The sequence below is a fragment of the Hibiscus syriacus genome, unplaced genomic scaffold, assembly GCF_006381635.1.
Source record: "Hibiscus syriacus cultivar Baekdansim isolate YM2019G1 unplaced genomic scaffold, ASM638163v2 tig00005974_pilon, whole genome shotgun sequence".
NCBI classification, from domain to species: domain Eukaryota; kingdom Viridiplantae; phylum Streptophyta; class Magnoliopsida; order Malvales; family Malvaceae; genus Hibiscus; species Hibiscus syriacus.
In genome coordinates, this window is record NW_024062076.1 from 3,621,537 (window position 1) to 3,693,625 (window position 72,089).

At 33.7% G+C, this 72,089-nt stretch overlaps 1 protein-coding gene, 3 long non-coding RNA genes and 2 pseudogenes across 5 annotated transcripts; 3 read left to right on the forward strand and 3 right to left on the reverse strand.

Annotated features, from left to right (window-relative positions):
- Window positions 1–7,195: 7,195 nt before the first annotated feature.
- Window positions 7,196–8,031, forward strand: LOC120200439. Its single transcript, XR_005523533.1, has 2 exons — window positions 7,196–7,232; window positions 7,693–8,031. It is a non-coding gene; the product is annotated as an uncharacterized LOC120200439 (long non-coding RNA).
- A 429-nt stretch (window positions 8,032–8,460) lies between these two features.
- LOC120200449 lies at window positions 8,461–17,139 on the reverse strand. The gene is made up of 2 exons (XR_005523537.1): window positions 16,995–17,139; window positions 8,461–8,913 (listed from the first exon to the last, which is right to left on the reverse strand). It is a non-coding gene; the product is annotated as an uncharacterized LOC120200449 (long non-coding RNA).
- A 12,860-nt stretch (window positions 17,140–29,999) lies between these two features.
- Window positions 30,000–34,487, reverse strand: LOC120200488 (annotated as a pseudogene).
- Window positions 34,488–47,638: 13,151 nt separating this feature from the next.
- On the forward strand, window positions 47,639–48,701 carry LOC120200454. 2 transcript variants are annotated; one of them, XR_005523540.1, is made up of 2 exons: window positions 47,639–47,960; window positions 48,229–48,701. It is a non-coding gene; the product is annotated as an uncharacterized LOC120200454 (long non-coding RNA). The 2 variants fall into 2 exon arrangements; XR_005523539.1 differs by having other exon boundaries at window positions 48,233–48,701.
- Window positions 48,702–51,023: 2,322 nt separating this feature from the next.
- Window positions 51,024–53,720, reverse strand: LOC120200440 (annotated as a pseudogene).
- A 3,107-nt stretch (window positions 53,721–56,827) lies between these two features.
- On the forward strand, window positions 56,828–57,797 carry LOC120200421. The gene is made up of 2 exons (XM_039201281.1): window positions 56,828–57,262; window positions 57,346–57,797. The coding sequence occupies exons 1-2, from the start codon at window positions 56,947–56,949 to the stop codon at window positions 57,795–57,797; spliced, it is 768 nt and encodes a 255-aa protein (XP_039057212.1). The 5' UTR covers window positions 56,828–56,946.
- The last annotated feature ends 14,292 nt before the right edge of the window (window positions 57,798–72,089 follow it).

The window sequence follows — 72,089 nt, forward strand, 5'->3', positions numbered from 1 at the left end:
TTGCTCAAATTAAATGATCTTTGATAAGGCTTTCAGCTTGCCCCATCATTTGCTAATACAAACGTTCAAAATGCACTCAACATTGTTTCTTGTGATATGAGCTTTCAAAATGCCCCACATAGATTACTTCTTATTGAAATGAGCCTTCAATGTGCCCCAATATTCCGATTTATAAGGCTTACTCTCAATGTCTGTTTGATTTGAATCTAATGATCCTCACGAGATCTAACTTTGATAATGCCCCCATTGTGGGTATTTGTGGCTCTCTTGATGCCAAAATTCTAAATCTTGAATGCTCCAGTGTATCTTAACAGCAATGTTGTCAAGTAACTTGAGATTATATTCATGTTGTCACAAACGTTTTGCTATATACTGAGATATGTGCCTTTCTTTTGAATGAGGCTATCATCATCTTCTTGACAGGTTGTCACACAGGGAATGTTATAAGTTTAATTCCCTAGATATTTTGATCTCTTGGGCTACTTGCTTTCAAGCATATGAAAGGCTTCATCATTTTGGCCTTGCTCATTTCTCAATTAGGTAAAATAGGTATCAACTCGCATTGTGTGTTTTTTGTTGAAATTTTTATGTTTATGGAACTGCATGTCAATGATCTGGATATTCAGTGTTAGTTTTGAACCAAAACCATTTAATTTTCTTTCTTTCTTCTTAATCAAAACTTTTAGTACTCCTTATGAAAGATATTCAGTCCATCAATATAGAAGTGAAAGAGGGTCCTAGGCTAAATTTTTTTTTATCTTCTTGTTTGGTTTTTCTTTAAATCAGGGAATTGGTTGTGAGTATCGAAATAGTGAAATCTCCAGGCTCAATCCGAGAGATTGATGGTACTAGTTTGCTGAGAATTGTATTGATCCGACCTGTGGTTTTTGGCGTCCTGTGAACTTGTATTCTTTTTAATAAGTTCATGTTGATTATGGGACTGATATATCATGAACGAATTGGATTTTTTACATGTTTTAGAAATTTTACAGTTGAATTGTATTGAATTATAGCTTTAGAAGACAATTCTTCATGCACGTAACTCGAAAGGCAAGTGAGGGGAGAGGCTAAGAAATAAACGCAGTCAGTGTTGCGTTCCAGTAATTCTTCCACCATTTTTTCTTTGTAAATAAAAAGCTGAAAGACAGAGCACTGTTTGGGTTAATTAGGATTTCATTATATTTGATCATATGTTGGAAAATCTTTAACCACAAGTATTAAACGAAGAAATTATTATATGCCATTTATACAAAATAATTCCAGATTTGTTGGTGACTTTCAATAATGATACTTAGTTCATCTTATTAGTATTTGTCAACTCTGCGTTTCGAACCCCATTTTTTTCTCACAAGCATTTCATCGAACATCTATTCTTTACCTGATATGACTTGTATCTAACATTACTCATTGAATCGTTGATGGTCCCGATAGTCCCTTGGTCGGGTCTTCTCTTAATGAACCCTTATTCAAGACAACACATCCACATAATTCAAAGTTAGATTAGAATTTCCCATTCATCCGCGACTGAAAAGTTACGCTGAAAATGAGAAGAAAGAAGCGAAAAAGGAAATTTGAGATCGAAAAGGAATTTGGGGTTTAGAATGAAATTGAGGACTGTGTTACAAGTTTTAAAAGTTGGGGGACCTAAATTCAAGCGACTAAAAATTTCAGTGACCATATTGCAAATGTACTAACGGCAGTGTAACGGTGTCAAACGGCCGATTACGTTAGGGACCATATTGTAAACGGATTAAATATTAAAGGACTTTATTGTAAGTTTTAAAAGTTTAGGGACCTAAATAAAAACTTTAGAAAAGTTCAGTGAACACTACTATACTTTACCCAAATCTTAATTAGGCTCAAGGAAACCCTAAAGCCAAATTTTATTCATGTTTCATTCCACAACGACATCTCCTCATCTCTACCCCAACTCTCTATTTTATTATTAACTTTTCACTCTTCCCCTGCACAACTAAACAACCATCATGGCCACCGTTACATGCAAACTCCTGAAACCCCAAAGAAATAACTCCCTTTAAGCCCCTAAATCACTCGAACAAAGCTAGGGAACGAAGGGTTTACCTTCGGCTTCGACAGCGTTCGAATCCTAGGGATGGCGCCAGTCCTCTTCAGAAGGGAAATGTGAGATTCGTTTTCCTTTTTTATTTTTTATTTTTTGGTATTTGGTTACTAAAAGATGGATCCTTTTTTGTTGTTGTGTTGTTGATGGATCAAAGAAAAATACTTTTTTTTTGGTTATTTTCAATTTTTGTAGAGAATTATGGATTTTTGGGTATGGTCTTCTCCTTCTCGCTCGACAAGTCCTCCAAACGATCACGAGAATCAATCGATGGAATCTTACATGAGAATCTAAACGATTGGTGAAAACTCTATTCTTAATCACGAGAAGTGATGGGTGCTACAATGTAAAAAAAATGAGAATGGTAGAGATACCTTTTTCTTTTTCGATTTGATTTCCCTCCCCCTTTACATATTTTTTGGAGGTGTTTTATAGAACCCTCTCTGAGTTTTACAAAAAAAAAATGAAGAAAAGACTTCTTTTCTCTATTCTAACCTCATCCCCTTTTGAATGACAAACCGAGCCCCTTTCTGTCCTTGATAACTTTTTTTGTTTTCCTCTTTGATGAAAACTCTGATGTGTTCTCATTTTCTCTGGTTTGCTTCTTTGGTTTTTCTTGCAAGTGGTGTTATGGACGAGGTTGTTCAGTGGCTCAGTATTGGGTGTGCAGGCTTGGCAGCAACACCTCGGGGTAGGATTGGCAGCAACAGGGTATCAGCAGGGCATTGAATGCCCCAGATTCTTAGGGATATTGCCCTATTTTTCTATTTTCTATTTTTTGTAATATTTATATATATGTAAATATTAAATAATAATAATAATAATAAAAGTAATAATAGTAATAATAATATAAATAATAACCCGGACAAAACGGGAGTCGACACACCATGATTGTGTTCATGATACTTTTGTACTTTGTTTTTGTACTGATCGGTTTTAGTTTAATTCGGTTTGTAGCCTCCCCACATATATATGGCGTATTGATTAACCTGCAAGTAGGTGGTCGCCTTCCTATGCATATCTGACGTATTGGATACGTCATATTGCTTCCAATGTTATGACAAGGTTTAAGAAAAAAAGATTAAAAAAAAGATTATCAACATGGGTAACTTATTCTTTTTTTCGTTTATGATTTTTGCTTCATTTATGTTATTCATTTATTATTATTTTTAAATCCAACTTTTTCTATGATATATTTTACAACAATCGAACTTTCATGCGAGGTTGGAAAATTTGAGGAAATACGGAGAAGTTGTCTATAACTTTGCAGTTGAAATACCTCAGGGAAGATAGTCACAATCATATGATGACCATGATAAACATTATGGCCAAATGATAACCAATCTTTCCAAATGTATAAATTCAGTGCTTAAAGGTACTAGACATCTTCCAATATCAATTATTATTATGGAGGCTTACTTTTGATTGGGTAAAGTTTGGGCATAAAAAAGTGCACAAATAAAGGCAGTGATCAACGATGATAGAAATTGGGCTCCAGATTTGGAGAAGGCAATGAACAAAAATCAAACACATGCAACATTAATGTTTGTTTATAATTTTTCCAGACTTGATTATAATTATGTTATCCAAGCACTTGTTGGACCACATGAGGGTGGTAATTCTACCATATACGCTGGTAATCTCAATAGAAGATAGTGTGATTATGGTCGATTTCAAGCTTTTAGGTACCATGCGCTCACATTGTTGTTGCATGTATGCATGTTAATGTTGACCCATACTCTTATGTTGATATTTATTATAGCCTGCATATTATAAACAACATATATAGTTGTGAGTTTAAGTATCTTTTAAACGATGCTTATTGGCCACCAACAATTTTTGAAGAATGGTTGTCAAATCCCCAATTACAAAGGAAGTTGAAGGGTCGACTTGAATCTAGTCGAATTCATATTGATATGGATGATCCTCAACGAGAGAAAGATCTAACAAAGCTTTCTGGCACTGTAAAGATGACAACAGGAATCATTGTTCACATCTTCCTAAATATTGATCGGGCCAATAAAACCTTCATAATTTCGTTCTTATGTTGTTTGTTGTACCTTTTTTGGATAATTTATGAACATAATTAATCATCTAAATTTTTAACTTGCAAACTACTCATAAATAACTTTTAACTAAACACATATTCATATTATTTTTTAACATAAAAATTAACTTTTCGTCTTATTCTTCTTTTTAATTTCTACAATATTATTTTTATTTTTTCATTCCTCTCTATAAGTTGTTTACTAAGACGGATTCGTAAGTCTTCATACTTCTTCTTTTTCTTCTTCTTCTTCTCCTCCCCGATTTTCATCTTCTTCTTCTCTTCTTCTTCTCTCTTTATGATGATCAAGTATCGACTTCATTGTCTTCTTTACCCACTCCTCATTTGAAGACGAGCCCAAATCTAAATCTTCGATGTTTAAGTAATCAAACCCAAATAGATCATTTAGAAATTTTTCATAATATTCTTCTCACAAATGCATGATTTCATTCTCATGTAGACTTTATCAACTCACCCCATTTCTATTTATAATAAAAATTTGCCAAAATAACCGTTGGAACTTGTCACGCCCACATGACAAGTTTCATCAATTCAAAAAAATGTTGTTGGCCAATGGCTACTTATTTTAAACCCAAAGGAACTCGTTACCTCGGCATGACGAGTTTCATAATTTTTTATTTTTGATAAAAAGCTCCAAATTAAAAAAAACATTATATAATATTATTTTAATGGAACTCATTACATCGATATGACAAGTTTCACAAAAAAAATTAAACATTAATCGTTCAAATAAAATATAATTTTCAGTGAAACTCGTCATCTTGATGTGACGGGTGCCTTCAATACTGTAACAAATATTGTAGATCTCAAAATAAACTTTAGTATGCCCTATTGGGCTAATTAATAAAATTGTTTACCTTATTAGAAAAAACCCCCTCAAACTTAGTTAGATTTATATTTTTAATTAATCATTTAAGTCTAAACTGTATTCCAGGGCATTCTTCTCACTAATATTTTATTTGATTGTTTTTTATATAATAGTAATATTTGTTTATAATTTTTAACCGATTGACAATGTATACACTCTCTGCATATGTAACTATTCGAACTTGGGACATGTAGGAATAAAAATATTTCCTTTTACTATTGAAACCACTTGATGGTTTTTTTTTGTTACTTTAATTTTATATTAAATACCTAGAAGCATTTGGAATTGTTTGTTTCTGCATGGTTTCCAATTTCTTTGATGAAACTGTATTCAAGATGCTGTCTTTATAAATGCAATCAATATTTAAAGTATTAAAAAATATATGTTTTGACAATATGATCTGTGGTAGGATCACTTGTCCCTGTAAAAACTTAATATGGGCATAGTGACAGTGCACTCTGCTATGTTGCTGCTGCTTGAGATAATAATGTAGTAACTTGATTTGAAGAATGTTTCACCAATTTGAGGATCAGCATTACACTTTTAGTTCAATATAGGGACAAAAACTGTAATTTGACTCATGGTTAAAGATTGAAAAGTTTTGAGAGACAACAACCCTATAATTATTTTTATTAATCTTGGGTAATTACAAGTGTTCAAAGATAACTTTCAACCTTTTGAAATTAAACGCTCACACCTTGATATTCATATTGCTCAAACCCATGTCCTCAAGAAATACTAATAATTTCTCTACCATGGAGGCCACTTGATTTGTGCACAAACCTATAATTTGAGCTATAAAATAGAGGAGATTATTCAATCCAATTTGAATTTTTTTTGAGTTAGTTGAATTAATAATCTTATTTTATGATTTAAACTCTATTTAAAATATTTTTAAATCGGATCAAATTTATGAAATTTAAATTTAATGTTTCAAATTTTTCTTGAAATTTAATTATAATTCTTATAGTATTATAGTACACAATTTAAATGAGTTTTTTTTAATTACAAAGGACATGCATATACATTTTTTTGCATATTCTGTTATACATATATAATTAAAATTTATAATATTATTTAATAAATAAAATATTTAAAATTATAAAAATATATTTATGATATTATTTTCAAATAGTATATTTTTAGGATAATTTATTAATAATGATATAAAAGAGTCGGAGGAAATGATGAAGAAAGAAATATAAAAAAAAATAATCAAATGATCAAATTAAATAAATAGGACTAAATTAAATAGAAGAATAAATTTAATAATAAAAATTGAAGTTATATTGGTATTTTAGAGTGTCAGTGGAACACATGAATTAAATTTTATAAAAAATTATTACAAAATACAAAATTGAATAACTAAATTAAAATATAAAATATATATTTTTAAAAAAAATTGAAGTTAAATAAGTATTTTAAAATAATTTAAGAGTGTTTGATTTAAAAGGAAGAGGAATTGAAGAAATATATTCATGAAGAATTTAAATAAATAATTATCGAATTTAAAATTTTAATTTATAAATTAAAAAATTAAACTCAACGCATACTTAAAAACTGAAATTAAAATTAATTTGAATTAAATAACTCAACACAAAAAGTTTATTTATTTTTTAAAATTTTAAAAAAATTAAATCGAATTTTATTTATTCTTATTTAAAAATATTTGCTTTTAATAGACCAAAATCCTTCCATCATACAAAGGCCAGCCTAATCCCACAACTCAAAGGTACCCAATCCAATCCCAAAAGGATAAACTCCTTTTTGCAAGCAAAGTTGGTACACTTTCCGATTGTTTTTATGAATGGATTGCGTCGAACTGGGGAAGCAATTTAAGTTTGGATAAATTATGTGTTTAGTATCTAAACTATTAATTTTTATCTATTTTAATATTCAAACATTTATTTTTTTCAAATCATACCTGACATTTATTTTTATTTTATTATAATACCTAATCATTAGAAACTTAACAGACGCGCTCATCGGTCGTCGCGTCTACAGTCGTCAACCGTTGCATTTTTCTGTCGATGAAACACAAATTTTTTAGTCTGCACCCCCCTGAACAGGATTGAAAAACGCCTCAATCTCCCCAAATTGACGATGGACTCTTCGATTTTTTCATCATCCGATCTCTATGATCTACCTTCCGATGGATATGAAATTAGACTGTGTTGGTCGACTCGTCACTCTCTCATGGTTCAGCGTTTAGATTGGTAGTCTGTCAATGGGAAATATGCCATATCAGCTAGTCCATCAAAGGTTTTTAACAAAGGGATACTAATAAAATTAAAACTAAATGTTATGTATGATTTTAAAAAGAATAAAAGTTTAGGTACTAAAATAAATAGTTTAAGTACTAAACCAGTAATTTAACCTTATAATTTTTTCCGTGTGAAGTTGGAGGGGGAATTTGTAGTTTATTTACTTAAAAGGGTAAAGCAAAGACAAACAGAAATTTCTGTGTAAAACTCCGCCTGTGTTGCTGACCTTTTAAGTCATTCAACACCCCGATTTCAATTTCAATCTCCCTAACGTCCAAGCATTTTTAAGCTTTCACTTTCCCCCTTCAATCTCACGTTTTTGTTGCTCTTCCAGATCCAAAACCCACCCTATAAATTCCTTTCTTCATCGTTATAAACTCACTAAAGAATCCCCAGATTTCTTTTGTGTTAGATTAAAGATGTGTTGCGGGAGAATATGCATGCTGTGCACTTGCTTGATTCTAGTGGTGGTGGCGATTGGGTTGTTGTTCGGTTTCGGGGTTTTCAAGCACGGCTTTCACAAGCTCCAAGATACCTTCCATGAAGATATTTGTGACCCTAAATCCTCTTTTTGTGGAAGACCTTTTCTGGGCTATGCAGCTCCTCCTCCTTTCTAGATTCTTCTTTTTAATTTCGTGCTGTGGTTGTGAATAATTGGGGGATTTGTTTCTTTCTTCCTTATTTGTTTGTTCATATTGTTGTATGATTTGATATAATCAAGATGCAGTCTTTATGAACTTCCTTTTTTCAACTATGAATCTGAATCATCTTTACATACAGTGTAAGATTGAAGATTGGTTGGTCTCCATTGCTCAAAAAAAAAAATCTTGTCATTGAAGTTTTTTCTATCAGTTGATTAATGGGTGTTCAACGCAATAAACATGCTCTGTTTTGATGGATTAGGTTAATGGTCGAATTCTGATTTTGGTGTCTATATTGTTATCGATTTTAGGGTTTACTCCTCTGATTCACTTCACTTTCCATTGTTAAATTGCTATAATTTGATTTATTTATTTGCATGCCATTAGTTAGTCTTAATACTATAACAAATGAATCTTCTTTTCCTTTAAAGAAAAGCTTGAACCAAAATGCCTATAAAGATAAGAATCAAAGAAATTGGATTTCTAAAAGGTGTGATAGGGCTTTTAACTCTACGTTCCACACAACATAATAGATCAAATAGTGTAAATTGAAGTTGGATTCAAGTGTTTGTAATTACTTTCTCCATGCAAACTAAGAAATGGGGATCAGCAGTCATTCTCATCTGATAAATTATCCTTAAAACGTGTAACCATATCATATGAGATAAGGTTATTACTGACTTTTCACATACGAAACACGCACCCGAACTTTGAGATTCATTCGGATGTCAACCTTCATCTGCTCGTAGATTGGAGTATAGATGTCCATCCAGCATTTCTTGAGAGGCGAATACTTGTGAGGTGGAACCGAGACCCTTCTAAACTGGACTCGACCGTCCGACATCTCGTGAGCCTTAAAGAGACTCGAATATTGGCTTTGGGGGCAATGGATTTGATTCGGGTTTAGGTTCAGAAGGCACTGTTTCAACCTCCATGGTGGCGGGTGCTTCAATAAACATCTTTATGTTATTACGACACAAGCTAGCTGGAGTCTGAACAACAAGAAATTAAAAAAAAAACTCAAATTATGATTGAAGTTCAAAGTAAAACATTCATAAAAAAAAAACATCATAAGGCACTCTTCCCACCCTTGCTTTTCTTGTAAAAACAGTATCTCATTTTTTTTTTAGCTTTTTGTAATGGGTGTGTTTAGAATTTAAGAAAGGATTTAAGAAATAGAGTAGAATAGATTGAGGTAAAAAACTTCATTGCATTTTCATTGATAATTTTATTTGTTTTTACAATCGGTATATAGTTGAGATTGCTCAATAAAAGAGTGCCAGTTGTATTGTCCTTTTTAACAACTAATATTCTCTTAACCGTTGCTTTCTTCTTCTGGATTCATTTGCAGGCTATTGGTCTCGTTCTTCTTTGGTTTGGGCTTGTTCTTCTCGGGTCCATAACACCTATCTGATTCGTGATTCCCCTCAGGTATGTTTCCCGCCTGGTTCATCTGATTAATTCTTTTTTCCTCCAAAATTCCTAATTCGATCGTTTTCCCCAATTGCTTCTCATCCTTTCCCATTTCCGCCTTGTGGGTCATGACAATACCCCCAGCTGCAGTCGATGCTTGTCCCCAAAGATCGAAGTCAGGCAATTATGATCGTAGCATCGTGATATTTTTCCAGGTTGCGTTTTCGATTCCTGAATTCGACAACTTGATTAATACTTGAGTAATTGCCTTTATGTTCCTTTTGATAACTCGCTTATCCAAAACAATCACAGGATAAACCCGAAGCTGGCCATCGGAAGTAAGTTTAGGTGGGTCTCTTGAAGCAACCCTTTTGTCTCTAATTTTTCTTTCTAGAAGACTGATGTGAAATATCGGATAGAGTCGAGAATGATATGGTAATTCCAGTTGGTATGCCATTGAACCAATTCGCATTTTGATTTTGTAGGGACTATAGTAACGAGCAAACAATTTTAGATTTCTGGACAAGGCCAATAAGGTCTACTTATAAGGCTGAAGCTTAAGGTAAACCTTTTCCCCTTCCTTAAACTCTCGATCACTGCGTTTCTGATCTGCATAATGTTTCATTCGATGTTGTGCTTTGTTAAGTTGGTCAAGTAGTATAATGTAGACATTGTCCCTCTCTTGCATAAACTATTGCACATCAGCCACCCTTGATTCAGTCATCCAAGTCATCATTGGTGGTGTGTAACCATATATGGCAGTAAAGGGAGTAGTACCTAATATTGCATGAAAACTAGTGTTGTGCCACCATTATGCATGAGATAACCACTTAGCCCATGAATTTGGCTTTAAAAAAAGTCCTCGTATGTACTGCTCCAGACATTGATTAAGCCTCTTGGTCTGACAATCCGTTTGAAGATGATAGGCAGTTGTAAATAGGGTTGTAGTCCCTAATAACTTCAATAACTCCTTCCAAAAAGTACTAGTAAAAATCTTGTCTCGATCAGAGAGAGCAACCTTAGGTTGGCCATGAAGTTTATAGACCTGACTTAAGTAGCAACTTCAGTAGATGTGAAAAGATGAACCAAGTGTAAAAAATACCCATATTTGGTTAACTTGTCAATTATCACCAAAATAGAATTGTATCTATTAGAAGGAGGCAACCCTTCAATAAAGTCAATGGTAATAAACTCCCAAGCTTGATGTGGAATGGGTAAAGGCTGTAGTAGCCCAGGCTGTAGTACATGTTCATGTTTGATTCTCTGACATACATCGCACTGTTGAACATATTGTTTAACCAATGCCTTCATTCCTTTCCAGTAAAAATATAATTTCATTCGATAGTAGGTAGCTTGTATCCCAGAGTGGCCACCTTGTGGTGAATCATGAAGTGTAGAAAGTACTTGTTCTCTTAATCCACCTGTCTCACCAATATACCTTAAGACAGCTTTAGTGTAAAACCAATCTGATATGCCTTGATTTCCAACTAGCAGCTTAGAAATTAAATATTTGCCAAAGAATCCCCTTCATAATTGTTTTCCACATCAAGTACCCAATCAGGAATTACTACTGTAGCATATAACTGATTTAATTCATAATATTCTTCAAACCGTCTTAATAAGACATCAGCAGCTCTATTGTGTTTTCCTTTGCGAAACTGAATTGAGTAGTCCAGTCCCAACAATTTGGTAAAACCTTTCTTTTGAATTGTAGTAGTGAGCTTTTGTTCTAGCAAATGCTTCAAGGATTCATTATATGTTTTGATTGTAAAGGGACTTCCTTCGAGATAATGTCTCCATTTGGAAATAGCCATTAATATTGCTAAATACTCTTTCTCATAAATAGATAAGTCAACCTGCTTGGGTCCCAAAGCCTTATTGAGGTAAGCAATTGGTTTACCCTCATGAGATAGGACTGCGCCTATACATTTGGAACTAGCATCAGTTTCCAAACAAAACCGTTTGCTGAAATCTGGTAGAGCTAGCACTGGAGCACTACACATAGTCTTTTTAAGGCCGATAAATGCCTTCTTAACTTCCTCAGTGCAGATAAATTGATCATTCTTTAACATTGTAGTGAGGGGTTTGTTAATTTCTTCGTAAACCTTAATAAACTTTCGATAGTAGCCAGTGAGGCCCAAAAAACCTCGTAAAGATTTCAAATTCTTTGTAACCATGTTGACAAATAGTATGTCCAAGATACTCCACTTCTGATTGGCCGAAAAAACATTTATTTCTCTTAGCAAAAAGCTGGTTTTTCCTTAAAATCTCCAAAACAATTCTTAATTGTTGTGTATGACTATGCAAATTAGGATTGTAGATTAAAATATCATCAAAGAATATTAGAACAAATTTCCTGAGGTATGATCCAAGTAGATTATTCATAAGAGCTTGAAAAGTAGTTGGTGCATTAGTTAAACAAAATGGCATCACCTTAAATTCAAAATGACCATGGTGTATCCTGAAGGCTGTTTTTGGAATGTCTTCAGGTGTAATCCGAATTTTCCAGTATCCATATCTTAAATCCAATTTAGAAAAATTTTTAGCTCCAGCTAGTTCATAAAATAGATCATCAACCACAGGAATAGGAAACTTGTTCTTCACAGTTAGTGCATTTAACTGTCTATAATCAATGCACATTCTCCAGCTACCGTATTTCTTTTTGACTAACAAGCAAGGTGAAGCAAAAGGGCTTTTGCTGGTTTGAATAATTGATGCAGCTAACATCTCAACCACTTGTTTCTCAACCTCAGTTTTCTGATGGAAAGGCATTTTGTAGGGTCTTACATTGACTGCTTCAGTTCCTGATTTTAGGGTAATAGAATGATCATGCTTCCTTTTTGTAGGCATTCTAGTAGGTTCTTCAAACACATCCATGTAGTCAGCTATTACTGCTGGATTGCATGAGGTATTTCATTGTCACTAACCTCTGCATTTAACATATAAATTTCCCCCACCAAATCAGGATTTTTAGTCATCAGTTTTTGCATTCTGTTGCCTTAAATCACCTTCATTACAGAAGTGCTCAGCCCTCCTTTCAACACAATATCTTGGTCACCCATTTTAAACTAAGAGTCATGTTGTTAAAATCCATCAATATTGGACTGTATTTCTTCATCCAGTCAACTTCTATCACCATATCACTACCTTTAAGGGGTAAAACCCTAAAATCATAGACAAAGGTAAAGTCTTGCATCTCCCAACTTAATTGTTTACTTTTTGCTATGATGTAAAGTTTGTCACCATTAGCTACTGTGATGACTAATGGATTAGTTTCCTCCTGTAACCCCCTAGACCCGGCCTAGACGTTATGCCCATGTTTAGGTGATTATGTATCACATTTAGATTTTTTTTATATTTAAAACAACGTTGAAATCCATGTCTCAGTAACTTATGAAATTTATCCATAATAAAGATTTATACAATAAAAATATATTAATACATATTTTAGAAAACCGTATAAAACACATACATATCAAAATACCAGAAATACAAACATATCATGACGGTAGTAACACATGCCACCAAAATATAGTAGAAAGACATATAGAAATATAATATTTTACAAAAATACCAGTAGTAGATCTCCCTTGATGCCAAGTCTACTAGTTTACGTTCTACTGTTATCTGAAAATGTTAAAATTTACAAAATGAGCTAAAAAGTCCGGTGTGCTTCATACAGTGTATAAAAAACATACAGATAAAATATTTCAGTAAAATTAGTTTATCAAACATGTTTTAAAAACATGAACACTACCCCCCATCCGATCAAATCAGAATGTGTAGGTTCCTCAGAACCATACACCCCCTATACATCATTAAGGCCCTGAGCACAAAGCCGAAGAGCATGCATATTTACTTCCTCCAATAATGCCCCCAATGACCATGAATGTATTTAAATGAAAATGATGATTAATCCTTTAAAACATGAAAATGTTCCATGCTTGGAGATCATATACAGAAATACGAAAATCAGAAGTCAAATCAGTAACATAGGTAAATCATATGTCGAATAAACAATATTCAGAAATCAGGTATAAAAAAATACCGTAACCAGAAATCATATCAGAAGTATGCAGTAAATCAGATATCAAATAAACAGTATTAAGATAGATATTTTAAAACAGTAAGGTAACACCGTCAGGAAACACACCTATAACAGTCTGAGTAATCGGATAGGGAAGCCTACTACTGAGTCTGTCGATCACGATCTGCAGCAGCGCTAGATTATACGAATCGGAAAAATTCATATTGGAATCCTAATATGAATAATCTTAACCTTTATTTAAATAATTAAAGGAAACCTACGGTAATTCTCGTAGAATTCTAATCGAGCGGATCTGACGAACGGAAAACACCAGACCTAACTGACCCTTGTTCAGGTGAAACACGAGTACCGAATAAAAATATCTTATTGGATCAATTCCATAACCATATAAAAAATAAATAAGAAAAATGCTAAAAATACTAAGTATTTTTTGGTTAACGAGCTCGCTTCGGGGCATTCGGGTCAAAATTTGGCAAAACGGATTTCAGAATCGGACTCATGATGTCAAAAAACATAAAATATGACTTTTCGAAAAGTTTGACTTTTTTGTCAAAGTCAACGGTCAACGGGTTGGGTCGGTCAGATCAGGTCGGGTCAAAACTATCCACCACATGGTAGACATTTCCCACGTGCAGTGACGACGCATAGGGGTGCGTGCGGTGTCTTGTGATATTGTTAAAATTCTAGAAAAATTTATAAAATTATTTTATGGAATTTTGAGAAATTTACCAAGCTTTGTTCAAAATTTTAAATGGCGGAGAGCTCGATTTTAAAATGTCTGAAACTTTAACTTCCTCACCTCCCTCACGCGCCGGCGATGACGGAGATAAGAAAGACACCGGTGGACTCGGAATGACACAAGGAACACGATAGTGTGAGAGGTGTCGAAAAAAGAGCAACGATCGACGGTGAATCGACGATTTTCACGGTGGTGGTGTTAAAAAACTTTGAAACTTTGAATCGAAATTCACGGCGTTAGAAAACGTTTCACGATGAGAGGTTTACAGGGTTTTATTCATCGGTTAACGATGAACCAAACGGGAGTGGTAGTGCAAGCTGGAATGGCCGAACGGTGACATAATCGACCTTTGAAGGAAGGTATGCGGGGAGGAAATTTTAAGAATTGGTTTATGATTTACACCCAGAAACCAATTCAACGCATTTATTAGGAATCCCTGCCGACAAAAAATGGTGAAATTCAGGGCTTGGTCCCTAAATTTCCTTCAACTTCTAAAATGACCTACTAGTTTTGGAAACTTTTAATTTGACCCTCAAATTTCACCAATGCTTATATTTATTATTATTATTTTTCAGGTTGTGACACCTCCAATTCCAATCATTCTTTAGCCCACCTGTTAGTGACAAAACTATGGGTGTTGCCACTGTCAATCAAAATATTGAGTGGTTTCCCTTTGATGAATCCTTGGATCCATAAGGTGCTACTTCCTGAATTGCCAGTTATTGCATCCATAGAAATCTCAGGTTCTTTTTCCTCTAATGTCATTATATCATAAGCATTATGTGTTGCCTGTAATTCTTCTGATTCCTCCTGCTCATCCACTTCTTCCATTGAATTCAATTGTTTCAGTTTGCAGTGATGGCCCGGGGTGAATATATCACCACATTTATAGCACAAATTATTTTCCCTCCTATACTCCATCAACTGTTGTTTGCTTTGAGTCAACCCTTGGTTGCTTTTCAAAGGTGAACTTATTGAGGAATTAGATGTTCTGTAACTGGTATTATGCCTTTGCATTATTGGTTTTGGAAAACTATTAAATCTTTTGTTTTCCACTTCCAAGGACAGCTCATAAAGCTTTGCTTTTCTAACAGCTTCACTTACAGTCTTTGGCTCCAAAACTTTTACTTTATGTTTCAGATCCTCCTTAAGGCCAATCAAAAAACTGAAAACAAAATATTCCTCTCCTAATTCAGGATTAATCTAAAGAAGGAAAGGTTGAAGTTCCTCAGACTGAGCTTCATACTCCTCCACAGAAGATAGTTGAGTCAATTTATTAAACCCATCAATGACATCACTATATCCATTATCAGAAAATCTATGACACATATTATAAACAAATTCATGCCAAGTAACTCGACTTTTCTTCAAAATATACCCATCAAACCATACTTCTTCCTTACCAATGAAGTACATAGTAAATACCTCTAACTTTTGAAATTTAGGAACAACAAAAATAGAAAAATATTTGTCACATTTCCGGATCCAACTCCTAGGATTACTACCATCAAAGAACTGGAGCTCTAGTTTGGGTTTTGGAAGAAACATACCAGTATTGGTGTTGTTGGAATGTTTTTCCATGAATGGATAACCTTTAATGGTAGATTGTTCCCCTGATTCACTTGTATTGACTCTTAATTTCATCTTAAAAGCATCATGGGTTGTTTGATTAGGATCCTGTTGAAAAGTAGGTTTCGAGGCTAGAATCCATGGTTGTCCTAGTTGAAATGAATACTTCTCACGATCATCAATGATTGTGAATTGTAAAGGTAGCTAACTTGCTGCTCTAGTCTGAGCTATGGGTAATGGTTGTTGTTTTGTAGGAGAAGATTGTCCAGACTCAGTTCCAGCTTTCTGTATCAACCCCAAAAGTTAATAGAGGCATATTTTAGTTTCATTTGTTGTTGTCTCTAAGGCTTGCATCCTTTGCTCCAAATCATGTTGTTGATTAAGCCACCAAGTTGGAATCACTTCTGCTCCTGAGGACCCTTTTGGATTAGCAACAATGATCGACAACGGATCATTGTAAGTCATTTGCTGTGGCTTTCGTGTTTTACCCAGTTTGAAAAAAAAAATTGTACTTTTAGATCAAAATAACCTTGATCTGGATACTAATTGTAATGGATGTGTTTAGAATTTAAGAAAGGGTTTAAGAAATAGAGTAGAATAGATTGAGGAAAAGAACTTCATTGCATTTTCATTGATAATTTTATTTGTTTTTACAACCGGTATATAGTTAAGATTGCTCAATAAAAGAGTGCCAGCTGTATATTCCTTTTTAATAACTAATATTCTCTTAACCGTTGTTTTCTTCTTCTGGATTCATTTGCAGGCTATTGAGCTCGTTCTTCTCTGGTTTGGGCTTGTTCTTCTCTAGTCCACAACACCCATCTGATATGTGATTCCCCTCAGGTATGTTTCCCGCTTGGTCCATTTGATTAATTCATTTTTCCTCCAAAATCTCTAGTTCGATTGTTTTCCTCAATTACTTCTCAATTTTTCCATTTATGCCTCGTGGGCCATGACACTTTTTAATAAATTTTTCATAATTATTATTAATTTATAGTTTTAATTCAGTTCGAATCTTTCAACCATGCCTCTAAGAAATTGTTTCAGTAAATAAAACACAATCAGAAATTCAGAAGAACAAAGCTAATAGCATAATTATGTTACTTTGATCAAACTCTTCATCTCCAAACAACATAATTCATAAAAATAAAAACTTCAATACCCAAACGAACAAATCTTGCATAGACTCAAATTAAAAAAAAGAAGAAGAAGCAATCTTTCCGAAAACGTCATCACATATAATGAATCCCACTCGTTGGAATTGAAAACGAAAAAAATAGAAGAAATCAAAAGGTTGAGCTAACCTGGATTGGATTTAAAGGCTGATTCGGAAAATTTGTCCTTCAAAAGACAGAGATAAGCGTACTCGACGCTAGCTGTAGCATGGAAGCAGATAATATGGCGATAAGTAGCGGCAGGCAGGAAGAAGAATAATCAAGTACCGAGAGCTTAAAAATCCTAAACCCTTTGGGTGCTAACAAAACTCTACTTTAAATATTGGGCTTTGTTTAAAACAAGTCTCTTTTTGTTTGTAAATTGAAGTCCATAGCCTTGAAAATCAAGCCCAATATGACTGGATGATGGGGGCATTGTTTCTTTAGTTCTTGATCAAATTGTTTAAATATTATGCATTTCACCCGTATATTATGTCAAAATGTGCATTTCACCCCTATATTATGCTAATTTTATATATTTAATATCTCTAATTTAAATTATTAAAATTTAATATTTATACTTTTCAAAATTTTAAAAAAAAAGTCTTAAATTATATTTTTTGTTAGTTATGTTTAAATATTACCTCGGCATGTATCTTCATGTAATTAATAAAAAATTGAATTTTGAACATAAAAAATAAAAAATGACTTTCAAAGACTTTTCACTTATTAAATTCTTTGGGTAATTTTAATTCCTTCGAGTATGATATGAAATTCTTTGGTCATTTTTAAGTATGTTAAATCTTTTAGGTTATCACTAAGTCCTCTAAGCATGATGCTAAATTTTTCTAGTCATTTATAAGTCTTTCAATTATAATTCTGAGTCTTTCAAGTCATATGTAAGTCTTTAGAGCAATATGATAAATTTTTCTCGGATAATCTAAAAGATCTTCTAATATGATATTAAGACTTTTAAGTAATTAGTAAATCTTTCAAGCATGATGTTAAGTATTTGAGTCACTAAATCCTTCAGACATGATAATCAAAACCCTCAAATACAGTAATGAATTGTATTTGTTAAAAGGAATATGATAACTTTTGCTGGTCGTATCTTTCTAAAGTTGTGACAGAGCTGATGATAAATAAATTAAAATAAAATAATAAAATTTTATTCCCTTGAAATTGTAGTGAAAATGATCACTCAATTTACAAATTATACTTCTCCAAGAACGACAAAGGGGATAATAAAATCTCAAAACACAAAATTCTATCTTCTTGAATTCGCAATAGAGTATACTAGATTCTATCTTCCTGAAGCTGAAATGGAGCATATTAGTTTTTAGTTTTTAGGTCTAAACTTCCTCAAGTTACAAAGAAGCAGGTTTAATTTCAATTTTCAAACCCAACCTCCATGAAGTTGCAGGGAGTGAATCAATTTCTAGTTTGCAAATCTAATCACCCTGGAGTTTTAGTGGAGTAAATCAACTATCAGTGTGGATTGTCTGACCACTTCAATAAGGATTGTTTAAGGGATGTTGATGCTTTTGTAGCCCCTACTTAAAAGAACAGCTTCAGATTAGTGTGATAGTGTATCAGATCATGGGGGTGTTGGAGTAGGGACAGCAACGGGTCGGGTGTTTGGTCAACTCCACCCGACTCGAAAATATGCAACCTTTACCTAGATCCGACTAGACACGAAAATTTTATATCCTACATCCGATTCAACCCGGGAATATATATATCTTCCAGTTGACTCTGAGCCAACCCGATTTTTTAAAGTATAAATCCAACTTGATTCGACCTGGTATAAATTAAGGATTTAATTAAAAATAATAATAATAATAATTTTTAAAGAAATTACATTATTATCCCACCTTCCACTCGAATCTGACCCGACTTGACTTTATCCCTTAACAAATTTAACCCGATCAAATTTAATCGGATCGAAACCAGTCAAATGCGGGTGAGATTACCATCCCTATGTATAAGATCATGTAAACGGAAGCATAATGGGGTCTAAAGCTAGGCTTAGCGCCCGAGTCGCAGCTTCACAACATGTCTTGGGGGTTATACAGAAGTTTGCTCCACTAATATAATTTAAACTACATTCACATTACTTTTAATCCTTATAGTTGTATTAGTGGACTTTGGGTCCATAGAGTCATGACTTGTGGCGAAGTTACCTGGAGGGAGGTAATCCTCGTAGAGGACTTAGATGTGACAATTTAAATGTTCGATATGTTGAAATCTATAATATTGATAGATGATAATATTGATAGATGAGTGTTTATCATAGGTGTTCAAATTAAGATCAGAGTCAACAAATCTATCAAAGATTAATATAAGGATTATTTTGAGAATTTAAATCACTAAAGAGGTGTTAGACAAAATGTTTAATCTGATACATAAAATAATAATAATAATAATAATAATAATAATAATAATAAAATATCATTATGTAAATCAAACAAAACAAAATAAATAAAGAATTGAAGTAGAGAAATGAAATTGTTTACTCGTATTTTGACATGAAATCGGATGAATGGAGTCAAATAAACAGAAGAGGAAGTTTTGTTGAGGCATGTAAGAACAATTTCCTTAAGACAGATTTGTCATCTTCTCGGTGATTTAAGTAATGTTGAACATCAGTCTCCTAGGATACAACAACAAACGATCACAACAATAAGGACAATCGTAGTGATCAGGCGAATACAATCTTACCTTTCTCTATCACCAAACAGAACGGATATGGAAGGAATTTCTAAGCGATTTCTGTTGAACCTATTTTGATATAACAAATTTAGGGCAAAATGTTTTTGGACTTGATTAAATTTATTCAAAGCTTTAAAAAATAATTCAAAGTCCATGAAAAAGAATTTGAACACAAGAACAATTTTCTGGCAAAACAGTATCGATATTGTGCTTACAGTATCAATATCGCAAGAACAATACCGATATTGTTCTTACAATATTGATACTAAAGGTAAACGAAGTATCGATACTCATACGACAGTATCGATATTGTCTATTCATTTTAAAGGTGTTCAGATTTTAGTAGGTATTTTTTATATAGATACTCTTATGAGTATCGATACTACTTTGTATAGTAGTATCGATATTGTTTTAGCTCAACGATATGAAACGACTAATTTTATTTAAAAGTTATTAGGGCAGTACATATACTCCAAGCCTGAGTTTCGATACTCCCTAGTCTGGGCACTTTTATTTTGCAACACCCCAATGGCTAGAAACGGTTACAAACTCATTCCAACATATAAAACCAAGTTAAGGACACTTGAAGAACTATCCAATCAATCCACATTAAGAGAAAAACTCTTTCATTCTTATTTTTCCTTTTCTCTTGTAAATAGAGTGTTTTAGTGAGCTAAAATTGTAAGCACCTACATTGTAGAAGTTTTCTTGTTTACACATCTTTTATCCTTTGTTGATAGTTCTAGTTTAGTCATTTAAAACTAAAGAATTTGTAAAATGTTACTCTTGAGCCTAAAAAAAGAAAGAACAAATTAATGAATTTGTTCGAAATCCTTAGTAAGGAGCTAAGGTAGTGGATGTAGACTTCATATAGGAAGTTGAACCACTATAAATCATTATGCAATTCTTCCTCTTGGAAATATTCCGATTGATCGATAGAGCAACGAAAATCACAATAATTAGTATCAGACTAGGTCACAAATCGAATGACTAACAACCTTGTAAAGATTCTTGGAGCTCTCTATCAATTCTCGATTCAACCGAGAAGATGACTTCCACATTTGGCGCATATTATCTTGAGAACTCTCACTCCATCCATAGGCCTTTCTACTTTAATGGAGTAAATTATTCCTATTGGAAGAATAGTATGATGTTGTTCATCCAAGCCACCGGCCTTGCGATTTGAGATGTCATCGTCGAATGTTCTTCCTTTCCTCCAAGGAATTGATTAGAATGGATAAGTGAAAATAAGAAGCTTGCCCAACTCATTGCCAAAGCCATGCACATTCTCTTTTGTGATCTTGGCCCAGACAAATATAGTAAAGTATCTTCCTGCTATAATGCTAAGGAGATTTGGGATAAGTTGGAGGTGACTCATGAAGGAACAAACCAAGTGAAGAAGTCCAAGATTGGTATTCTCACTCTCAACTACGAGAACTTCAAGATAAAGACTGATGAAGACATAAAGAGGATGTCCGATCAGTTCACTTCAATTATCAATGAGTTAAAGAACTTTGGGAAGGTCTATCCCAATGAAGAAATAGTAAGAAAGATGATTGCCTCATTGCCTACATCTTGGGAAGGCAAAGCTACCACCATCAAAGACACCAATGATTTGGAGTTGTACACCCTCTATGAGCTTATTGGCTCTTCACTCACTTATGAGGTGAAACTCCAAAAGAAGAAGAAAGAATAACAAGAGGAGAACAAGAAAAAAAAAGGAGGTAGGAATCACCTTCAAATCCACCAATGAGAGTAATCAAGACTCAAGTGAAGAGGTGAATGAAGATGAAGATATGGACAAACTCGTCAAAAGATTCATAAGATTCATGTCCTCCAAAGGAAAGGAATTGCAACATGAATCGAGCAAGAAAAAGAGTTCTCCGGTGCTTTGGATGCCAAAGAATGGGACATGTCAAATATGAATATCCCCTCCTAAAGAAGAAGGGATCAAGTAAAAAAGAAGGCATTTGTGGTGGCTTGGAGACATGAAGAAAACTCCAATGATGAAGATGAAGTTGTCAACCTATGTCTCATGGACATCGAAGAAGATTCAAGGGTAACTTTTAACTCTTGTGATTTAAATTCTTATTCATTTAAAGAGTTACAAGATGCCTATGATGAATTGTATTTGGAATTTGAGACCATGAATTCCAGATATAAGAAATTAATTTCAAATTTTAAAGTTGAAAATGATTTTCTTTTGAAAGCAAAAATAGATTTTGAAAAATTAAATGAAATTTTTAAAAATGATTTTGATGTTTCAAAAATCAAAATCAATGATTTAGAAAATGAAAATCTTGATTTAAAAGTTAATCTTGAATGCTTAACAAAAGGAGAAGAAATAATTTCTCAAAACAATTCATCATGTTCAAAAATTGAAAAATGCTCACATTGTCATTTTCATGGTCCCATGGAACATACTTTTCCTTTAAAACTTATAAAACTTTTTAAAATTAGACAAATATGGGTTCTTAAGGGAACAAGAGACTTTTGCACTAACATTCAAGGATCCAAAGTAATTTGGATGCGTGGATCCAAATAAATATCTCTTGTAGGTGTGTGGAAGAAATGGTGACAAATGTGAAGAAATTCAAATGCTCTAGCCACACTAGGAAAGGAATGAGTAACCTCTAAATTTAATGTTTTTGTTTCTATATATTGGTTGCCTATTTTGTTTTATGCATGCATGAGTTTTGAGCATAAATGATAAATTTTTCTCATGTATTCTAAAAAGTGTTATGGTGAACATTTTAAAGTTTTAATGATTTTTATTAAATTTTTAGTTCATCATAATGATTTTTGGTCAAATTTGCTTTTAATGTTTTGTTTTTACAATCTTTTACTTTTGACCTTCAATTTAAATGTTTATGCATTTTTTTTAATAAAAATTATATCTCTCTGACAATTGATATCAAAATTTCCAAATACATAACATTTTTAGAAAAGCTTTATGCATATGAACTTTAATGTCTCATGTTAATATTGCATAAAGTAGACTAAACTTGGATTTATTTAATTTCATGTGTTTCTAACATGTTTGTTTATCTTTTTTTTTTTTTTGAAATTCAATAGTTTTTAAGTGTCAAGTTTTTAAAGTCAATTTTTTCTTTGAATGCTTTTGTTGAAGGGGATTTGAATATTCAAAAGATTTCATGTTAAAATCTCTACTTAAAAAGTTTGAATTATTTTTTATATAACAAAAATGGAGAGAAGTATAGGTTTGAAAAATTCAATTTCAAGAATAAAAAGGGTACCTAAATAGTTTTTCAAAATACTTCTTTTTTTATTAAGAGTTCTATTAGGGGGGGTTTGCCAATGTCATTTTTTCAAATGTTTTGTTATATCAAAAAAGGGGAGATTGTTGAACCTATTTTGATATAACAAATTTATGGAAAAACATTTTTGGACTTGATTGAATTTATTCAAAGCTTTCAAAAATAATTCAAAGTTCATGAAACAAGAATTTGAATAGAAGAACAATTTTCTTGCAAAGTAGTATCGAAATTGTGCTTACAATATCGATATCACATGAACAATACCAATATTGTTCTTGCAGTATCGATACCAAAGGAAATCAAAGTATCGATACTCAAATGGCAGTATTGATATTGTCTATTGATTTTAAAGGTGTTCAGATTTCAGTAGGCATTTTTGATTTAAATTCATTAGGGTAGTACCGACACTCCAAGCCCAAGTACTGATACTCCCTGGTCTTGGTAGTTTTATTTTGCAGCAAATTAAATTCCCAACGGCTCCAAAACATCCCAAACGACTACAAACTCGTTCCAACATATAAAAACAAGTTGAGGACGCTTGAAGAAGGTTACAACATCTATCCAAGCAATCCACATCAAGAGAAAAACTCTTTCATTCTTATTTTTCCTTTTCTCTTGTAAATAGAGTATTTAGTGAGCTAAAATTGTAAACACCTACCTTGTAAAGGTTTTCTTGTTTACACATCTTTTATCCTTTTTTGAAAAGGGGTTGGTTCTAGTTTAGCCATTGAAAACTAGGGAATTTGTAAAAGGTTACTCTTGAACCTAGAAAAAGAAAGAATAAATTAGTGAATTTGTTATAAATCCTTCGTGAGAAGCTGAGGTAGTGGATGTAGACTTCATTGAGGAAGTTGAACCACTATAAATCATTGTTCAATTATTCTTATCCTTTCTCCTTAATTCCCAAAATTTTCAAAAAGTCAATTCATCCCCTATTGACAATATTTCGATTGATCGATAGAGCAATGAAAATCTCAACAATTTCTTATTTAGAGTTGTGAAAGTGTCATTAAGATTTGTGCCTTAACTAGCCTATATATAGAGGAGAAGAAATTAATCAAAATGTTATCACCTTTTGATGAAGAGTTAAGACCATTTGATGAAGGGATTTATTGAAAAACTAATAGGTATAACTGAATAGATGCAACTTTAAACTAAAAAAATAATAAGTCTATTTATCAAGTGATGTGATTTATTATAATAAATATATTCACCAAGTGGCATTACTTATTATAAATGACATCAATTTTATTCAATTATTTATTATTTTTCCAACAAAAGGATCATTTGTTAATCATGTGGAGTGAAGTAAGGGTTCAAACGAAGGCTTCATCTACCATCCTGAGATAACTGCTAAGTAGATATAAGTTTGGAATGCCAAGATAATGTTAGGCTCAATTAGATGAGATGTGTGGAAAATTTTGAATCTTATTTAGGTAGAAATATAATTATTCAAAATCAAAGATCGATTCAGATATCCACCTAAATACTAGAACCGTAAATGAAATCAAAAGGATACGAATCCTCGTTCATCTTATTTGAATATCGAAGTTAGTAAATAATAATAATAATAATAATAAGTGAGATGCCCTCATATGGGTCATGATTGTGGAGAGCATACTTATTGAAACTTTAAACAGGTCTTGGATAATTGACCGAAATATCATGAGAAGAGGGGGTCACTTGTTATTTAGGGTGAATGATGTATAGTAGAGTAGACTGTTAAAAGTTTCAAAGTTTGGCAACCAACTTTGAAAAATGTTTTTTTTCAAAGTTTGGTAAATGTTTCTTTGAAAAATGTTTTTCAAAGTTTGGTAAAATTTTGGTAGATGTTTGTTGAAAATAGGAATGGGTAAATTCACTTTAGTCATTGCACTTTAGGGTATTTTCAAAGATTAGTCCCTAAGTTTCTACTATAAATACCCTTACCCATTTAGCTTCAAAATCATCCCAAAACATTTCTTTCTTCCTATACTAGAGAGCTTTCTTGTGAGTAGTGAGTGTTTTGTAAACACCTGTAAATTTTCTCTCTTAGTAAAAGATCTGCAGCAGCCCGGAGACGTAAGCACAATTGGCTGAACTCCGTTATCAATTTTCGGGTATTATTTTTCCGCTTTTATTTTGCATTCTCACTAATCTAGTTATAGGGAAATTACTTGTACTCGGTATTATTTTCCTAACAACTGGTATCAGAGCTTTTGGTTGTGAATTTTGTCAAATTTTCTGTGAGGTTACTATTCATTACTGTTCACATGAATAGTGAATTTCGTGAATAGTGAAATTCGGTCGGCGATACGAGTTTGTCGACGGTGGTGTTCTAATACACGGTGATTCGCAAGAATTGTCAGAAACGATCCAAACGAAGCCAGATTCGAGTGGGAGCGATGGCTGCAGACGAAGGGAAGGTGAAAATTGAAAAGTTCGATGGTGCGGACTTTGGCTTTTGGAAGATGCAGATTGAAGATTTTTTGTACCAGAAAAATCTATATCAACCTCTCTCAGGAAAGCAACCAGAGGGCATGAAGGATGAAGATTGGGCTCTTCTCGACAGACAAGCCCTCGGAGTTATCCGACTGACGTTATCCCGCAATGTTGCTTTTAACATAGCAAAGGAAAAGACCACGGCGGGTCTTATGGCGGCTCTCTCCAGTATGTACGAGAAGCCATCGGCCTCAAACAAAGTTCATTTGATGAGGCGATTATTCAATTTGTGGATGGCGGAAGGGGCATCGGTGGCACAACACCTAAATGAACTCAACACAATCACAACCCAGTTGAGTTCAGTGGAAATTGAGTTCGATGATGAAGTTCGAGCTTTAATTCTCTTATCATCTCTACCAGACAGTTGGAATGCTACTGTTACAGCAGTCAGCAGTTCGTCGGGAAACAGCAAATTAAAATTCGACGATGTTCGGGATCTGGTATTGAGTGAAGAAATTCGACAAAGAGAATCGGGTGAAGCATCAACCTCCTCAGCCTTACACACGGAGTCTAGAGGGAGAACTTCAGAAAGAAATTCAAATCGTGGCAGATCAAAATCTAGAAGGGGCAAATCAAGAACAGGAAATAAAGATTTTACCTGTTATAATTGCGGCAAAAAGGGTCACTTCAAAAGAGATTGCCGAGCACCGAAGAAAAATACCGGCGCACAGGAATCTGCCAACATGACGGAGGAGACAGGTGATGCCATGATTTTAAGCGTCAACAGTCCGATTGAATCATGGATCTTGGATTCAGGGGCATCTTTCCACTCCACCCCATGCCGAGAAATCATGGAGAACTATGTCAGTGGTGATTTTGGGAAGGTTCATCTAGCTGATGATGAAACCTTGAAGATCGTCGGAAAAGGAGACATCCGACTAAAGCTGCCAAACCAGACCACCTGGAAGCTGACAGGAGTGAGACATATTCCTGGCCTCAAAAGAAATCTGATTTCTGTTGGGCAGCTTGATGGAGAAGGATATAGTACAACTTTTTCAGGCTGTGAATGGAAGATTACCAAAGGAGCACTCGTCATTGCTCGTGGTAAGAAGACCGGTACTCTCTATGTAACCTCAAATTTAGAGAATATCATTGCAGTAGCAGATGCTGATGGAAAATCAAACCTATGGCACCAAAGGCTCGGCCATATGAGCGAGAAAGGAATGAAGATACTTCTGTCAAAAGGGAAGCTGTCGGATCTAAAGAATGTAGATGTCGGACTATGCGAGGATTGCATCTTTGGCAAACAAAAGAAAGTCAGTTTTGCAAAGATTGGCAAGACACCCAAGGCAGAAAGGTTAGAGTTGGTTCATACTGATGTATGGGGACCATCCCCAGTTCCATCTCTTGCGGGCTCACTATATTATGTCACCTTCATCGATGATTCAACAAGGAAGGTGTGGGTTTATTTTCTGAAGAAGAAATCAGAAGTCTTTGATACCTTCAGAAAATGGAAGGCCATGGTGGAAAATGAGACTGGTTTGAAAGTCAAGCAGTTGAGGTCTAACAATGGAGGAGAATACAGAGACAATAGATTCAGAGATTTCTGCGCAAACAATGGGATCAAGATGGAGACAACAGTTCCCATAACACCGCAGCAGAATGGCGTAGCAGAGCGCATGAACAGAACTCTGAATGAACGTACCAGAAGCATGAGGATACATGCCGGATTGCCCAAATTTCTATGGGCTGAAGCTATCAACACTGCAGCTTACTTGATCAACCGTGGGCCCTCAGTTCCTTTGGATGGCGGAATACCAGAGGAAGCTTGGAGCAAGAAAGAAATAAACCTTTCATACTTAAGAGTGTTTGGTTGTATTTCTTATGTACACATAAACTCTACTGAAAGAAGTACAAAGATCATCAGAAGCAGAGACGTCATTTTCAATGAAAATGTGATGTACAAAGATAGGTCAACCGCAGAATCAAGTAATATCGAAGCTGAAACAAAGGAATTTGCTGAGTTCGAGGAGATTTCTGGAAATGATGTTCAGATCAATCCTGAAGCAGTTCAAGAAGAACCAGGCACACCAGAACTGAGACGCTCCTCCAGAATTCCTAAACCAACCCAACAGTATTCTCCTTCTTTACACTACTTGTTGCTGACTGACAATGGTGAACCAGAGTGCTATGATGAAGCAATGCAAGTGGAGGATTCAGTCAAGTGGGAGTTTTCCATGAAAGATGAGATGGACTCGCTTATGTCAAATCAGATATGGGAATTAGCTGAATTACCACCAGGCAAGAAAGCGCTCCACAACAAGTGGATTTACAGGATCAAAGAAGAGCACAATGGGAGCAAACGCTACAAAGCAAGATTGGTTGTCAAAGGCTTTCAGCAAAAAGAAGGTATTGACTACAATGAAATTTTCTCTCCAGTCGTAAAATTGTCTACAATCAGACTGGTGTTGAAAATTGTAGCTGCAGAGAATTTACATCTTGAGCAGTTAGATGTAAAGACAGCTTTCCTTCATGGTGATTTGGAGGAAGAAATCTATATGAGGCAGCCAGAAGGCTTCATAGAGGCAGACAAGAAAAACCTGGTATGCAGGTTGAAGAAGAGCTTGTATGGTTTAAAACAAGCTCCTAGACAGTGGTACAAGAAGTTCGATAGCTTCATGAGTAGTAGTGGTTTTATCAGATGCCAAGCAGATCATTGTTGCTACATCAAGAGGTTCGACAACAGCTTCATTATTTTATTATTGTACGTTGATGACATGCTCGTTGCAGGCTCAGACATACAAGAGATTATACACTTGAAGCAAAAATTGTCGAAGCAGTTTGCTATGAAGGATCTGGGCGCTGCAAAGCAGATTCTTGGGATGAGGATCAAGAGAGACACAAAGTCGGGGACTTTGATGTTATCACAGGCTGAGTACATCAACAAAGTACTCTCCAAGTTCAACATGCAAGATGCTAAACCAGTAAGTACACCTTTAGGTGTTCATTTCAGACTCTCCAAAGACCAATCACCAAAGACGGAGGAAGAACGTGCACACATGGTGAAGGTGCCGTATGCCTCAGCAATTGGAAGTCTGATGTATGCCATGGTTTGTACCAGACCAGATATTGCTCATGCAGTGGGAGCTGTTAGCAGGTACATGAATAATCCGGGCAAGGTACACTGGGAAGCAGTCAAATGGATCCTCAGATATCTTCGGGTACCACAAACAAAGCACTTTGTTTCAAAGGTGGAGATATGATACTGACAGGCTATGTAGATGCTGACTTAGCCGGAAATGTCGACATCAGAAGGAGCACTACAGGGTATGTCTATACTCTAGGAGGAACTGCAGTGAGTTGGATTTCTCAACTACAGAAGATAGTTGCTCTCTCCACAACTGAAGCAGAATATGTCGCTGTTACGGAAGCCAGCAAGGAGATGGTTTGGCTCCAAAGTTTCTTGGAAGAGTTAGGCAAGAAACAAGAAAACAATATCTTGTATTGCGACAGTCAAAGTGCTATCCATCTAGCAAAGAATCCGTCTTTTCATTCCAGGACAAAGCACATACAATTGAAATATCATTTTATCCGGTCTCTTCTGGAAGATGGGATTTTGAAACTTGAAAAGATTAGTGGAGCTCAAAATCCGGCAGACATGTTGACAAAGACGGTGACTACGGACAAACTGAAGCTGTGTTCAACTTCAGTTGGCATGCTAGAATAACAAGACCAGACATGATGCTGCATTGATCGAGGTGTGAAGACATATTAAAATCAGTCTTCAAGTGGGAGATTGTTAAAAGTTTCAAAGTTTGGCAACCAACTTTGGAAAATGTTTTTTTCAAAGTTTGGTAAATGTTTCTTTGAAAAATGTTTTTCAAAGTTTGGTAAAATTTTGGTAGATGTTTGTTGAAAATAGGAATGGGTAAATTCACTTTAGTCATTGCACTTTAGGGTATTTTCAAAGATTAGTCCCTAAGTTTCTACTATAAATACCCTTACCCATTTAGCTTCAAAATCATCCCAAAACATTTCTTTCTTCCTATACTAGAGAGCTTTCTTGTGAGTAGTGAGTGTTTTGTAAACACCTGTAAATTTTCTCTCTTAGTAAAAGATCTGCAGCAGCCCGGAGACGTAAGCACAATTGGCTGAACTCCGTTATCAATTTTCGGGTATTATTTTTCCGCTTTTATTTTGCATTCTCACTAATCTGGTTATAGGGAAATTACTTGTACTCGGTATTATTTTCCTAACATAGACGTGTATTGTTAAATTTGTAAAATTTAATATTCCAATGTTTGCTTTCATTTATTAGCATAGATTGTGTATACTTTTAAAAGAGTGTCATTGTCAAAGGATTACCAACATCTTCTTTCAATGTATAATTTCTGATTTACATTAATGGATATAAATATTCATACCATCATTCTGATTTACATTAATGAATATAAATATCCATACCATCCCATCAATGGTCCTTATGGTTCCATTCGTGTTTAACTTACACCAGCTTTCCGGTGGCATCTCCCACCAAGCATTCACCCGAATAAGAACATGGCTAACGTCCACAATGAAATAATCAAAATATTAACACATTCATATAAAAAACAATGTAAAATGAATAATTGACATTGACCATTAAAAATGCTATTACATTTGGCATTTTTTTTTCTAAAGAAAAAAAAAATCTGAAAGACTAAAACAAAAATGGGAATAACCCCTCTATTAAATGCCTTATTTGGCATTTCTTCCTACAAACTTTTTCTTAAATAATGGAATGAGAAATAAAATCAAACCCCCAATATATTAAAAGAAAAAAAAAATCTACTTATGCTTCACCACCAAAGGACTTCTAACATAATGAAATCCATCAGACCATGTCAACACCCCAAATGCATATCCTTCTTCACCTGCATCTGCTTCTACTATCCTCTTAGTTTTAAATGTCACTTTAAATTTCAACTCTTCACCCATCTTCTTAAACGTCAATGTCAAAGGTTTAACCGTGACTGAAACTCCGGTATAGGTGATTTGACATGAGCTCTATATGTCCACGGTGTACCTACATTCTTAACTTTCCTTGTAATGGTGGCTGAGTGGTCTAGTTCAGGGACTGTTATGGAAGGGTAGTTCAAGTCTGTAACTCGGTTTAATTTGGAGCATGAGTATGGCTTGCCCGAGAACAGTTGTATCAAGGTTTGGTTGTAGCCTCGAGCACACAAGTAGTTCAAGTAATCGTCTATGGTTAAGTCATAGACGAGACCACGATCCATTGCACGGTTCGGTTTCACATGTCCTGCGCCGTATTCGAATGGGGTTGCCATCTTCTTGTCTGAATCAAGCATTGGATTCACAGAGTTGTCTCTAGTTTTTGCAGTGGTCATGATAGCAGAACTTATAGCCGCAGGGCTCCAATCTGGGTGGAGACTCTTGAGAAGACCAGCAATACCAGAAACATGTGGGCACGACATGGAAGTTCCGGACATTGAAGTGAAAGGTAATCTATGACTGTCTGAGGCGTCTTCGGTTGGACCGAGTGCTCCAGTGAATGCAGCAATGATGCTCACTCTTGGTGCTGTTATATCCGGCTGAAACGGTATCCGAAACATTAGATTTGCCAGCCAGAATATATATATATACACACACGCATAGTCATATCAATGCAATTTTACCTTAAGGATTGCTGGATCGATCACGTTGGGTCCCCTAGAAGAGAAAGAAGCCATAAATGGTGCAGGATTTGTATCCAATTTTGTCTTCTCTGGTGTTATATAAGCCGTAGGGTTCCTAGCATATGTTCATAAACATGAATGGACTATTATGGAAGAAAAGCAAAAAAAAAAAAAATTGAAGTAGCTTGTAGTAGAAGAAAGAAAGATACTTGGTTGAATTAACGTATGCATAAACTGAGAGACCATCAGTGAAATTTAAGTGAGTAGCTGGAAGCAAATGAGAATCCGCTATAATTTCATTTCTGCTTTTCTCATCGTTTGCAAGAATCATGCCAACTGCGCCTGCAAGAAGAGCCTGCCTTCCCTTATCTGTTCTTGTGTTTTCTCCGCGAAGACATACTAATATCTTCCCTTTAACCTTCTTGGGATCCAGTGATCCTGCTTGACAGAGGATACTGGATGGAAAAAAGAAAGAAAACCAAAAGAAGTTCATTGAATATAACGAAATGATGCAGAATTACAAGTTTGGAGTCAAAGCATGAGGCTTATGCAACACCAGCCGATGCATTTGCCTCTTTGGCCTGTTCAGCACTGATCAGCGGATACAAATTTTTCGATTTCAATGCTGCAGTAGCAAGGCTAGCTCCCTGGCAGATATACAACAGGAACATAATGCAAGCCATTCAGAGGTTTAATTATTACTTAGCCAGCATATAAATAGGTACCTTGAGTTGCACGTTATTTCCTAGCTCAGCATAACTTGTAAACTCCCTATCAATTGTGCTAGCACCAACAGTAAACATCCATGGTGACAAGTTCGATACGGTACGGGGAGTCGGTCCAGAGTTTCCGGCAGATAAAATGACAGAAATCCCTTTCTTAACAGCATGGAAGGCACCGATGGAGACACCATCTTCAAAAAACTCAACCGGCTCACCACCCAAAGACAAGGAAAACACATCCACACCATCACTTATGCCAGCATCAAAAGCAGCCATGATGTCAGCATCGAAACATTGGTTACCATCGACAGGGGGCCAACAAACTTTATAAGCAGCAACACGGGCTTTAGGTGAACCTCCCTTTGAAGTGCCATTGCCATAACAAAAAACGCTAGCGCCATGAACAAAGTTGCCACCAGCTGTTGATAGAGTATGGGAACCATGGCCCTCGAGGTCCCTTACAGTCCTTAAGGTGGCATTGAGTTCTTCACCGAGGAAAGCGGCATACCCTTTGTTGAAGTACTTGGCTCCGATAAGCTTCCTAAAAATCATAACAATGGATAACGATCGATTGAAGAAACTTACCTTAAATCATAACTAAAGAAAGTAAGAAAGAAACCATTGTGTAGCATAAATAAGAGGTTAAAAAGGTGACAAACAATAGGTATGACTTTATGATTTCCATGGTCAACGGTCAACATCAATGGAGGGATAGTGGAAAGAATCAAAGAGAAAATAAAAGAGAGCCAAACAACTTCAAATGGATTTTCTTCCCTTTTGCTTTTTATATATAAAAAAACTTGATCTTTCTTTTCCTTAGTTGCTCCTTTTATCAATATATTATTGAAAAGGAAATTCTGGGTCTTCAATTTATCCCTACAACAATTAATGATTAAAATACTTTGTAACTTTGTAATTGTCACACAAAGTCATGACCGAAAGGAATCATGTGTTCATAAAACAAAGAATTTGTTAAGTCAAAGAGATTCAAAGACAAATGAAAAGATATAATAAACAAAGGAAATATTATGAACTGCAATGATGTTCAACGGAATTTGAAAACAATTATTTATATATTCGTTTAAAACAAAACTCAATGAGTATGAGATTCACATATGAATTCCACTATCAATGCATATACCCTACAAAGGAGGGTCAGTTGCACCACTTTAGAAAAATGGGCCCTTTTCCCTCTCAAAAACCTTGCCTCATAATTGAGGTTGCTATTGCATATATGAACATGGCTTTGATTGAAAAAACATTATTTCATACAGATTCCCTGCAAAAACACTTCTGTTTTTTTCCCAATTCAGCAATGGGACAACCCAATTTTCTTTTTTGGCAAAAAAAAAAGCATGGATTGCTCAATGATATATTGCAGTCTGCAGTAAAGTTTCAATAATGAAAATTCAGTATATCCTTTCATCATCTAAGTTGATTCAATTAAGTGAAATTAACCTGTTACAACGAACGCCGCGTTGACACGACCCCGCCATCGAGATGGGATAGGCCCCATGTCATCGTCGCTAAAGCTCTTAGATTCCGGCCAGACACATATATATATATCAGATACAACATCAAAGGTAAAGAAAAAAAGGCATTACTTTTTAGCCAAAATATGTCAAAACATGATAGCGATTGACAAGCAAACAGTGGCACACATATTATAAGAGAAAAAGGAAGCTAAAAAAGCATGTATTCTATAGTCAAAAATTATTTGCTGTTGACCCTACCACTGTCATATTGATATAATGTCCAAAACATATGGTGCAAATTTATCTGCAGATTAGCACCAAAAATCTGGTTTTTTCCAACTTAATCAGTCTGCATTAGTTCTAAGATCATTTGAAACTCTTTTGTTAAAAGAATAAGTCAAAACAATATCATAGTCAACTTGCAAGTGTCTTATTTGATGAAATGAATCGTTTTTAAACGTGTAAACATCAAATCAAGAACCCAAAATTCCATGCAAAAAATGAGGGTTGATGGATTAACAAAATTGTTGTAAGGAAAAAAAAACGGGAGAAAAGGTTCAAACTTTTTACCAGTGTCAAGGTTTCCAATTATTGTATCTTCACCAAGCCTTGCCTTTTTCCAGAGAGAATCCGAAGGGATAATCCGTTTCTCTCTAATCTGAGAAAATCCCATGATTGTGTTGTGTGTAGCTTTCTTCCTCTGTTGGGGAAAACCGAAACCACATTTGGATGTTCTGCATTCATAAATGATGAACATTGAGAGATCATGCAAAAAAGAAAAAAGAAAAAACAAGAGTAAAAACTAAAAACGGAAAAACACTTACTTGATATTTGTGATGCTTCTTCTTCACCAAGTATAGCAGCGAAGCCATTGATGTTCTTAGTGTACAAGTAAAAGATTCTCTCTTTTGCTGTTTCAGTGCTGTGAAAGTAAATTGAAGCATATGCGTTAAAGAGGGGGATGATAATTGAGAATATTTTTCATGTAATCATCAAATAGAATACCTTCCCACAAATGAATTCAGCAATTCGTAATGAGATTTCTTGACCTCATGAAGTTCAGCCGATGTGGGATTCAGACCATGATTGTGTCCTCCTAAGTACACTATGTAAGACTGCAAAAACAAGAAGAAAAAAAATGATAAATTCGTTTCAATGAAGCAGATAGGTACATTCTGAGCATATAAATATTGAAACTTGAAAACCAAAAGAAGCCAAGAATCAAATGAAACATAAGAAAAGATGTAATAATTGAAGAGAGGGGTTTGCTTGCCTTTGTGAAAGCAAAAGTTGGAGTCTGGAAAAGAGAAAAAAGGAAGATTGGTAAAAGAAAGGGAGAAATCATTGAAGAAAGCTTCATTGCTTTAGAAAAATTATTGTAATCACTGCTTCTTCTGCTTCTGCTTCTGCTTCTGCTTCTGCTTCGTCCCCTATAAAACACTATGAGTTGGTATTGTTGGAAAGGGACTCTGCTTTCCCCTGTTTCTTAAACTCTGTTTTTGTTGCTTTGTATTTGGAAACAAATTGGCTTCTTCCCTCTTATAACGGACAGCTATGGGATTCTAACATTTTGCAAAGTAAACTTTTAGGAATAGATTCATTTAAGAATTTATCCTTTCGGATTTAATTATTTTTATTTGGTATGGTTATGATATGTTGTAAACTTTATTACGGCTGTCGAACTATTTTTTGTTTTAGAATTATATGTTCAGTAATTTAATTATTATTTTTGTTTTGTTTTGGTTATTCAATTATTTTTTGTTTAAAAATTATACAGGATGTTACGTTTCGATTTCATTTGGTCACCCATCGTTAAAAGAAACTTAACGGTAAAACTGACGTGTCATCATAAATAAAGTAATGCTAATAATCATTGAAAACGTTATATATGATTTTATGCTACTACTATTTCTTTTACTTTCGTGTGAAAGATTGAATCTTTTCTTATTTGCAAACAAATTAACATAATGTTTTTATTATTATTAAAAAATAAATAAAGTTCGTGTGCGATACATTCCTTAATTTGATGGATGAAATTATTATTATTAATATTATTATTAGGATAAATTATATGAATGACTATTTAATTATAAGATGGTTTTAATTTGATTATTGATCGATTAATTTTATCAAATAGGTAATTTAATTATATAAATTATATTAATTATGGCATATGTCATTAATTTTTAATAGAAAAATTATATCTACATGAAAGTTAAAAAAAAATATAATTATACATCTAATTTTCATTATTTATTCGTTTAATCAATAAAAATAAACAACTAATAGTAAACTATTAAGAATATATTTAGTATATATTATTTAAATAAAAATATCATAATACATGTTTTTATATTAACAATTGATTAATTATAGTTTAATCATTTTATTTCCAGCATTAGACTTGTCTCGGTGGTAATGCCTTCTTATTTACACCTAGTGGTATGGGATTTCAATCCTATTCATCTCTATTTTCTTTAATTTTTCACATAGAAAATAACTTTCAATAAAAATATGATCGAATTAATATAATATATTAGTAATGTAGATCAAATATGTAATTATATATTTAGTTAATATCATTTAGATAGTTAAGTGATTTGATAAAATTATTAGATCAATAGTCAAATTTGAAACGTTTCATAATTAAATCATCATTCATTGTAATTTATCAAATTGATAGAATATATTAGTAATGTAGATCAATGTAATTATATCATATGTGGTTTATCAATAGTCAAATTATTAACACTGACTAAAAATATATAAACAAAAAAATAAATCACATAACTGAAAACCATGTCATGGTGATCCATTGCCTTGGAAGCTAATTCGGTTCGATGAGTGTAATCGCAACAATAGTCGAATGCCCCAGAGGTTAACACGGTTCTCCGAAATCTATTGCCTTGGAAGCTAATTCGGTTCGATGAGTGTAATCGCAACAATAGTCGAATGCCCCAGAGGTTAACACGATTCTCCGAAATCTCATACAATTAAGAGATTGGAGTGGACAAAGGTGGTATTGCTCTTCACCACTAGAAACTTCGAAATGTTTGCAAGTTTTGGAAAACTGTGAAGGAGAAGAAAGCTTTTGTAAGAGCAAAGAAGAATGTTTTGTTTTATGATGAAAAAAATGTCAAAATCACTGTATTTATAGGCTTTTCTAGAGACACAAAACACAAATCCAGCCATCATTCAAGCAGAAAAATCCATTTAATTTGCTATATGTTGCAATAAAAGAATGAATATGGATGAGAAAAGGTCTTAGTACATCAAATTATCCTTTAGAAAATAACAATTGTTACATCTGTTATATTACAGCTATTAACGTTGTTGAATTACGATGCATGCATCACAAGATTCATATCAAAGGAAGATGAACTAACGCTTACAATTGATCCACATGACCAAGCCTTGGAAAAGAAGAATAAAATAGCAACAAACTTGCAATTACTTTTTATATGTGATCATGATGCTATTTGGTCGACATGTCTTCTAGAGATATTACCGGTTGTCTCTTAGATTTCCATCCGTTCTTAAATCTAATCAATATGATATATGGAACTCAAGATATGCACATTTTAGCAAAGACAACGCGTGCAGAAATCCCTATACGAGATTAATACGAGATTTTGTAATTAATTACGAATTTTCAATATTTTCATCTTAGGATAGAAAGGTAATTTGCTTGTAATGATAAAGCCATGATAGCTTATCACATGTCATGCCACCTATCACATTCCAGAAGCTCCATCCTGGCCGTTCATCTCATTTTAAACTTCATAACTCCTTGTTTTCATCATTACCATTGGATTAAACACTACATCAATGGATCACATTGTACCTCCCATTCCATTAAGATTAGGATAAATTTTATTTTTTATTTGTTATTTTTATTATATTACTTAGTCATGTTACAAAAAGGATTCCTCTAAACCAATATAAAGAATGTTGCTCACACCATTCTAAACACATATTTTCTTGAATACAATACATTGAGAGTTTATCTTTGCAAGTGTTGATTACTTGTTCCTTTGGAGCTTCTTTTCATTGCGTTCTTTTCAAGTTCTTTGTGTGAGAGATCTTCACACTCCGGTTTGCCTCTTCATTGTGATTAGGAGGGATGATTAGAGATGATTATCGAGTTTACCTAGTTAATTGCGATTAGGAGGGTTCGTAAGACACTTATCCATCGATTTCCATCATCATCAACATCATCTACACGCCTACTTCTGATTTATCCACAAGATCAATTTTGATCAAAAACCCTAATTTGGCTAAGTTCTTCATATCTTATCTTATCAATTGTCTTTATTTATTTTTATATTTTTATTACCATAGCTTTTCCTTGTCTTAATCTTTTATCAGTCTCAATTTCCAACAACCCTAATTTCAACATCAAATCTCTGCCGCCCATATCCCAATCTCTCATTCGCGTTCTTTAATTGAGTCTAGAGCTTTATAGGTTTGATTCTTAGACAAGAGCAACATTCTTTCATCCGCTGTCATATCTCTATCAAATTATAACAAATTAAATCCCAAATTTATTCCATGTTATTTATAGAACATTTTCTATGTTCAAATGGTTTGAAACAAGTCTATAAATAGAGTAAAAAATTTATTCATTTCAATTTCTTCAAAAACATTTTGTAGGGAAAATTCTTACTTATTTTATCCAAATAAGATAATATGCACAGGATAAGTATAGAAGACACAACCACAACCACAACCACAACCATGAACGAAGCCAAAGGGAGTAACAACACACATCAAGGGAGTTATCTTAACATTCATTATGAGAAAGAACCAGCGACCCTTTAAATACTTTTACAAAGATATGTTCCTTTTCAATGTGGGATATAAGCCTTTTTAGTTTTTCTATGACACCACTAACATAATATACAATTAAGTCCTAGTTTTCTCTTTAAAGTGATTCTTTAATTTTTGTTTTAGAGTATCGCCTTAGGTGGCGGGTGGTGGCAACTCTTGTTCTTATTTTGTTTGTCTTTATAGCATGATTATTCGTCTACTCTTATGGTTTTATTTTTTTTATTGTTATAATGGTTTTGCATTTTGTGTTGTATTCATCAAGGCATATCTCTTTATCAGAAAAAATCGTTGGCCTTATATAGTTAGATCCTTTTTTAGAATAGTTTATCAATGCATTTAGAGTTGTTCGTGGATCAATATGTTAGATTGATTTTCTCAATTTTCACGTTGTCGACGCCATTTTTTTAACAAGTTGAAAATTTAGTATTGAACTTAATGAAATGATTATGGGTTTCAAAATTGAATTAATTTGGAGTCGCTATCGACATTTGTGTTGGGTAGGTCAAATACCTAAAAGCTTCTTTTAAAAAAAATTTTGAGAAAAAATTATTTACAAAGACAAAATGTGCTTGCGTGTTACCAAAAATTTGTTTTTAAGGGTTCAGGGGTTGGTTACGTGTGAGAAATGATTAGCACTCCCACAACGCCCAAAATTGGTACATGATCGCTTATATGCTGTCATAGTGGTGAAATTTATGGATTTGTATCAAAATTTAAAATGTGGTCCTTTTATTGAACATTGACAAATTTAACGTCACCTTAAACAATGAATAGAGTATAAATTAAAATTAAATTAAACAACATGCTAAAACAAATAGACACATTTTCATGCAATAATGAACTAATGATTTAAATATTACTTCATCAATTTTATCAAAACGTACTAGTTTATTTGAAGTTCGCTTTCCGTTCGATTGTCGTATTGAATTGCACTACCTCTAACTGGTTGCATTTTTCATGTCAATTCTACAAAACATGTTCTTGAAAATTAATACGAGTACAAAATATAGATATATTATTAAATAAAATGAGTATTTTAAAAAACATTATTTTAAACAAGATTAATTTTGAAAAAAATAAAATATGTATATAAATATGTAAGAGTTTAAAAATGTATATAATAACTATATACATATGTTAAAAATAAATGCTAGAGATAAAACTAATAAATTAATAAAGAAACTATACATATATACATATATAAAAGTACAAGGACAAAAAACACCAAGTTAAATAAGACATGGACTAAAATAGTTATGAAACTAAGTTGAAAGGATCTAAAACATAAATAGAGCAATTTCGAGCATGTGACAAACAAGTAGGAGTAAAATGCAATAAATCTTAAATTGGTAAAGCATATTAGATATTTAACCAAAATAAATCAGTAGGCAAATTGTGACTAAAATAAAATGATGCACTAAACTTAGAATGATCTACAACATGAATATGACATTTTTTAACATATGATGAACTAAGGGCTAAAGTGTAATGAACTCAAAATGTGAAGGATCAAATCAAGCATTCGACCAAAATATAATTAAGCATGGATAGTGACTAGAATAAAAATAGAACGAAATTTCATGGTTTAAATTCAAAATAAACCAAATATCTATTCAGTGACAAAAATGTGAAGTTACAAAGCATGAGTTGCCCAAAATGGGATTTACTCAAGTGCTAAAATGCACACCCTGGACCCCCAAAATGGCATCATTTCACGCAGGGTATATAACCCCAAGAAATTAACTGACCCTATTCCCATATGTAATGGAGTGATGGGGAGATAAGGTAGTAGGCTGCCCCCAACGGGTTGAGAGCATCTTCCATGGAAGACCTTCGGCAGTCAGAATTATGAATTGCCCACCGTGGGACTCGATCCCACGACCACAAGGTTAAGAGCCTTACGCTCTACCAACTGAGCTGGACGGGTAATTAAACCCCATTTGCTCATTTTAGTTTTTTATCAATGAGAGAAAATTATTTTCTCTCAACTTTCTCCCCTCTCTTATGCTTTACACCTCGTCGCGGGAAGCAGAAACCTAACTACCATCACTTATCGTATCGTCACGTCATCATACATGGTGGCCAAAACTCAAGAAAACCAACCCAAAATGTGCCTCTCCTTTTTTTTAAACTTGAAACCACTCACTACATGCCCAAGATCATCTTCCCTCGTCCTAAATCTAGGAGATTACCTTCAAAAGCTCACGTTTTTCGGCAACGTTTGGAGGCTCCGATATAAGGCCAAGGTTCGTTGCTCCTCTCCCTTTTTCTTGTGTTTTTTTCTCTCTATTCCTTTTTTTCTTCATTTTTTTAAAATTTTCCTCGATTTTGTGGTTTTTAAAAGTCTTTGTCATGTTTTTGGTTTTTTGTCTCGAATATATAAGCCTCAATTTATTTTTGATCAATTTCATTATTGCATATGAATTAAAAGAAGGAGATCTCTGGTTTTCCCTTGTGTTTCTTTACTTTTTTTGGTTCTGGGTGGTCTGACCGAGGTGGTGACAACGCCAGAGGACATACTCTATGAGTGGCGGTGATGCGAGTGAGGTATGGGATAATATATTTTTACCCCGAGGATTCCTTTTCTCATGTGGTGATCGACATGGATCACAGTGGTGACGGCAGTAACTTTGGGAGATAAGGAGTCTTACACGTGCATCTAATGAACGGGGCACCATGGGTAAGTGGAGGCATCGACGACATGGATCCTAATGCTAGGTTTCAGAAGGAATTAGGGTTTGGAAAACCTAATCTATACTTAATATGGACTTTCAGGTCACTCCAGATCTGACGACTGTGAGGAGGAGGTTCCAAGAGCAAGAGGGTGAAACCCTAGCCTTCACGTGGGCCACTACTGGGTTTTTGTTTGTTTGGGCTTTAATTTTAATTTAATAATAACAATCATTCTTTTTGGGTTGTTTTTACTTAATAATAATAATGGGTCGGATAAAAATGGTGGTTATAATTGTCCCTCTTTGCTCATTACTGTGAAACATGAATAGGGAAAGATAAAAAGCAACAATTTTATCTGGCCCGAACTGTTGAAATTCTTGAGCTATAAGCTCCTCTCTTTATGACTCTTCAGTCTTCTTAGACAAGTTTTTCTCATTATAAATTTCTTCGGAAAGTTCTTCTCATTATGAACTCCCTTCTAAAAATGTTAATTCACCTCCTTTTGTGATGGATTTGAAGTATCTCAAGCGATATGATGCTTATACAACTGTTCATATGATGGAATCGAGCCAAAAGGTAATACTAATCCAACTTATTATGTTATATATTTAAACCTCAAGTGAAATTATATTGAAATTTGAGTTTCAAGGAAAATTATCTCAAGCAATATGATGATGATCCAACTCTTTATGTGATGGAATCGAGAAATTGTTGAACAAGTTCTTCTCATTATGAACTTTTTCTCTCTTATCGGATGAGTTCTTCTCATTATGAATCCTTCCATTGGAAATGTTGATCCACCTCCTTCTGTGATGGACGAACCAAGGTTGAACAATTTCTTCACATTGAGAACTTTTTCTGCCTCATCATACGAGTTCTTCTCATTATGAACCCTTCCATTGAAAATGTTTGGTCTATCATCATGTGTCATTGATATGCATATAAAGTACTCGAAGTTCCTTAATTCTTTGTTGAGATCCACTTCTTTCAACGCTGATAAGGTGGACTGAATCTTTGTTGAGATCTTCTTCTTTTGCATGAAACAAAATCTCTGTTTACTTCTTGAATTCTTGTCAAACATTCAAAACTTGATGAAAAATGAATGTTATGCTCCTATTTTTTTCAAATGCCTAAATATGCATGCATGATGTAATTTTAGTATTGTAAGTTCCACATTCTTGAATCTTTGTCTCCATGAGGAGTCTTAGTCTTTGTCGAGTCTTCTTCTTATGACATGTTTTTCCTCATTCCCCAACAATATTGGCCTTCAACTTTCAGTTTATTTTTCCTCATTTCTAGTTTTGAGGTTCTAAGTTTGAGCAACCTTTTCCCGGTTTCTACGATATCATTCCAAGGAAAAGTATATTGTTTGAAAGATATTTTTTTTCTTTTGAAAAAAATGTTGAAGAAACAAAATAATACACCTTATTAAGCTCACAATTGAGGCAAATAACAAAACATGAGTTCAATAAATATTAAAAGAATTAACTACTCTTTAAATTTTCAAAGTTAATATTCTTGGACAAGTGTCAGTATTGATGGGTTGGTTTCAGGTTGGCTTCCTATTTTTCTAAGGTTTCAATCATTGAGTCCTTTTTCTTTTCTTTGTCCTTGGGAACGTTGTGTATGCCCCTTATTTCTAGCTTGGCATTTAATCGAATGCGGACAAAATGTTTCAATTCTATGAGATCTTTCATTCGTTCAAGCTTCATAGACTCCTTCAGCAGAGTTAGTGCAGAAATATCGGTCTAAAGACAAAATTCTTGAGTTCTTGTGCGAAGTTGACTATAACAAATGTTTCTTAACTCTCTTATCACACCTTTCATTGGAATTCTTCTCAATTCACAGTTACTTTAGGCCTTATTTCCTTTCTTTAAATGATACCTTGTTAACTTTGGTGTTCTTGTATTCACTTTGGATTTTGCTAGGAGATTCATCTCGACACATAGAGACTAGTGTCTTGATTTGAATGTAATCATATTCATAAAGTTAGGGCTCTTGACATAGCCCATTACTTTAGTGGAATACCCCTAATTAGAGGATTCAAGTGTCAGAAAGTCTTCGACTTGACCATTCAAACGGAACTCACTTTATAAAGCTCAGACATTACCTCCATAGTTGCTTCATACATTACCTCCGAAGATTAACAACTTAATACTTTCAGTAGAGTCCCACAATAAAGTTAAAATTTACTTTCATTATTTCTCTAAGTTTTTTAGTTTAAGATTTCTTAAACTAGTCAAAAAGAATATGTTATAGTCTGGGTGTTAGTAAAAGTCAGGAAATTCCATCCTCAGAGCTCAATTTTCAAGCAACTAAACTAAATTCATCTACTCCACCATTCTATATGAAAAGAATATAGTCATCATCTAACATCATCAAAAAAAATAGAAATCACTCAGCTTTGCAACCTCATATGCAATGTGCCCCATTTTGTCCATTCATATACATACATGAATGCCAAATCGTTTGTCCCAGCAAGAGAATAGTATGGTGTTTGATTGTACCTTCTAGAGTAAGATCAAGGGTCCTCATTTTAAAAAGGTTCGGTCTTATCACTTTGTCAAAGATTTATAACTTCGATTATTTAAAGGGCTTTTAATTCTATTGATATCTAAAGAATTTCAAGATTTAAATTTACTCGTTGCTTATAAACTCATAAGGTAACATTTTATTTAATATGTTCGAGCGTTAAGTGACTTATAAACTTTTTTAAAAAAAGAAAGAAGGAAAAATAGGTTCAAACAGGATAAAAAAGGTTTTTCATGAAAGTGCAACAAAACTTCATGGTGGATGCAATGAACTTTTCCTTACTCGCATCAAAATGCCACATCACTCTTTGAAGGTTCATGCCCAGAATCGATCAAATTCTTAACCTTACTCCTCAATTCCCCACAATTCTCGGTAGTGTGCCCTGAGCTTCCTATGTGGTAGCTCCACACTACATTAACATCATAGTCTTCAGGAAACGAGGGTTCCTTTGGCTTGAATTATATTAGAGTCACCAGGTTTATCTCAACCAGTGTTGGGAGAAATTCTTTGTATGTCATCAGAATTGGATCGATATGAGTCTTTTATCGGTTCACCTTACGACCTCCGGTCCCATGATTAGCTAAATAAGATCCCATTATGTTGACCTCAGCTCTCGTCTCAACATCAAAACTGCCAGTGCCCCCTATCTTACCATTCTTGATAGATTTTTCGATCATTTCTCCACATATGATGACGTCAGAGAAACTCTTAGTGGCAGTTCCTATCATGTGATCAATATATGGGGATTTTAAGGTATTATTGAACATGACGATAAACTTCTTTTCAGTTACTAGCGAATACACTCGAGATACAACGTCCCTCTATCTCTGGGTGTACTGTCAAAAGCTCTCATTACGCTTCATCTCTATATTTTGCAACGTTGTTCGATTATGATCCATATAGTCATGTGATTGTATTGACCTAAGAAAGCCTGAGTGAAATCTTTCCAACAACAGACTTGAGCACGACTTAGTTAATTATACCATCTGGAAGCGGGACTAGTTAGGTTGTCTTGAAAGAAGTGGATCAAAAACTTCTCATTCTCTGGGTAGCCATACATTCTCCTGCAGAACATGGTGACGTGGGACAAAGGGAAGGTAGTTCCACAATATTTCTCGAAGTCAGGAGCTTGGAACTTTGATGGAAGAACCAAGTCGGGGACCAAACTCAAATTTTTTGCGTCAATCCCATAAAATGAATCATCTATTTCCCTAAGTTTTATGCTCTCCTCCAAATTCTTCACCTGTTGAGAGAGTTTTTTCTTCTTATCTAATTCACCTAGACCGAGGACCTCATTGTCAGCATGAAACTCTCTTGACTTCACCCCAAAAGCAATAGGATAGTTAGAAGTTCCAACATGATATTGTGGCAGTTTTCAACGGTGAAGAATGCTTGAGGTTGAGATTCCTAGTGTACAGAAGTATCCATAGTAATATGAATAGGTGTAGAACCCAAAGGATGCGTAAGGTTTTGTCTAGACGATGTGGGGATTTCAGTAGGAACTTTATCAACAATCATGTGTTTCTTGAATATATCTTTTATCTTCTTCAATATATCGAGCTGTGAGTTTGCAATGTCGGCCTCGATCTTAGTCAACCTACTTCTCATGTCCTCTTGCATATCCTTTTGTTCTTGTTCAAATTTCATTAGTCTGTTTTCCATTTCCTTAGTCATCTTCTTTGTATTCTGCAGGCATGAAGTATTCTTGCTACTAGTAGGGGCTATGATTACTGCGAACGAAAATCTTATCTTATTAGTTAAGGTGTTTTATTGAATGCATGAATGTTATAATGCTTCAATAAATATAATTGTGTATAGATGCAAACGCTGAGATGCAAGGATGTCAATGCAAATGTAAAGTAAAAATGCAAATGCAAAATGGTGTTGATCCCAACGTTGAAAATCATAGAAAAAGTTTCATTGGAGATCGAAGTCTTCACTTTACAAGGTAGTCCATTTTACAAACATGCCTTCACTTGGGTGCTTAGTCTAAAGTACGTGATGATTTATCTTGGTACTTCATCCTTAGAAACTCGATCTCTCAAGTGTTCTATTCCCATGGGCTTGTGTAGAGGCTTCATTAAAAGTTTGTCTCATCTAAGATTATGTCCTAATTCTTCAAGCAAGCTTCCCCCTTGTTCTCTCATTGGTACATGTTCACTCAGATATTCAATTACGGTTCAACACCTTTGCATCATATGATGATGATATTATGCAAAAAGGCAAAAATGACGTAAAAATAAAAAATAAGTTAGTACAAATAAGGTAATTGATAAAAGTAAAAAATGATATTTAGAGATGAATTTAGCACCTGCTCAACATGATATCTACCCAACATCATTTACTGAAATGGGTCTTACCCAGACATGTTTTATTTCAAGAAATTAATCCTAACTGTGTGGTATCTAGTTCGCATGCTTTCATTTGAAAAAAAATTATTCTATGAATTTAAGGCAAAAGAAAAAGGTTTGGAGTCATTCCTCCTTTGCGTATCTCGGTACCTACTGACGGACAGAGGTTCGGTATGGCTCTACCTAGGGTGACCAGTCTATGGTTCACTATATGCATGGTTTTAGCTCTACAGGGAAAGGGTACTCGAATTGTCCTTAATGTTGGTTCCCCCTTAGGCTACCAAACCCTCGATCCTCACCTATTACATGCTTCAAACAGAATGAGTTCAATTCGAGGAGATCCATTTCCATATACCCATACGAGGAAATAAATTCCCACGGAGGTATAATCCATATATCCAACAAGTAAATCGTTATAGCTCATACGGGGAATAAATTCACCAAGAAAGCATAGTGTTCACCCCTACTTAATTGGGACGAAGATCATGTATAGAGCTTATGTCATGTCAATACACATGATGGGTGTGAGGGGGAACTCACAAACCTTTGACAAAAATAAAACAAAGATAGAAATACTTTCGATATGAAAATTTTAATGAAGCTGCAACCATGAAGTCAAAAATTAGTACAACTATTTTCATAAAGAATGAAAAATAAATTAACCAATGTTCAATGAAAAGAATCATAGAATAATTTTAGACTCGAATCCATAATTTATACTACCACGTCAATGAATAAGCGATTATTGGATTGACTTTCTAATTTATCCCTAACGGAGTCGACAAGCTATCGACACCATTTTTTTAAGGAGTTAAAAATTTAGTATCGAACTTTATGAAATGATAATGGGTTTCCATATCGAATTAATCTGGAGTCGCCATCGACTTTCGGTTGGGTAGGTCGAATACGTAAAAGTGTCTTTTAAAAAATTAGAAAAATCATTTACAAAGACAAAATGGCCATGTGTGTTACCCGAAATTTGTTTTTAAGGGTTCGGGAGTCAGTTACGTGTGGGGAAGGATTAACACCCCACAATGTCCAGAATTGGTACCTGATCGCTTATATGGTGTTATAGTGGTGAAATTTGTGCATTCGAGTCAAAATTTAAAATTTGATCCTTTTGTTGAACATTGACTAATTTAACGTCATCTTAAAAATGAATTGAATATAAATTAAAATTAAATTAAATGACATGCTAAAACAAACAGACACATTGTCATGAAATAATGAACTAATGATTTAAATATTATTTCATCATTTTGATCAAAATGTACTCGATTATTTCAAGTTCGTTTTTTCATTCGAATGTCGTATTGAATAGTGCTACCTCTAACTGGTTGCACTTTTCACGCCCATTCTACAAAACACGTTCTTGAAAACTGATACCAGTACAAAATATAGATATATTATTAAATAAAATAAGTATTTTAAAAAAATATTTTAAACAATATTAATTTTGAAAAATAAAATATGTATATAAACATGTAAGAGTTAAAAAAGTGTATATATATACAATAACTATATACACATATTAAAAATAAAGGCTAGAGATAAAACTAATAAATTAAAAAGAAACTATACATATATAAAAGTACAAGGATAAAAAAATCAAGTTAGATAAGACAGAGACTAAAATAGTTATGAAACTAAGTTAAAAGGATCTAAAACATAAATAGAGAACTTTCGAGCGTGTGACAAACAAGTAGGCCTAAAATGAAATAAATCTTAAATTATTAATGCATATTAGATATTTAACCGAAATAAAATAGTAGGCAAATGGTGACTAAAATAAAATGAGGCACTAAACTTTGAAGGGTATACTACATGATATTGCATTTTTTAACATACGATGAACTGAGGGCTAAAGTGTAATAAACTCAAAATGTTAAGGACCAAAATAAGCATTCAACCAAAATATAATTAAGCGTTGATAGTGACAAGAATGAAAATGGAATGAAAGTTCATGGTTTAAATTAAAAATAAACCCAATATCCATTAAGTGGCCAAAATGTGAAGTTACAAAGAATAAGTGGCCTACAATATTATTTATCCAAGCTCTAAAACACACACCCTAGAGCCCCAAAAAGTCATCGTTTGAGTCAAGAACCCCAAGACTTGGCCGAAAATAGCCATTAAACCCTATTTGTTCATTTTCAGTTTTTTTACCAAAGAGAGATTTTTTTCTCTCAAATTTCTCCCCTTTCCTCCGCTTTACACCTCATAGGGGGAGGTCGAAAGCCAACAGCCATCGCTCTCCGGCGCGTTGCGCCGTCATACACGGTGGCTGGAACTCAAGTGAACCAATCCAAAATGAGTCTCTCCCTTTTTTTAACGCGAAGCCACTCACCACTTGCCCTATATCCGCTTCACTCGTCCTAGATCTAGGAGACTACCTTCAAAAGTCCACATTTTCCAACAACGTTTGGAGGCTCCGGTGGAAGGCCAAGGTTCGTTGCTTCTCTCCTTTTTTCTTATATTTTTCGTTCTCTCTGTTACTCTTTTTTCTTCCTTTTTCAGATTTTTTATTGATTTCGTGGTTTTCTAAAGTCTCCTTCATGTTTTTGGTTTTTGTCTCGAATACATAAGTCTCGATTTGTTTTTTTTTCTTCTCAATTTCATTGTTGCATGTGAATGGAAAGAATGAGATCTCTGGTTTTCCCTGTTTTTCTTTGCTTTTTTTCAACTCTGGGTGGTCTGACCGAGGTGGTGTCAAAGCCAGGGGACATTTTCTGTGGGTGGCGGTGACATGAGTGAGGTATGGGGTAATCTGTTTTTACCCTGAGGTTTTCTTTTCGCATGTGGTGATCGGCGTGGATCACGATGGTGACGATAACAACTTAGGGAGATGGGGAGTATGGCACGTGCATCTCATGAAAGGGGCACCACGAGTTCGTGGAGGCGGCGACAGTGTAGATCCTAAATGCTAGAGTGAAAACCCTAGTTGATCTAGACCATCATATCACTCTCAGATCTAATGGCTCACGACATGCGGCGTGAATGGAAGACATTAGGGTTTGGGAAACCCTAATCAACACTTGATTTGAATCATCATATATAGATCTGACGGTTGTGAGGAGGCGGCGCCAAGAGCAAAATGGTGAAACCCTAGCCTTCACATGGGCCACTGTTGGACTTTTGGTTGTATGGGCTATAATTTTAATTTGATAATAATAATAATTCTTTTTGGGTTGTTTTTACTTATTGCTAATAATAAATACTAATACGAATTCTACTACTAGTAATAATAATAATAATAATGGGTCGGATAAAAATGTTGGTTACACACGTCTACATCAAGATTACATTTAGGTGTTTGAAAGAGACATCGAGATTACTGATAATTGTTAGGTTTTTTTGAAAAATGAAACATATATTCAAGGGAGGGTTTTGAATCTTTTTTTTCACGTCCTTTGAGTTTACATGTTGAGATTATGTTGCATTTGTTGTACTTATTTTTTTTCATTTAAGCTTAATATAAAAATAAGTGTTTAAATTATATATCTTTTTTTCGTTTAGGTACCTAAATTTTTTGTTCAATGTAGGTGATTAATGTTCCAACATCACTATTTTAATTGCCTACAACGTTATGATCATTAAAAAAAATATTAAAAACCAATCAACCAATCAGTAATTGGCATATGACCTAACTTTTATTTCTTTTCATTTTGTAAAATTAAAATTCATAATTTAAAAAACCCCTCAACTTTTCTTAATTTTCAAAAAAATATTCAAAACCTTCATTTCTATTGTTGACCATCATCACTAACTACGATCACTCATTCGTCGATTAGGATGAATGTATGTTGGGATTTATGGTTTTAGAGTTTGAATTTAGGGTTTTAAATTATAGGGATTGAGACTATGGGTGATGACTAACTATGAGTGGATAGGTGACGACAAATGGATAGGCAACCGACAATGACAACAACGATAGGGGACAGTCGACGAGTGGGGTTTGTGTTTTGGGATTGAAGATTTTGAAATTTTTATTAGATTTTAGAAATATTTTTAGACTTTTTTAAATAATAATAATAATTTTAAGTTTTTATTAAATAAATTTTTAAAAAATTTATAAATATGTCATGTGTCACATCTCAAGTGTCTGACGATATTTTTTTAATAGTCGTTACGATGTAAACACTTAAAATGTTAAACACTTACACTGACCGAAAAATATATCTAAATAAAAAAGGAGGTATAATTTAAACATTTTTTTCTATATTAAATATTTTATTTAATGGAAACTTTAACTTTTTATTATATATGTAAGAAAAAGTGATAAGGTTACTTAAGTCCCACGACTATTACTAGACTTATACAACATTAATTAAAAGTTAGCTGCTGGTGTAGTTAGGATAAATTATATAAAAAATTATCGTTTGAAACTATTAAAGTAATGCATAAATATGAAAATTCTTAGATTTAATCTTAAAAGACAATAATTCTAATTCACTATGTGATTGCACATACAAAATTAAGGATCATTTAAATAGTGTCGATAGACCAAGTAATTTTCAGACTTAATAGGATTACACAACATGCACATAACAATATGGCACTATAGTTTATTATAGATTAGGGTTATTGTTGATTTGTAGGCTATTATTGATTTATTTATATGAAAAATGTAGCAATAACAATATGTCACGGTCATTATTCGTTACTAAATTGAAAAAGGTCTAATCTATTACTTACTAGATTAAGTTAGGGATGAATTGCAACTAAATAGGCAAGTTTGATCATTAAAGTGAAAATTAATTGCAATCGTGGACTAAGTTTCAATAAAAATCTAGTCACTTTTATTTTTTTTGTTTATTTGATCACTAAGTCTTTTTTTAAATAGTGCAATTGCATGACTTACTAGATTAAGTTAGGGATGAATTGCAACTAAATAGGCAAGTTTGATCATTAAAGTGAAAATTAATTGCAATCGTGGACTAAGTTTCAATAAAAATCTAGTCACTTTTATTTTTTATTGTCTTATTTTGATCACTAAGTCTTATTTTTTAAATAGTGCAATTGCATGAAGTACAACCCCATCAACCTTTTGCAAACGATTTTATACATCACCTTATTATTTGTTCGACTTGTATACACTTGATCCCGTCTTTCCATATATATTTGACAGTTAGCAAACATATTAAAAAGCTATGTTTCGACAAGAATGTGTTGATTAGATAATATTCAGACAATTCCCTCTTTTATGTGAATCAAAATGATGCAAACATTATAAATGCAGATGTAAAACACAAGCTAAAAGATGCACAAATTACGTATATGTAAAACATCATTTAGTCAGCCTTTACATATATTATTCGTTTTTTTATTATTATTGTTAGATTGTCAAGGGAGTGTTTGAAAATTGCTACCAAATGTTCAAATTTCATAATATACATCAATCTTTCAACCAGATGATGATATTTTATTTCGGAAGTTATGTTAACAAAGGAAAGGATAACTTGTTCATGTGAAACTAAACCCAATATGTACATTGACACGAGATGAATTAAATCTTAGCAAAAGAATGTTATGTAAATAAAAGTTTGTTGTTCAACAATGGAGGAATCTTAGAATCCTTTCCAAGTATTTAAAACTTCATTAAATATATCAGCTATGAGCTCCGTATCTTCACATTGCAGGAAAGCATTCAAATCATCTCGAATATCATATATTTTACCGAACTTTACGAGATACCGAATGCAACTCGACTTGAGGTTATGCAATTGGTATAAGTTTGCATTCTGGAGCCTCTCAAGTAAATTCTTTGTGTCGATATCTTCCATTAGACTCTCATGGCACGCCTCTTTCAAGTCCAGGATATCGTACTTATGAGCTTCCTGGAGAAGTGCCAATCGGTGAGTTTGAAATTCTTCATGTTCAATGTTCCTGTAAATGTACCCCTTAGGAATGCCCGGCAAACGTCAATCGTCATGTTGGATATGTTTAGGGTCGAGAGTTGTTTCTCTTGCAGGTTGAGCGAAAACATGCTGAGGAAAAAGGGTGATCTTGATGCTAAAACGGCTCGATGAAGTCCGATGCTTCTGTCGGAAACGTTGATGATGATGTCGGTGTTGATCCCTTCGGTTATCATTCGACCGAGGCATGCTAATACTGTTTGTTTCGATTGCTTTGTTGTGAACCCTTCTGCCCAAATGGAACAAGGTTCCCCACCCTGCAAAACATAATTGTTAATACATTCATCTACATACGCATGATTTTATGTTATCGAGAGTAAACTTTTAAATATTTTAAGAGGCGATCAACTTATAAAATTTTAGCGAGCAAAAATCTATAAAAAAATATAAAGAAAACAAATTTAAAATATATGATAATTTAATATTTTCATAGTACACTCGATTCATCAAGTATAGGAATGATATTAGGGTGGGACAAGCTGGTCATTTGCTCGTTAAAAATTGCCTTAAGGAGTCCCTAACTTTAAAAAAAAAATTGCCTTAAGGGTCTGAACTTTTTGGTTTATTTTTACCACAGACAAAATTGCATAAGAGACTTACGTTTGGAGATGCAATCTTTACGTCAAGAAATTGACGTCAATAATGAATTTCCCCGTGAAAGGAACCTCAATCGGCCACATAAAATCGTCGTTGTTCTTCAGCTGTTTGTCTGTTATTTCTGTAAATAGATGCAATAAATAAAGGGGTGAAAAAAGGACAAAAATGTCAAGTTACACTGCTAGTCCTTGTACTTTGACAAAATGTGAGATTTAATTCTTTATTAAGTTAAATACTAAATTATAGAGCTAATTGTATCACGCATCCTCAAATTATAACTCTTATTCTAAATCAGTCCCTAAACTTTTAAATATTTCAATTTCATCCCTAACCTATATTATCATTTTAAATTAGTCTTCAAACTTTTGAACATTTCCATTTCATCCCAAACTATATGTATATACAAATCATTTCCTTTATAAATAAAACCACTAGGCCAAGTTATATTACTATATGTTTGAAAAAAATAAAATTTAGGCTAAACTATGTTTGAAACTAATCATTTACAATGAGGGTCACAACTTACGAATGAAATTGAAATGCTTGAAAGTTTAAAGGCTAATTTAGAATGAAAGTCATAGTTTGGGGATGAATCTGGAATATTCAAAAGTTTGAGAACCAATTTTAGAAGAGAACCATAGTTTGAGGGTATATGATACAATTAACTCTAAGTTATATTACTTTTTTCTAATTAAAACAGTTTACTCTGATTGTTAGCAGTATTTTTCCTCTGAACACATTTTCCAAAAATGAAAACAATAGGAGAAAACATGGATCTCGAGAGCATCAAAACTCAAAATCGATAAGAAAAGCATTGCATAAATAAAATCACAGGAATTGATTATAATCATGTACCAATAAATGATGATTGAGATTTGAGTACCTGGATGGACCGAGCAGACAACTCGGATGATGGAGGCAATAGGAGGATTATCCCTTGTCAGATTTGAAATTTCTGGGTATAATCTTACGTACAGCACCCTGTTTTTTCCACATATAAATGCCTTCGTTTCAAAGAACCAAAAAAAGGAGTCCAAATAACATCAAAATTCCACTCAAACCTGGTTGAAGCAAGGTGCAACCCAGAATTTTGGGAGGGTCATAAAGCAGGGTAAAACTTGAAACAAGATTTTCTGCATGCTTATTAAAACTCACATCCTTTACTGTGTTTTCGTGATAGATTCTATCTCATGATCCAAAAACGAAACTAACTCATGATCATATTCATGTTTTATATATATATATATATATATATATATATATATATATATATATATATATATATATATATATATATGAAGAAAAGCTTAAATGAATTCATCAAAAAGTTGAAATAGAAAAAAAGAAACAGACCAGTTCCATAGGCCGATCTTGAAAGGATCGGATTTGCGGTAAGTGCAAGAGGCAAGGTTGTCGATCCGCCATTGAGATAGGCGAGGAGTGGTTCGGACTCTGTAGGCTGATTCGGTCATCCTAGACGAAGCCATAGCCGCTGTGATTTCATGGATACAATCAAATATCCCTTCCAACAAATACTCCCCCGACTTACCCAGGTTTACTCTTACTATCTCTCCACATAAATCTTGAGACTCTAACCCCAAACAAAATCAAAAACACAATCACTTGTGATTTCAGTCCAGGGATGTTGGGGTTGGAACAAGATTGTATTGGCGGAGAGATAAAGAGGAAGAGATTGGTTGGATTTTTAACTCACGATATGGGAAGCCTTGGGATCGTTTGTTGGGTTTGGGACTTTGAAGCAAAGTATATGCTCATCTCAAGGATCAAAACTCACATACTCCAAATAATAATAATAAATTAATCGAATTACATCATATAAATTCGAATTTTAAGGTTTTTAATTTCTTTTAAAATAAACACTTAACTAAGGGATTTGAATATTTGATTCCTTGCTTTACACTCAATCAATGTTCGTGTTTCCGTAACACAATATTTGTTTTAAAATATAGAAACCAAATGATTTTATTTTTATGAAACAATATAAACAAAGAGCAAAATTAACGAACTCAAAGCTCTACATTGACTTGCACACGTAGTGGGCCACTTATTAGGTAGAATTGCAAACTAGTAAAAATAAAAATAATGTCATCAAAATTTCGACGATGAACATTGGCTGACAAGCATGATTTAGTGCATGAATTCCACATGCCTAAGCTTTTCTCTTAAGTTTATAATTACTCATTTCATATCAATGAAATATATAATATTTTATTAAAATATTAATAAAAATATCTAAAATAAATAATAATCTGGATCACCCCTTTAAACCATCCCTATTTCATATGATTAATATTAGACAGTCCCTACATATCCTATGTTTTATTCTTTCTGGCAAAAGAAAAGCCCATACGCATGGGTCTTATATTACTATCACCAAACAATAAGATAAGACTATATGTGAAAATGACATTACATTTAAGATAAAAGACAATTGAATTATTGTAATACCCCAAATATTAGGTCACTGACTATTTTGGAAGGATTTAAAATTTTGGAGGATTAAATTGAATAAATGGTAAAGTATAAGAAATAATTTAATTAAGACCAATTAGAAAGAATGGAAGAATGAAAGGGCATTTTGGTCCTTTAGAGTGAAATGAATTTAAAATTCATTTTATTAGGGATTTAAGAAAGGGAAAAGGGGAAAGTTGAAAACTAAACTAAGTCATCTACTCTTCTTCTTCCCCTGTGACCGTGCTCTCCTCTATAGCCAAAGGTAAAGCTTCAGCTAGCTAGTTTTTCCTTTTGTTTTTTTGTTTGTTCTTGAAACCTTAAGTGACGTGGAAGCTTAAGGAAGGGTTATAGAGGATTAAAACTAAGAAATGGATGATTTATTTGAGATTGAAGAAAATGGGTTTTTGAATGGTATGTTGAAATATGATTTTTTATTGAGGTTTATTAGTAGATTTGACTTGACAAAGAAGTAAATAAGAGATTAGAAGTCTTGGATATGATTAAAAACATGTTAAAAAAAACTAGTATGATTATTTGTTTGAGATGTTCTTTGGAGAATTTAGATGTTATAAGAAGCTAAATGGAGGAAAATTAGTTGGGTTAAGTGATCTTAAGTTTAAGGGTATTGTTTGAGGTAAAAGTAAGAGATTTACGGTCTGTTTGGAACGGGGAAAACATTTTACGGAAAATGTTTTCCCCGTTTTCAGGTGTTTGGTTCGCGTAAAACTCCCAGTCAACGTAAAATATTTTACGGTCAAGGGAAAACTCAGGCAAATCCACGGTATTTCAACTTAACGTTTCTAAAAGGGTAAGTTGTTTTCCAAGCTTCTCTTGCTCCACACAGAGAAGACCAAGATTGATTTCTCCCGTCGCTTGCTCCACACACCGGCGACCGTTTGAAGTCCTTCACACCGGCGAGGCGCGCAGATTTCATTTCTCAAGTATGTATCATTTCTTCATCTCCCTTTTCTTTTTCCTTATTTCACTTCTACGATTTCTGATTTCGCTTATAGTTTCTGTGAAATTTCAATCTGGGTTTGTTTATAGTTTCTTCGATTTCTGATTTTGTTTATAGTTTCTGTGAAATTTCAATCTGGGTTTATTTAATCTCAACTGAGAAATCATCATTTAACTTTACTTTTTGGTTCTCAATCTGCTTATCAAAAGCTATGAAACTTTAATTTCTAGTGTTTTTTTGCTGTTGGTCGGTTGGGTGGATGCCATCAACTCAACCCATCTACTATTGTGTCTACAATGGACACAAGAATTGTTCTGTTTTGTTCCGTGGTGTTTTAAGCCTTTGTGATGTTTGTATTCTCTCTATACAAAGCCCTTCATGAATAAAGTTATTGTGAAATGAGAAGACTACCCCTCCCCAAACAATTGTATCATATCAACCTTCTAGGACCAGTGAATCTAAATTGAATATTTTTATTTCTCTAAAACTTTTCAAACTAAATAACAGACCGAACAAGCTATCTAGAAATGGAACTTTAAGATCATTACTTGTTTTCCCAAAAAAAACAATGTCAAGGATAAAACAATGAAAAGTATATTTATGGTAATCTCAACCTCAAGTGGAAACTCTAGTTTTTTAGTGCAACAAACATTGTAGAATTTTCATTTGGATATGTCAAAACTATGCATAAGAAACGTTCCATATCCAGATTACAAAAGAGCTTATTTCATTGGTTTATCCTAAACATCTTAAAATATGCAACAATCAATCTTGTATATAAAGGGTGCACTAACTTGGTATAACGCTTCATCTGAAATCCAGTTGCCAATTCTTGAGATTTAACTTTGTAAATGTTAACAAGATAATTAAAAGCTTTTACTTTTAGTTGGAAAAATAGATAGGAACAATAGTAGCGCATCAAAGTAGATACTAACATTAGTGCCTCTTGTAGATAATTTTAAAACTTTCCATTCACCATTATCAACTACCTCAAGAATAATGTGAGATAATCTTTCCATAACTACCTCAAGTATTTATTTTACAGTTCAAGTATTCATAAATTATTACGATCATTTCTTTGTAGATGGAACATAATTCTATTCATAAAACCATAGTGGAGTTGCTGTTTCAGCATTAGTTTTTGGGGCTCTTTGGATTCACAGAATAAAATCTAGAAAGCAAATAAGTCGTCAATGTCAGGTGAATCGAGATGATGAAAGAGAAAATTACATCAATAGTATTTTATATACAGGTGATCAGAATTGTATCGACATAATACGAATGCAACCACTTGCGTTATTTAATTTGTGTGACATCCTTACTAGGAACAATTTTTTACATTCAACAAGATCAGTGAATGTTAAGGAGCAAGTTATCATATTTTTACATATAATTGGTCATAATGTAAGATTTCGAGTGATTGGATCAAGATATTATAGATCAATTGAGACAATTCACCGTTACTTTAGGATTGTGTTGAGGGCTATTATGAAGTTATATAAATTAGCTATTAGGTTACCCGATGAGTCAACTCCTCCTGAAATAATAAACAATTCAAGGTTTTACCCATATTTTAAAGATTGTGTGGGAGCATTAGATGGAACTCATATTCGTGCATCTGTTCCACCTAACATTCAAGGAAGGTTTCGTAGTCGTAAAGGGGAAACGACACAGAATGTATTAGCTGCCATTAAGTTTGACCTGAAATTTTCGTATGTTATAGCTGGTTGGGAAGGCAGTGCACATGATTCTCGTATTTTAACTGATGCACTTACACGCCCAAGAGGATTTAGTATTCCAGAAGGTAATAATTAGCTTTAGTAATATAAATTAATTATTTTCAACGCATAATATATTAAGTAATAATAACAGTTTTTTAAATTGTAGGTAAATATTATCTTGCTGATGCTGGATATGGCATCCGAAATGGAATTATCTCTCCATATCGTGGTGTTCGATATCATTTAAAAGAGTTCAGTAATCATCGTCCAGAAAATGCGAAGGAACTTTTTAATCTTCGTCATTCATCATTGCGAACAACTGTTGAGCGAGTGTTTGGAATTTTAAAGAAACATTTTCGTGTGTTAGATGCTGAACCATTTTGGGATTTTCAAACAAAGATAGACGTAGTCTTGGCTTGTACTATCATTCATAACCATATAATGGGAGTTGATCCTAATGATATAATTAATGAAGGAATGTATGAGGAACCTGAGCCTTATTCGATAACATCAATGCTTACACAACGAGAAGAGAGAGAAGAAGCTAGAGAATGGGCTAGTAAAAGAGATGAAATTGCAGAAGCTATGTGGATTGATTATATAAATATAAATATGTAATTAGTTGATATTTATTCCAAGTATTTGTATATTACGTATGATGGATATTGTTGTTTTTAGTTTGTTGGAAATTGAACTTGCTACTGTTTTATTGAAGTTAAATTTTATGGACGTTGACAATTTTATTTTTAGGTTGTTGGTTTAAGTTTGTTAGACTATGAAATAAATAATGTTATGTTTCCAGTTATGTTTGAAATTTATATATTATTGTAAGTTTTAAAATTTGCGTTCCATCATTTATTGTTACCTTAGTATATTTTGGGATGGCATCATTACGTAGGAACTAAAAATATATCCATGTATGCGACTTCTGGTTAACATTTAGCGTATATAACTGTATCTATTGGGTTAGATTTTGTACTTGTCAATACTTGCTCTCATACTCGACACTTTTGGGCAAATACATAACATTGAAGTTAAATTTTATGGATGTTGACAATTTTATTTTTAGGTTGTTGGTTTAAGTTTGTTATACTATGAAATAGATAATGTTATGTTTTCAGTTATGTTTGAAATTTAATCATTATTATTGTAAGTTTTAAAATTTTGTGTTCCATTATCTAATTGCTTTCAATTTATATGATTATTAGCAATGAGCACATCAAAAAATTTTAGGTGGACAAAACCAATGGAACGTCATTTCCTGGAAATACTTGCAGAGGAGGCACAAAAAGGTAATAAGCCATATAATACCTTCAAATCAGTTTCTATAAAGCGAGTTGCAACATCTATTTCTGAAAAATTTGGAGTCCAATGTGATGCTAAACACGTGGAAAATCATTTGAGGACTGTCAAAAACACATGGAAAACTATATGTACAATTCGTGAAAACAGTGAATTAGGATGGGACGACAACATGAAAATGATAACCTGTGACTGAGTGACACATGACGCTATAGTGACGGTAATTTCTATATACTATTTTTACTTGAGAGTTAAATTATACTTGTTATTCTAATTGTGTATAATATTTAACAGGAACACCCGAAATATGGTCAATTTTTGAACAAAAAAATTGATTCTTATGATGAGATGGCTCTTGTTGTCAGTCAAGATATGGCAACAAGGAGTTTTGCTAGAACTTTTGCCGATATAGACTTGGATGATATTAATGAAGGATCAATACCATTAAATTTCGACACTCAACATGTCGATGAGGAAAGAGCAAACATATCTTCATCTGGTACATCAAAATGTAAAAGGAAGAATGTCCAAGAAAACGTCGAGCATGATCATATTCAGTTTGTAGGTGAGAAACTTGGTGAGATTGCTGAAGCACTCAAAAAATTTACCGAGGATAGGACACCATATCTTTACGAAGAAGTTATGTCAATAGAGAAAGAAGGATTTGGTGATGACTTTCTTTGTGAGGTCTTCGATTTTCTAGCCAAGAATGAGCTTGAGGCCAAAGCTTTCTTGGCTAAAAAAACAAAGCATAGGAAAATTTGGCTTCAGAAGTTTACCCAAGGTTAAGATGTAAACTTTAAATGTGGTGTATAATAATTTATGACTTGGACAACATTTTAACTCTAATGTATTGTAGTATAGACTTCAGTATTTGTATTGTTGGATTGATGTGTTGTAGCACTAATTATGAATTAGACTATGTATTATTACAGTTGTATATTATTGTTGTTTTAATTTGACAATATTATTATTAGTACAATGTTATGGATTATTGTTGTTTTAATTTGGTGTACTATTAATTAAACATTCTTAGGATTTATAAACTTTTATAATATATTTTTAATCAATTATTAATATTTTTTAAAATACATATTTTTATAAAATATAATTATATATAAAAAAGTAACTTTTAAAAAATAATAAATAATAAAACATATTCAATATGTATAGTTTCTTCATTAAAAACAAATTCTGAAAACAGTTTTCAGGAAAATTAACCAAACAGTGTAAAACATTTTACAATGAACCATCCAAACACTGGAAAATGTTTTACATTTCTGTAAAAAAATTTCCAGATTTCATTTTCCGTAAAATGTTTTCAGCGAAACAAACAGACCCTTAAATGAAAATTTGGTAAAAATCGAGCTGAAAAATGGAAAATTTGGGTAGAGGTATCGGTACTGTTAAATTTGAAGAATTACGCTGAACAGTATCGATACTGATGCAATTAGTATCTATGCTGATGTGGGTATCGATACTAAGAGAAATGTATTGATACCATGGATTCCAGAATGCAGAAATGGTATCGATACTGAAAGGGGTATCGGTACCATAATATAGAAGTATAATACCATGGTAGGGGTACCAATACTATTGAGCCTGGAATTGTAAGATAGGCTGAAATTGTAATAGAAATTGAAAATAATAATACTTTTGAGTATTATTAAAGTATAAATGTTAGGGAATATACTAACATTTGTATGGTATGCGTCTTTAATGGATGCTTGTGTAGATCATAACCAAGCTCCTAAGTCAAGAAAGAAAAAAGGGCAAAGATAAAGTTGTCGAATATCCAGACACAATTACAGCTTATTAGCGAGGCTTATCAGGTGAGTGCATTTATAGTACTTGTATGAAAGGAGGAAGACTCACAATGAGTCAATCTCGAATGTTTTGTTAAATGTATATTTTACAACATTTTGGTATATTTTCATAATGTATATGGAAATGATATTATGAATAAGTTTTAGAGTATGAACTGCTATAAAATGAATGGATAAATGTTAATGTTGTGCTATGGTTATTGATGTTACCGAAATAAATGAAAATGCATACCGGTGCATTACTGACAGAAAGGTGTCATAAATGATAATGCATAATGGTGTATTATTGGCAGAAAGGTGCCATAAATGAAAATGCATAATGGTGCATTATTGGCAAAAAAGTGTCATAAATGAAAATGAATAACGATGCATTATTGGCAGAAAGGTGTCATAAATGAAAATGCATAACGGTGCATTATTGGCAGAAAGGTGCCACTCATGGTATTCATAAAAGGTGAATGGCTATTTCGACACTTCAGTGCAATGTATGTACCTTAAATTCTTATTTAACATATATTGGGAAAAATAAAGTATAATTGGGAATAAAATACAGAAAAATAAGTATGTTGGGCATACTAAGAATGGTTTTGATGATTATATGAAAGAAACCTGGGTTTAATTGAGATAATTAACTGGTTTTTGTAAAGTATACGATTCAGTTCGTATTTCAATAGCTATAATATGATTATGTATGAATTTTTAGTTCATTTACATTAGTATGTCTCACTAAGTAAATACTTAATGTGTGTTGATTTCACGCGTAGGTAAAAGCAAAGACTTAGCAGAGTAAGGAGTGTAGCAAAGAACATCAATCCAAGGTTGACTAATCAGTAACTATAGGACAATCAGATCTTCTTTTGATAATTAGATAGCATGTATATGAATCTAAGAAAAATGCTCTATAATGTATTTAAGTTATAACTTTGTAATAGCTTACAACGAATGTTTTACTTTATTTTAAAAATGTTTTTTGTTTAAAATTTCTAAACAAAATTTTACAGGTTTATAAATAAGAAAATGTTTTTAAAAGTCATGTGACACTTGTGACTTGTGTACGAAAACGTATACGGGAAATGTGTGTTACATTTATTGGTATCAGAGCTATAGGTTTAACCGATTCTCGGCCGAAATCGTGTTTATTTGAATTTAGAAAAATGGATTACATGTCATTAAGATTTTCAAGGTTACTGATAGGGTGTGATTAGAGTGTGATTAATGTCACTCATTACTAACTTTAGTACTATTATGTATGTTATAGAAGATGTCGAAATAATCGAACTCACGAAAAGCGGCTGATCGAGAAAATAGAGAGGGATCGAGTAGTGAAATTTATGAGGAGAATAGTGAACATCCGATTCCATCAGAGAACGCTAGCGCACCGGCACATCAGGTTATGCCTGTGCCAGAGTTTGGAGATTTTATGCAAGCTCTCGACACTATATTGACCCGATTCTAACATCCTCCGCCTCCCCATAGTCCTCCAGTACCGAGGATGTTGATTCTAAAAGAATTGAAGAGTTTAGGAGGTCCTGAGTTCCAGGGATAAGAGGATAAAGGTCCTATGGAGGTTGATTTATGGCTAAATGATGTAATGATAATGCTTGAAAGTCTTCAATGCTTGGATTCGAAAAAGCTGGGTGGAGTTGTATCTTTACTTAGGGGATCAGCTCGAGTATGGTGGTCAAATACTATAATGTATACACCACCGAAACAAGTGACCTGCCAGTTCTTCCTGGAGGAATTTAAGAACAAGTATGTGGGTGAGCAGTTTAGACGGCTGCTGCTGCTAATGTTCCTTAATTTGAAACAAGGTGATCGAGTCGTACATGAGTTCGAGGCTGAGTACAATAAGCTGAGTCGTTTTGCTACTAAAGTAGTTCCCAATGACAAGGCTCAACGTGATTGGTTCATGGAAGGTTTGAGGCCAAAGTTGAAAGAGACGATGTTGGCTTTGAACTTGCCTAGCTGGCAAGAAGTCATAAATCGAGCGAAGGCTATTGAAAGAGCTTAAGATGAGACTCTAGCAACTAAATAGAGTATGCAGATAGGGAAAAGAGTTGGAATGCCTTCAACTCCCCATCTTGCTAAGAGAGGCAAGGGCTCGAGTTCTAGATATACAGATAGAGATGGTTCTGCTACAGCTTCACAGAAAACTAAACAATCCCAGTCTTTTGCTACTAGCTCAGGTAGAGCATTTGGAGAAAGAATCCCATGTCAGACATGTGGTAAATTGCACTGTGAAGTATGCAGACTTCTTAGTGGAGCTTGTTTCCAATGTGGCGAAACTAGTAACTTTGCCCGAAACTATCCTAAAATATCTGAGGACAATTTGACATAATCTGAAAGATCTATGGCAACATCTGATAGAAGGAGAGGAATGTTTAGATCAAGGGGACAATATGAATCAATGAAGCGATAAGAGACTCGGGGAGTCACCAAAATTTACAACATTAATACCAATGAGGATCAGTGTAATCCCAAACACCAGGTTAGTGACCAAATTATGAAATTTTAAAACTTAATTACTAAATTAGATAAATTGAAAAGTTCAAGGACTTAAGTGAAATATTTTACATAGGATTGAATAACAAAGAAGGAGGAATGGAAGGGTAAAATGATCATTTGACAAGTAAATGAATTAAAATCCCTTATGGTTGTTGATATAACCACGTGGAGATATGAAAAAGGGAAAAGAAAGATTTTCCATAACTATCTTCATTCTTCTTCCTCCTTTCAACGTGAGCTCCCTAGCTAAGGTGAGTTTGATTTTCAACTGGTTTTCTTGCAATTAAAGAATATTTTTGATTGATGGAGAATTAGGAAAGATTATGGGAACTTAAAAGGAGATAGAAACTAAAAGAAGTGTGAGTTTTGAATGATTGAATATAAGAAGTTTCTAAATGAAATCTTGAAAAAGAGTTAGTAAGTAATTTTTAAGGTTAAATTTGACTTGTCATCAGTTAGGTTAAGATGTATGAAGTGTTAGAAATGAAATTAGAACATGTTGGAAATTTAGTAAGATTCTTGGTTCCAAGATATATGATGATATTTTGAAGATAATGATGTGTTATATGGACATAACATGATTTGAGTAAGTGTAGCTAAGTTTAATGGTATAGAAGGAGTTCAAAATGAAAAGTTTAAGTGAATATTGGTAAATTTCGGGTTTAAGGAGTGACTTCTGGGCAAGGAGTATCGGTACTGATTCATCCAGTACCGATACTTCAAAGAGGAACAAGAGATATTTGGGATATGGGTATCGATACTGGTTGAACATTAGCGATACAATAAGCCAAAAGTGGATAAATTATTCAAGGAGTATCGATACCTAAAGGGTAGTATCGATACTAAGGGTAGTATCCATTATGCGAGAATCAATACCATTTTTGAAATGAAATTCCAGAATCGGGAAAGGGTAACGATACGAAGGAACAATATCGATACCACAACAACAAAAAATATCGGTACCATACCATGGGTTCCGATACTAATCAAAATGGAAATTTGAAATACGTACTTCATTTAGCTTAGGTTATTAATGATTGATTCATAAGGTTTATAATTCTAATATTTATATCAAATATACATTGGTGTAGATAACGAACATAAGCCAGTTCCAGAACAATCAAAGAGTTATAATCGATCGATCAAGAGAGAGAGATAAAAGTCATAGGAGTTGATTGGACTAAGTGAGGCTAAGGTGAGTGCATACCATAGTATAGATGTTGTTTTATGGAAATAAGACTTGTGATAAGTCTATTTCCTATATTTGATTTCAAGGTTCTATAATTATGACCATGCATATGTTATGATCATGATGAGTACATGCATAATTTACATATGTTTTTATATGTTATGATATATGTTATGTGATCCATGTGAACATAACAGAATAAGACATAAGCTATAAGATACGAGACAAGTGATTATATGCATATATGATATCCGTTATGAGACAAAACATATGTGATTACATGAGAAATGATATGAATATATGAGTACATGTATATGTGGTTTATTAGTTAACCATATAAAACATATAAATGTACAATCCCATGTTATGTGAGAAGAGAGCTGTAGGTATAATTGGCATGCCCAAAGTCGAGGGTTCTATGTGGTCTTTTGGGATATATATGTAATCCTTTGGAACATATATGCAGTTCTTCGGGACACATATTTGGTCCTTTGGAATATATACGTTGTCCTTAAGGAAAATTATAAGTGGTCTTTCGGGACATATATGAGGTCATTAGGGACAATTTTATATGCCCCTCAGCGGGAATTTATATGAGCTGTGGTAAAAACATATGTGCACAACCTTAATGTACTCGCATACCTTAAGTTCTCAATATTGTACATGGGCACATAAAGATATAAAAAGAATTAAATACCTTAAAAGATTACATGTTATTAATTGTTAAATGCATGATTACATATATGTTATGTTGAGTAGATGTCTGATGCTTGTGATTACATACTGGAATTATAGGATTGCATGTTCCATGAGTTCACTATTGCATTTTATATTATGCCTCACTAAGTTTGTGACTTAGCGTGTGAGTGTTTCACACGTAGGTATCAAGAAATAAGAATATCAGAGTTTGGGTATATCAATGCAGTATCTCTTTTACAGACAATCAAATCAGAAGTTATTCAAATAGTATGTCATTTTTTTATAGTAATTATGTTGACATGTAATCAACTTTTAAATCACATACGCTCTGATCGATTTTGTAATTATTTTGAGTGTACTTATGTAAATTATTTCACTGTTTTTTAATGAAAGTTTAAAATTTCAACGATTTTGTAAGAATAAACGTCTTGAAAAGTCAATGTGACACCTCAGATTCGTATCTGGGTTGGGTACGGGTTGGGGGTGTTATATTTAATCTTATCATAACTAAGGTTTAGCCGATTCTAGGCATAAATCGAAGTCTCGAGTGTCTTTAAATGTATACATGCCAACAATAGTGAGAACTTCTGATATGATAGAGTAACGAGTATGATGTCTTGCTAATAGAATTATATGGTTGTGTCTTATTAGATGTTTAGACACGAGAGCTCCCGAAGTGAAGTGGGAGATGATAGGCTTGAAGAGAGTAGTAATTCACCTACCCTGGCCAGGCAGGGTAAAGAACATGCACCTTTGGGAATACCTATACAAGATCAAGATGTCTTCTTCATAACGTTGGAAGCTATCCTAAGGTGTTTCCAACCTCCTGCTCCCTCAACCCAGAGAATGAATGTAGCAAAGGAGTTGAAAGGATTATGAACTCCAAAATTAAAGGGTGAAGCCGAAAAAGGTCATGTTGCTGCGTACCTTTGGCTTAATGATATGAAGATAATGTTAGATTGACTCCAATGTTCTGAGGTAGAGAAGGTAGATGGAGTGGTCTCCTTGCTTCGTGGGCAAGCGAGAATATGGTGGACGAATTTTACCATGAGAATGACAAGTGACCAAGTGACATGGTCCTTATTCTTGGAAGAGTTCAGGAACAAGTATATAAGAGATCAGTTTATCAAGCAAATGAAGCAAGAGTTTATGAACCTAAAGCAATGGAATCACACGGTATATAATACAAGTGCGAGTTTAACAAGTTAAGTCGCTTTACTGCCAAACTTATTTCGACGGAGAGGGATGCCTGTGAATGGTTTGTGGAGGGCTTGCGTCATCGATTGAAAGAAATAATGATTGTGTTGAATATGTCCTCATTTCAAGAGGTAGTTAACCGTGCTAAAGCTCTAGAGAGAGCTCATAATGAGAGTTTTAGAGAACAATAAATTCAGATGTCCAAGAGAACAGGTGCTTTCTTAAGTTCTATACCATCAAAGAGGGGTAGAGATACGAGTTTTCGATCTCAGATGAGGTCTAAGTCAATTGCATCCTCTTCTAGAGGATCTAATCTGATGAGAGCCAGACAGACTCAATCTGTAGGATTAGGAATATGGAGATCTAATCAAGGTTAAGTTAGATAATGTCAACATTGTGGAAAGAATCATCCTGGGGTATGTAGAATGATGTCTGGAGCTTGTTTCAGATGTAGGGACACTAGACATTTCATATGGGATTATTCAATGATGACTAGAGAACCTGTACAGTTGGAGCGATCTGCTTCGATATCCCAGAGGGGACGAGGTAGAGGTAGAGAAAAAATCAGTCTGAATCCTTGACTCAACAGGAAGTGTGCTCAACTACCTGAGTATATAACATCAAGACAAATGAAGAGCGTGATGATCCGAAGATAATTACAGGTACTTTCCAATTGTATGATAAATGTGTTTTTGGTATTGATTGATTTGGGTTCCACATATTTATATATTATTAGTATATTGGTGAGAGAATTGAGAATTCAGCTAGAAGCCACTAGTAGTGATGTGATGGTGACAAATCCATTAAGACACAATACTTGAGTAAATAAAGTGTGTCGAGTGTGTCCCATAAGGATTCAGGGAATTGAATTCCTTGCTAATCTGATGGAATTACCCTTTGATGAATTCGAGGTGATACTAGGAATGGACTGGTTATATCATTATCATGCTAACATTGATTGTAGACTGAAGAGGGTAATGTTGATCAGTTCAGAAGGATTGGAAGTTATAGTATTGAGTGAAAGATGGAATCCAATAGCAAATGTAATATTAGTGATATCAGCAAAGAAGTTATTACTGCAAGGATGTCGTGATTTCATTTCTAATGTGATGGATACTATAACCAAGGAGAAAGGGTTATAAGAGATTTCCATAGTCAGAGAATTCCCCGATGTCTTTCCGGTAGAGTTTCTAGGATTACCTCCTGATAGAGAGGTAGAATTTCAAATTGAAGTAATGCTTGGAACAATGCCTATTGCAATGGCACCGTACAGAATGGCTCCGAAAGAGTTGCAGGAGTTAAAGATTCAGTTACAAGAATTATTGGATAAAGGATTTATAAGACCAAGTGTGTCGCCTTGGGGAGCTCCAGTTTTTTTCGTTAAGAATAATGATGGTTCAATGTGTCTTTACATTAATTATCGACAGCTCAACAAGGTGACCATAAAGAATAAGTATCCCTTCCCTAGAATTGATGATTTGTTTGACCAGTTAAAGGGAGCTTCAGTATTCTCGAAGATCAATTTATGTTCTGGTTATCATCAACTGAAGATTCAAGAGAAAGATATTCCAAAAATGACTTTTAGAACGAGATATGGTCACTATGAGTTCATTGTTAGGCTGTTTGGGGTAACAAATGCACCAACAACTTTTATGGACTTGATGAATAGAATATTTCAACCCTATTTAGACCATTTCTTAGTTGTTTTCTTTGATTATATATTGGTGTATTCGAATTCGAATGAAGAGTATAGTGCACATATAAGGATAGTCTTGTAGATTCTACGAAATAAAAAGCTTTATGACAAATTATCTAAGTGTGAACTTTGGTTGAATGAAGTGACATTCCTTGGACATGTGATTTTACATAAGGAATTCGGGTTAATCCTCAAAAGATAAAATCCATTTTGGAATGGGAAGTTCCAAAGAATGTGTCTGAAGTTCGAAGTTTTTTGGGGCTTGCAGGTTATTATTGAAGGTTCGTTAAGAACTTTTTGATGATAGCTTTACCTTTGACTAAGTTGATGAGGAAAGATGTAATATTTTCTTGGACTCCTGAGTGTCAAGAAAGTTTTGAAGCATTAAAGAAAATTTTGATAGAAGCTCCAGTATTGGTTCAACCTGAGTCTGGCAAGAACTACGTGGTTTACAGTGACGCGTTCCATAACGGCTTGGGATATGTACTGATGCAAGAAGGGAAAGTGGTAGCATATGCATCTAGACAATTGAAACCACATGAGAAGAATTATCCAACGTACAATTTGGAATTGGTTGCAGTAGTGTTCACTCTTAAGATTTGGCGTCACTACTTATATGGCGGACGTTTCTATGTATATACTGATCATAAGAGCTTGAAGTATCTGATTACTCAGAAAGAATTAAATTTGAGGAAAAGAAGAAGGGTTGAATTCTTAAATATGATGTAGTAATTGATTTTCATCCTGGAAAAAAAATGTGGTAGCGGATGCCTTAAGTCGAAAAATGTTTGCAGCCTTACGAGCTTTAGATGCAAGGTTATCATTAGATGGAGATAGTGGTCTATGTGCAGAATTAAAGCTTAAACCAACCATCATTAGATGGAGATGGTGGTCTATGTGCAGAATTAAAGCTTAAACCAACATGGTTGGATCGAATTAAGGAATTGAAAAACAAAGATGAAATGTGTTTGAAGAGATTGGAGCAAGTAAAGAAGGAAGAAATTAAAGATTTTGAGATTAAGCCTGATGGGAATCTGTATTATCGAGGGAGAATAGTGATTCCAGATGATGAGGAATTGAGGAATGATCTACTGATGGAGGCTCACTGTAGTTCATTGACGATGCACCTGGGAAAAAATAAGATGTATATGTATCATAAGAGTTGGTATTGGTACGGGGAATGAAAAGAAATATTACTGAATTTGTTTCTAAGTGTTTAACCTGTCAGCAAGTCAAAGCTGAGCATTAGGTTCTGTCAGGATTATTGCAACCAATCTCCATTCTTCAGTGGAAATGGGAAAAATGTGACGATGGATTTTGTGATGGGTTACCTTTGACTCCAAATAAAAGATTGACTTTTCTTTGAATGGGTGTTATGAGGATGAGGTGTGTCCAATGCTCGGTGTGTCCAGTGTTTATTCCTTTTTTATGAGACATCCCTTGTTAGTTAATGTGAATGTAATGAAAATAACAAAAGAAAAGAAAAATAATGTGAAATATGCAAGAATGCATGATGCATGAAGTTTCGAGGCACTGATCCAAAAACGTGCCTGTTACTATAAATAATCTTTATTGGGATAAAAGTGTGATTTAAAAGACAAAAACCCTAAAGGTATATTCTAACTAAGTCTTCTATACCCCAAATGACTTCTAACAGGTTGACTAGTCTTCAGCCTTCGCCTGTCACCGGCTGAATACCCTGTCGAACTGCTCTGGCTTCTCTGGCTAAACTGTGCAAGTGTTGAACTACTTTTTGTACTTGTTCCGTGAAGTCTCGAATGATTGCATCTCTGGTTTTTATCCTTTATTGAACCTGTTCCCAACGGATACGTCATTGGAGCCCTCCATCGAAAGGAATTATCTAAAGCTCATTTGCTTGTTTCTTGAATTCGTCGATAATGGTCTCTAATTTCAGCTATCACTTTGCCATCTTGTTCTTGTTGTCTTTGAAGGGACTCTCCAGGTCAGTAACCCTTTTCTCATCCTACCCCTACAACCTTTTCCAATCCCATTTTTGAAAAGTTAACTTTTGATGTATTTGATTATGGGCACCACATCTTCTTGATTGAATGTGACACATAATTACCTTGTAGATTGTCATCTGCATTTTTCGTCTCTTGTATTAGAACCCCTTTGTCCATTAATGCAAACTATTTAAATTGAACGAACACATTTTTGTGGATCAATACCTCTTTTGAATGATGTAAATGATAAAAATAAAATGAAAGAGAACAAAAATGAAAGGAAAGAGTTAGTGAGGTAAGGATAATAATCAAAACAATAATGAAAATAAAAGGTCCTACTCCACATTCTTATTATTCCTACCCGGACATGATCTCTATCTCGCATGTTAATTTTGAACAAGTCCTAAACATATATCTTTCTACTACACATGCTTTGAATACAAAGTAAAGCAGGAAATAACTCAAGACAACCTAGGTTTTGAAGTGAAGTTTTGGGGTAGGCTCTAACACTTTGTAGTCTCCTAGTTTAGGTTCTAAAGAAGGTACCCGAGTTCTCCTTGTTGGTGCCCCTTGGGCTTGCCAGACCCTTAGTCCTAAGCCCATTACAAGCTTATGTGGACTAAGTTAAACTCGAGAGGATACATTCCCTTATGCCCATAGGGAGAATAAATTCACACGAAGACATAAGGTATATGAATCCCAAAGGTTACTTGCTAGGCCCGCACAGAGAATAAATTCTCACGAAGGCGTCGCTTTCACCCCTACTTAAAAGGGTTTGGAGCTCAGGTATAGAGCCTTAGGTGGAAAAAAGGTTTAATAAGCTGAAACCATCAACAAAAACATCAGTACAACTATTTATTTGAAAAGATAATCAAAGGTAAGTAATAAGGATCGAAAAAATTACCATAAAATTTAAACTTAAACTTTTCACTTGAGAAGACAATTGGAAATTAACTTTAGCCTGACTCACTATCACCAACAGAGTTGCCAAGTTATCACAGCCGTCTTTCGGGGTAGGCCCGAAATTGGGCTTCGACTTAAATAAGTGGGTTAGAGTCCCCACCGATAATTTATTGTTTTTAGAAAACTGCTTGATCGGATACCTCGAGTTCTTACCTGATCTGCATCTTACCAAAGATATGTCGGATTCAGAAGTCGATTACAATCAATGAAGGATTATCACCCTTGAACTTCCCTTTCGATACTAATTAATTTCCACTTGTCTTAATTGAGAAAATTGCAAGTTAAATTAAAAGGTGAAATTTGATCCAAATTACTTACCTCTGATCGATTTAAACAAATACCCTTAAAAAGTTAAAAAATGTTAGACTGGAAATGTAACATGCTGAATCCAAAAGAGAAAGTAAAGGTTAAATTATAATGTTTTAAGTAAAAGATATATATGCATGCTGAGGAATTAACAGAAATTAAAACAAAGTGCTCATATTAAAACACACAACAAATAAAAATAATGCAAGAAAAAAAGTTTATTAAATTATAAATGTAAAACACTAATTGCAAGATTAAACAAAAAATAGAGAAATAAAATATAAATATAAAAAACCCTAAAAATAAATAAAAAAAGAAAATAAAAACAATAAAAGGCTAATGTCAAAAAAGAAAGAAAATAAAAAAAATGATAAACGAAAAAAATAAAAAAAGAAAAGAAAAGAAATAATGGAAATATATAAAATAAAAAATAAGATAAAAAATAGAAACAAAAAAACAAACGAAAAAACAAATAAAAATAAAAATATACATATAATAAAAAATGTTAGATTAAATAAATAAAATAAATAAAGAGAAAAAGAAAATTAATTAATTAAAACGTGAGGAAAAAAGGGACTAAATTGAAAGAAAAATAAAGTAGATGGTAAATTTAAAAAAGAAAATCGGGGTTAAAATCAAATTTAGGGAGCAAAATTAATGTTAAAAACAAACTGGGGATCGAAACAGCCCATTTTCTCGGTAAAACACGCGGATCATGGTCGGGTCAGCGGGTCGACACACGGGACATCGGGTCATGTATATAAGCCAAATCCACAAATAAAAATTCATTTCTCATTTGGTTTTTAAACTGATCAAAATGCCAATCCCCAAATTCTCTCAAGATTATTCATCTTGTTCTTCCCAGATGAAGAACACGACCGCTGGGTTTATAGAGATCCCATATTCCGGCCATCGCCGCCTCGGATTTTTTTTTTGTTTTTTGACTTTTTGAAAGCTTTTTGTATCCCCTCTTCAAAAATCTAGTTTATTTTTGCAAAATGGCCTCTATGAAGGCTAAATCTGAGATATACCTCTCGAATGACCCCTCTCCGATCATCGATCGATCTTTCTTTTTCAACTTTTTGAGTCAAAAAACAACAACACCAACCAAGAAGATAAAGCAAGCATGCAAAGGTCGAATCGATAGGTAAAAATAACACCTCTTTTATTTACTTTTCTTTCGAAAATACAAGTCTTGGGTGCTCGGATTTCTCACCGTTTTGCTCTCGTTTTCTTGCGTATTTCCTCTGATTTTTTCTTGTG

Coding starts and splice junctions, on each gene's coding strand:
- LOC120200421 (XM_039201281.1), top strand. CDS start 56,947: ATGAAGTTATATAAATTAGCTATTAGGTTACCCGATGAGTCAACTCCT. Junction 57,263..57,345: donor AGGATTTAGTATTCCAGAAG/GTAATAATTAGC, acceptor TTTAAATTGTAG/GTAAATATTATCTTGCTGAT.